Source organism: Uranotaenia lowii, chromosome 2 (genome assembly GCF_029784155.1).
Source record: "Uranotaenia lowii strain MFRU-FL chromosome 2, ASM2978415v1, whole genome shotgun sequence".
Taxonomy (NCBI): domain Eukaryota; kingdom Metazoa; phylum Arthropoda; class Insecta; order Diptera; family Culicidae; genus Uranotaenia; species Uranotaenia lowii.
Window position 1 is genome coordinate 312,431,684 of NC_073692.1, and position 72,089 is coordinate 312,503,772.

Below are 72,089 nucleotides of genomic sequence, written 5' to 3' on the forward strand. Positions count from 1 at the left end.
TTGAGCCACCGTACGGATAGGAAACTGGAGTTATGGCTGTTTTACCCCCAACTTCCTTTTTTTTTCTTTATTATAGAGACTTTCAGCCTCGGGCTGGTTCGTCCCCCAACTTCCTTACATTTTCCAAATTGTCAGAAAAATCATGTTCGGACTTGAAATTTTTGAAACAATCGAGACTTATCTTATGGGATTTTTCCGAGGAATCCAATGTACGCTATTTGAGCCACCGCACGCTTCGGAAAATAGATTTATAGCTGTTTTTACCCTAAATTACCCTACATTTTTTAATTATTCCTGAAAAAAAGCATGTTCGGACTTAAAAATTTTAAACCAAATGGTACGTATCTAGTGTAATTTTTTCCAAGAAATCCAACGATGCGTCCCATTTGATTCCAAATTTTGAAGTCTGAACATGCTTTTTTCTGAAATAATTGAAAAATGTAGGAGAATCGAGGGTAAAAACAGCCATAACTTCATTTTCTGAAGCGTGCGATGGCTCAAACAGCCTTCATTGGATTTCTCAGAAAAAATGCATAAGATATGTATTAGTTGATTCAAAATTTTCAAGTCCGAACATGCTTTTCTGACTATTTGAAAAATGTAAGGGAACTGAGGGTAAAACAGCCATAACTCCTGTTTCCAACGCGTGATTTAACTCAAACAGGTTTCGTTCCCATTTGGTTAAAACAATTCAAGTCCTTACATGCTTTTTCTAAAATATTTGGAAAATGTTGAGAAATTGAAGGGTAAAACAGCCATAACTCCATTTTCCAAAGCGTGCGGTGACTCAAACAGCCTTCATTGGATTCCTCGGAACAAATCACATAAAATAAGCCCCATTTAGTTCAGAATTTTCAAGTCCGAACATGCGTTTTCTTAACTATGTGAAAAATGTAAGGCAATTAATTAGGGGTTGAAAAGGTTGTTCAATCGCTTCTCGCTTTCAATAAACGAAAGTACTTTTTCATATATTTGTTTTGTGTAGGAGTGGAGATATTACTTAAAATCTTCTTTATTTATGTTATTTTAATACAAGGATTTGTTTTACATTTCAAGAGATGTGTTGTCGTAACATTTCAGCTTCGATGTTTTGTAATATTAATTTTTGTTTTCAACATGGAAGTTTTTAAATGATAGTTTTGAAGCTTGGTTTCCGTTTTTGCTTATAATTATCCTAAACCTACATACCTAACCTCACTTATAATAATCAATTGTCAAATATATCTCTTATCGTTGCATATTCTGAGACTCTCGTTTTAGCTATGAATTTTTCTTTGATTTTTATAAATCTTGTTATCAGCAAGTCCATATTTGCTTTTTCGTGAACTGTGGTAGTTCTTGTACTTCTTATAAGATTCAATATAATTTTTAGAAACCTAATTTGTATGGTTTGTAACTTTTTTAAATGACTTTTTGCGCAAGTGTCCCAGATAGGAGCTGAGTAATCAATTACTGGAAGTACATTTTGTTTATATATGGCCAATTTGTTTTTCAAATTGAGTTTAGATTTCTTATTTATGAGAGGGTACAATCTATTTAGCATAATCAAACATTTGGTTCTAGTGTTTTCTACATGACTACTAAACAGAAGTTTATAATCGATTGTTAGTCCTAGATACTTCACAGAAATAGACCATGGTAGTTGATTATTTTCAAGAATTACATGGGTTTGTGGTTTATGTTTCCATGATTGGTTTAGTGGGAACACAATAATTTGTGTTTTCGCTGGATTCAGTTTTATCTTCCAAGTATTTGTATATTCCATGAAAACATTGAGGCAATCTTGGAGCTTTTTAACCAATTGATTAGTTTTTCTACCTTTTAAGGAGATAGCCGTATCATCCGCAAACAAGGATAGTTGGCCGTTATGCGGAGGTGGTATATCTGATGTAAATATTGAATAAAGAACCGGCCCAAGTATGCTCCCTTGGGGAACACCTGCACGAATTTCCTATTCGTCTGATTTAGCGCCTTGAAGATGTACTTGGAACTTCCTATCAGTTAAATAGTTCAGTGTGATTTTAACAATATATGTAGGAAAGTTATACCTTATTAGTTTATGCACTAAGCCGTTCGTCCAGACGTTGTCGAAGGCTTTCTCCACGTCAACAAAGGCCATCGCTGTGGAGTAACTTAATGATTTATTACATTTGATCATGTTAACTACTCTAGCTAGCTGATGTGATGTAGAATGTCCTTTACGGAAACCAAATTGCTCATTCATTAGGATGTCGTTTTGATCAATGTGCATTTGTAGTCTAGCTAGACAAAATGACTTTTTCAAAGACTTTACTTATTGATGACAATAAACTAATTGGTCTGTAACTTTTTGCACTTGTCGGATCTTTGCCCGGTTTCAAAATAGGTATTACTTTCGATTTTTTCGAGCACGTGGGGAAGTAGTTTAGATTTAAGCAGCTATTGAATATATTACACAATTGTGTTAGACTATTGTCGCTCAAGTGTTTTAGTACAATATTCATGATACCGTATTCGCCAGCTGCCTTCATATTTTTCATAAATTTAATAGTTGACTTCATTTCTTGAACAGTTATTCTTTTATCATTTGGAAGGTAGCAATTAGTATTTTTCAAAGTTTCAATAGTTTGGTTAACAGTGTTTTCCATATGGCTAGACGTAGAAAGACCTGTTTCATGTGATTTTACAATATGTTTTGCTATAGCATTGGCCTTTTCATTTGGAGTTATTAATATATCATTATTACATTTTAGGTGAGGGATCGGTTGTGGTTTAGTTTTAAGAATTTTTGCCAATTTCCAAAAAGGCTCAGAATAGGCTCAGGTTCGTCTGTGGTGAAGGGGTTCTCCAGCCTGCGATTTCAGGCAAGTACGCTACTTTGAACTGTCCTCCTCCTCGTGATGGAATTTGCATTTCCAGGGATCTTCGTTCTCGCTCTGCATCCGATACATCCGAGCCCATCAATGTTTATTACCAGAACGTTGGTGGTATCAATTCCTGTCTGGTTGATTACCTCCTTGCCACGTCATGCTCCTGCTATGAAATCATCGCCTTTACAGAAACATGGCTAAATGACCGCACCTTATCCAGTCAAATCATCGGCCCAGATTATGCAGTGTTCCGTTGCGATCGAAACCCCCTGAACAGCAAAAAGTCAACTGGAGGCGGAGTTTTACTTGCTGTCAACTCTAGACTCCCGGCTCAACTCATCGAAGACAGTTCCTGGGACGATTTGGAGCTTCTTTGGGCCTTCATTGATCTCGTTGATCGGAAATTGTACTTATGCGTAGTGTACGTGCCTCCTGATCGCTCTTGTGACCCGCTTGTAGCTGAGTCTTTCTCGCGGTGCCTATCCAAAGTAAGCTCAAACTGCTCTCCCGAAGATGACATACTTGTCATCGGTGATTTCAACATGCCTGGCTTGAAATGGTGTCCTTCCAATGGCGGCTTTTTGTTCCCAGATCCTATACGCTCCTATTTCTCAACTCCTTCCAACATCTTCCTGGACTCTTTGAGCACCGCGACTCTTCGCCAGATCAACAGCTTTGAAAACGAAAACGGCCGTATGCTAGACCTCTGCTTCATAAACGAAGGCTTCAAGAATCCGACTATTGATTTAGCTCCTGCTCCTCTTGTTAAAGTTGTTTCCCATTGAAACGTATCAATTAGTTAGGGCTAGAAAAGCTACTCTACGAACGTTTTTGATTGCCCGGCTGGGCGTTCACTAATGGTCTCCAGGAGTTATCGATTTATGCGGGACTTTCTGCCCAAACTCTGCTGCACGAGTGGAACTATTGCGACTAGTAAATTATGAACTTTATGATTGAAATTTACTCATTTGATCTGAAAACTGAATTTTACTTTCGGGGAACATCAATTATAAAAATAATAGAACACAACAACTGGATTTTGATGGTGGACCATACATTATTAAAGTTTTATTGAAACGTTTTCCTTTTGCTTTTCAAGGGAAGCAATTATCCCATCACTTTCGGTTTTTGTTTTTTTAGGTTTCGAATTGGAGAACGAATTATTATAAAAAAGGTAAGTACTTGCGCATTTTGTAGATTTTATTTGCAGGTTGCTGGTACACTCGATGCGGCCGTGATGCTCGGTGGTCGACTCGTTGGGGGACTTGCAGTAGGCGGATGATGGCAGGCTACGATGACGGTTGTTGACCAGGATGGTGTTTCTATGGTAGGTATGGTGCAATTCTTCGGGAATAGGACAGGTCTTTGTTGACGGAGACCTGGGATGCTTTTTGTAGGCTGAACAGCACGAGGTCTATGTTGACGGAGACCTCTGTTGTTCGCTAAACGGATCTAAGTTGACGGAGATCCGTGAGGTTTTTCTTGGATGTTGGGCACGAGGTCTTTGTTGACGGAGACCTGTGATCGTTCTGTCCGGTGCCAATAATCAGGCCTGTGTTGGCGGAGAACAATGATGCTCGGCAATGTTCGGGAGCGATATCCCAGAGCACTTTTACCACACGTGTGTTGTAACCGTATTTTCGGATGGTAGCTTGTTCGGTCGGAATGGCGGGTTTTTCGTAAGTGCCTTCCTTCACAATATTCCCCGATTAGTATTGCACAGGGGGTCGCTTGACCTTTTCATACACTCGCGGGTAAACTGGGGTAAACTTTTGGCCGTTTCTTTGGTGTTACGGACTCAAAAAGAATTTTAGACGTCGCTTAAATCGCGCACCCGAACTGAACGATCGTTTTCCAAGAAGAGGCCTCATGAACCGTCAGGGGTCCTATATATATCCTTCGACCCATCTTCCATCTCCTTCATTTCCGCCCCAAATCTTGTCCCCATCGTTGACACGCCTTCCCGGTGACAGGAGCAGTACAATTTTTGTTTTATGGTTGGTGTCAATATGATTTTCAATTCTATGTTTTTATTTTTCAATTTTTATAGCACATTCAAATTTGAAATTTTGAATGGCGATGTTCCCTTCTTGCAATAGTAATTATATATATATTTTTTTTAATTTTTTATTTGACAAATAATTGAATAATTGTTTTTTTAGCCTAAGTAATTAATTTTTTTTAAATAAATAAACATCTGAATATGAACAAAACTAACAAATATACAAATAAATAAATAAATAAATAAATAACGGAAAACAAACTAACTAATGGTGACACCAACCCGAGGCTACTAAACGCAAAATACGACATAACTCAAACACTTAACAGTGAAGTATAATGTGGTAATCTGGGTTTAGGAATTTAAGGACAATTTACAAAAAAAAAATATAACAATAGTTTTTGACATCAATCCAGTTGACCCAAGCAGCAGAGTTTTAATTGTAAACAGCAGAAGGCTGGTTACACCATCACCCAGCTTTTAGTGGTCTCACTCGATGTTAACGCTCCTATAGATGAAAACCGCTCCCTTCTACCAGGACTTCAAAAACGTCGACTACGAAGCTATCTCACTTGTCCTGGATTCTATCGAATGGGAGAACGAGCTCGATATGTCTAATCCCGATGCAGCTGCTGCGACTTTTTCAAATATACTGAATTATATAATTGACCGCCATGTTCCGAAACGTAGCTTACCCTCCAACCCTCGAGCTCCCTGGGTCACTAATCAACTGCGACAACTGAAGACGGCAAAAAACCGTGCTCTTCGAAACTTCAGCAAGCACAAATCCTTCTGCACAAAGGAAGAATACCGCAAGCTGAACACGGCGTACAAAAAAAGTAGTAGGAGCTGCTACCAGAACTATCTCCACCGACTACAGCGTAATTTTAAGACCAACCCGAGATCTTTCTGGAAGTACGTTAAAAATCAGCGGAAAGAATCTGGGCTTCCATCTCAAATGTTTTCGAACGGCCACACAGCGAACACCGATCTTGAGATATGCAACCTCTTTGCTGAGAAATTTTCTAGCGTTTTCACAACTGGATCCATTTCCTCAGAGCAACTGGATATGGCTGTAGGAAATATCACACCTCTAGACTCTTCCTTAAACGGTATTGCCTTCGATGACGCAGCCATTTTAAGGGCGACAGCAAAGCTTAAAAATTCATCATCTACGGATCCGGACGGCTATCTTCTTGAAACGTTTCATGCAACACTCGCTGACTCCCATCAGACATATTTTTCGAGCTTCGCTGGACTTCGCAACCTTTCCCTCGCTCTGGAAAGAAGCTTACATGTTCCCTGTTCACAAAAAGGGAAATAAGAAAGATGTGAACAACTACCGCGGAATATCAGCTCTTTGTTCGATAGCCAAACTGTTCGAATTGGTTGTTCTGGATCCGATTTTCTCGTCCTCAAAACAATACATTTCCAATGATCAGCACGGATTTCTGCCGAAACGATCCACGACAACAAATTTGCTGACTTTTACATCGTTTGTGCAAGATAGCTTCACCATGAAGTCACAAACCGACGCCATCTATACTGATCTGTCTGCTGCTTTCGATAAAGTAAATCACGATATTGCTATTGCTAAACTCGAACGCTTAGGATTCTGTGGTTCCCTACTGGACTGGTTTCGAAGCTATTTAACGGGACGAAGGTTATCTGTGCAAACTGGAAATTTCTTTTCAAGACAATTCTCTGCTTGTTCAGGTGTGCCCCAGGGAAGCCACTTGGGACCGATAATTTTTGTCATCTATTTTAACGATGTTCTCACTCTATTGGACGGCCCAAAACTTGCGTATGCCGACGACCACAAACTTTTCCACACCATCAATGGCCAAGACGATATCGATCTCTTGCAAAGGCAGTTCAACACCTTCGCTCACTGGTGTGACACCAACTGCTTGCCTCTAGTCGTAGCGGATCTCCTTGCGTCGAGGATTGATGCTCCCATGCTGCTGGAGGCTATTCCTCTCAGTGTGCGACCCCGAGGATTAAGGAACCAAAATCTACAGCTCTATGTTCCCATCCGGCTGAATAACTACCGAGCCAACAGCGCTCTTATTGGGATTTTGAGAACTCTCAACCGCTTCGCCGAGTACTTCGACTTCGACGCTTCAAGGACTACTTTCCGAAGAAAAATTTTAATGGTTTCGAGAACTTTGTAGATTTAACTAGTTTTTAACTCATTATTTTATTAAGTTATCATTAGGATCAACATGTGGTCCGTTGATGTTTTTACACAAATAAACAAATAAACAAATAATCTTTCAATTTAGCTGAAGCATCATTAAAGTTCTTATTTTTTAGACTAAACAAGCGATTTGCGATTATTTTCCTCAGCCTATTTATGTAAGTTTTTACAAAAGGATTCCTAGTTCTTTGGTATTGACGAACAAACATATTTCTTTTACGTATAAGAAGTTTAGTAAATGAACTGATGTTAACTGGAACTTCCTTGATGTTTATAGCAACTGCAGCTTGGATAACTTCGATGAAATGGGCCAACGTTTCTTCTACGCCGGTGATGGAGTTGATAGCCGGATTGGGATCGAGGCGGGCATCGATGGTACTATTAAGCCTCTCCCAATTGACGTGATGATAATTCCTTCGCGTGAAAGGTGGTCTTGAAGTTTCCAGGGCCTCTACCCTGATGCTGACAGGGAAGTGGTCGGAGTCTAGTTCTCTGATGATGGATGCTTCGCTGATACCAGATGTTAGATTCGAGAGAAATATATCCAAAGTAGAAGCCGAGCCTCTTGGTGGGAAATGTGTAGGAGACGGTGAATGATGAACTGCATAAATACCATGTTGAAGATCCTCCATCAACAATTTTCCGTTAAAGTTTGCTCTTGTGTTGCCCCCGCAAGGATGTCTTGCATTTAAGTCCGTACCGATGATATATTTACAGTTGACATGAGCTAACTTTTTCAGATCCTGTTTAAAGAGCAGATCACTTCCGTCGCTAGTCTTCGCTTGCCTTCCAAAGTAAGTACTGATGAGCCTTAATTTACCCATGTTCGTGTTTAATTTCACTCCAATAGCCTCAATGACTTGTGTATTGAAATGGGGTAGAGATTGGAATTGAACTGACTTTTCGATGATAATTGCTACCCCGCCCCCTTTCGATCCTTCTCTGTCGCAACGAACAATGGAATAGTTGGGGATGGTCATTTTAATGTTGGGTTTTAAATGAGTTTCTGTTATTAAGGCGATTTTGATCTTTTTATCCATAAGGAACTGGGTAAATTCGATCACTTTAGGTTTAGTTGACCTAGCGTTCCAATTGATAATGCGGATTTGGCTAGCGTCCATATTGGATGATAAAGACTCCTAGTGTTACTACTTGATCTTGCCGAGTGCGGCATTTTCTTAATTTGTCAGACATCTCCAAGAAAATACTGACCAATTCTGCTGGAGAATACATATCACTATTTTGGTGATTATTTTGACTCACCTGGGGAAATTCGGAAGGATTTGGGGCTAGCAGACTCCTATCCAGTTGACGGGGCCATATAGGTGGATGGGTTGATATTGGCGGCTCACGGGAGGGGCCAGGCTTGTTTGTACATTTGAATATGTTGGTTTCTTGGTCGGGACACTCCGTAGTAACGTGCTCGCCGGCACACAGGTTACATCACGCTTTGAGATTACAGTTGCGCATACCGTGTCCGAAGTTCAAACACCGCATGCATTGTGTCACATCACGATGCGAACCCCGGTAGACTTCCCAGGAGACGATGACACTGGAGATTGAGCGAACTGCTTTTAATGCGTTTAAGGTGATGGTGCCTCTACGGAAGTGAACTAGATAGAGGCAATCTCGGAATTCTTGTCCTCCTTGCCTCCGGGAGCTTATATGGACGGCCAGTGGTTGAAGCTTGTAGCGCTGGATAAGTTCCTGCTCGATGATTTTCTTGTCCATGGAAGGTAGCCCCCGAACCACCGCCTTGAATGGTTTTTCCTCCTGAACGTCATGAGAAAAGAATTCCGTGTTGAGCTTTTTCAGACATGCTTTAGTGCGATCCAATTCGCCTTTGGATTGCACCACGATTTTGATTCCGATCCTCGTAAATTTGAATTGGGCTTCGATGAGATTAATTTCCAGCATGCTTTTCAGTTTGTCGAGCGAAGCGAGTTTGGATTTGGTTGTTGTTCCAAAATGGTGTCATCTTCTCCGAACCCATCGAATTCACTTTGATTTTCCACAGTGGCCGCTTCGGTAATAACGCTCTGGTTCCCCAGCGAGCGAGGAGCGCAGGCACCATCGCGACTTGTTGACGGTATTGCTTGAGAGATGTCGGTCTGAATTCTTGGGCAGCAAAAGTAAAATACGTCCTATCGCGTCAACGGCTCGATACTGAAAAGGAGTGGAGATATTGAATTTCTTCGCGGTTTATACACTTTTTTCCCCATTGTGCAATGGCTTAGATTCAAACCATTTGGTATTCTCAATGAAAAATTTCAAAATTCTGAATTTAAATGACAATATTGAAAACTCCTATCCTACTCCTCAGCATTTATTGCTGAGCAGATTTAGCAGCTTCAAACGAAAAAAAAAAACGCAAAACAGTCTAATCACCTCAACATTTGAATATCGAACGAAAATAAACGATCAAATCAAGATAAAACGAACAATCAAGGGGCCGTCCAAATATTACGTAACGCAATTTTCAAGCATTTTCAACCCCCCCTCCCCCTACGTAACACATTCGTCTCTAAATTGCTAAACAAAATCCACAAAGCGTAACAAACTGATATACCCCCCCCCCCCCCCTAAAAGCGTTACGTAATATTTGAATGGTCCCCAAAGAACGACAATACAATCCGAACCAAGCATGAAGACAAACGTGGGCTAATAACTCTATTACACTGACATTAAGCTGATTCCTACCAAGTTCTAAATAATCGATACGGCGAGGCGCGGATCGTGTTGATGATGATTCAGCTCCGCGTACATAGATTGTTAGGCATAAAAGTTGAGTTTGACGATCAAGATAAAGGGGGCTAATGGTGGAATAATACGTGATCAATTTGTCGGTTTCGAGTAATCAAAGGTTAGGAATTTCGATCTCTCGAAAACAAGTCAATTTTGTCTGAGGATTGTGAATTAATTTCGTTCAAATTAACGATTAAGACAATAATTTCGATTTCCCAACAGAACGTTTATTGACACTTTCTCATGATCCAATGCTAAGGTACAGATTTAGAATCTTGTTCGTAGTTAAATTAATTTTGTTTGTTTGTTTTTTTTATCCAAAAACATTCGGAATGTTCATCTGAGATGAAAAAGTACGACATGGCATTTGTTCTCCTCAACGGTTAAAGATAATAAAAAATCTCAAAAAATTAAAGACAATAAATACTATAACGAAGGTTAAAAAACACAGTTTTGTCCAACAGCTCACGTCCACATGTAGGTGGGCATCATGCCCTCTTTACTGGTCCCGGGAGGAGTCAGGATTTCGTTGCACAAAAACTTCAACGGCAAATCAACCAGGCTCCCTTCGATCCGTTCTAGCGCTTTAAGCGTTCCCTCCGGATCGGTTTGGGCAAGGCTTTTCTCTTCCAGAAACTTCTTCAACATCACAAAGGACTGAACGTTGTCGGACGGAATGCAGCGGAAGATTTCGTCGAACAATCGGGTATTCTTGCGTGACGTCCTGCGCCACACACCATTCCAAAAGGATTCGATGATCGGATCGCTAATGTCCACCGGAGCTCGATTCGGTGCCGGTTCCAAGAGGCCTAGATGTTCTTTGAAAAGGTAGCGCCTCAGCTTACCAGCGTAGATTCCACAAGGATAGGATTCTCCGTTCATGCGTCCTTCCTCGAAGGATTCGTCCTTAAATAGAAATCTGGCTTGTGAAGGATATCGACAAAAAGGAAATTTAATTCTTACCGTGATCATCACACACACTTCGGAATCTCGTTTCCCGAGCAGAGAGCGATCGTTGATATTGGCAGATCCGCAAATTACCACCCGATCGTCTGCTATCAGCAACTTAGAGTGGACGTAGATGAGTTCCGTTACCGGGATTCCATTCAGGGTGGAATGTGTCCGCAAACTATGGAACGAAATGTACTCGAACGGATTCCGGATACCGGCGCTCACCAGACGGGATAGCAGCGAGTTTTTACCCCTGAAATAAATCAATGTTTCAGAAGCTCCTGTGAGATCTAAATCTAGTGCACTTACCGACAAATAGAAGCGTAATTCCAATGGGTGATCGCCCTCAGTGAGATACCGGAAGCTCCACCGACGTCGCCCTCGAAACCTGGCAGCAGGGGCATCACAAAGTACACCCGGAACACCTTCTTCTCCCGGAACGCTCTCATGATACGCTTGAACAGATACTCGGAAATCTGGTTTTTTACAGTTGGGTTACCAAACTCCAAGCTGATGAAGAACTGATTCTCTATGTAGATGTAATGCTGAGCCTTAGAAATAGTTTGTACGTAAGCCTCGTGAATGCTCTGCTCCACCAAATCCTGCTCGATAAACCCACAGTTCCAACTGGAGGCGCTACGCAACACCTGGCAGGTCACGTGCTGCAGCGGAACATCCAGAAAGTTCCGATCGATCCGGATGTCGTTGTAACTTTTCGGTAGCAGGTAAGGATACTGGACGTTCTCTCGACATTTCTCCAACTTGATGGCGTTCCAACGCTCAATGAAGTGTCGAGCCACATCCCGAGCTGCCTGACCTAAAACTACGGTGGCCACATCGTGCCACGGCATCCGCACCGTTGACGATCGATCCACCAGATCTACATACGGCATATCCAAGTTAGAAAAATCCTTTACAATAAAGTTGATGTAATCTTTTCCAATCCAGAACTTTGCTTGGCCGTCCACCTCGAACACAACCTTACTTTTGAAGGGAGCTGGACTAAGTACCGAGTTCATAGGTTCTATGGCCTTAACCGGAGTCGCCTCTGGCTCCAACGTCTTTTTCTTCTCCTCGTCGGACGAATACCCGGGACTGCTAAGGTTGCCATCTACTTCGGTTGAAGTAATGCGGTTCTTCAAATCCCGACCCATATCCTTGATCTTGCCCATAATATTTCTCCGTTCCATTTCAGGTGTATCTTGCTTAATGTTCTCTGGCAAAGTTTCTTGAGCTTCCTGGGCATTTGTCAACTTCTGAGCCGCCCCAATCAACAAACTATCGCCAGGTTCCAAAATAGGTAAGCCAACTCTATCAACAGTATCGATTGCGGTCAACTCCGCTATGTTTTTACTAGCTCTGAGTAAACTGGCCACCGTACCTCCTTCGTCCAGTTCCAATACAGTAGAGGGTTTCCGCAGCGTTGTATTGTTGGCCGAACTGCAGTTACTGCTGGAAATGCTACCCAGATCCGTGAGTCGATGTTTGTAATCATCCCAGCGACCGTAGCAAAGATCGATTCCTCCCACGAAGGCATACGTCTGATCCACAACCACAAGCTTTTCGTGGTGGGCCCAAAATAGGACCCCGGCACGGGCGTGATCCGGGTGGCGAAGAACCTGGAAGGAGAATAAAAGCATTAGCGTAATTCTTTTCTAGACTCAGGTATTTCGCTGAATCCCCAAACCGGAGTTTTCGTCAAACCTGATGGCCATTCAGGTAACACAGTGGAATATAGGCGTGCATTATCGGATCAAATAAATGGAATCAAACAATCGCGAATAACTTTAACTCCTTAATAAATACTCCATAGTTCAAAATGAGATATAATGTTTAAAATTTCTAGATTGGATGATAAGCGATAATGACAAATTCGAAGTATCAAAGAAATATGCGTTGAATGTTCCAAAACTCGTCAACTTACCTTGATATTCTCATGCTGCTCCACCAGCTTCTGTTTGCTGTAGAAACTGTTGATTCCTAGGGCAATTTCTAGTTCCTTGAACAACAGCACGAATATCTTTATTCCTTGTTCCTAAAAGAGAAACCTGCTATTAATTTTACAATGAAACCCCATCTACAAATATTGATTTATGATTTTACCTCCCAGCTCCTGATGGCAACCGTGCAAGAAAATGAGAAAATGAGTGAAATGTGCATGCGTGCTAAGTCGAAATTCAAGCTGCCAAACTTACCGCCTTACGCTTCAGGATCTTATCCAGCCGCCAGTAATCGGCATCGATTGCTGGCCGTTTCATGTGAATTTCCGGACTCAGCATCCAATCGGCAATGAAAATCTCCTCGGTAGCACCTTCCAGGGCATCGGCCACGGCACTCATATAGCTAGCACCATCGACCAACCATCCGGCCTGCATTCCTGGTCTAATCGGAGCGAACGACTGATGGGGGTTGGGTAAGGTGAAATCCCTAGCCGTATCGTTAGCTACTCGCTTCATGAACTGCATCCACTCTTTGGCCGTTCTTCGGGTGGGATGTTTGACGACCACGTACCTCGAATTGGTCACGATTTGCAGCCCGTTGCGCATTCCGGTACTGTACATACCGGAAGAAATATCGAAACCCTGATCGAATAGCACCACGCAACGCAGAACCCCATCCTTGGGTCGATAGTAGCCGAAGCAGGTTTCTTTGACGAAAAACCATCGATTTCGCCATTTGCTCCAAACTACCTCGGAACAGAAGTAGCTACATCGGACGCAGCATCCGGCCGTCAAGCAACCACAACAATCGAACCCGGCCTGTCCGGCACGAGTGGATCCGGTTCGCTTCTTGACCAGTGCTTCTTTGCCCTTCTCGCCGAGGGCCGATATGAACGAGATGTGCGACACCTCCAGGAAGTTAATCTGGGAAGAAGAAATGATTTTTGGAAATTTTCAAAGCATGTTCTTAGCAGTTGGTCTTGGTCAGAATTGTGTTATCGATGGAGAAAATGGATGTTAATTATTTTAGCTTTTATTTTACTAGCTGACCCGATGTGCTTTGCTACACCTTTCAAAAACAAATGATATTTTTGGAAATTATTCAAATTTTTATTATTTTATTGGCATTATTTTGAATCAAATTATAACATAATTTAAAAGCAACCGCTATGAAATGAGTGCTGCAGCTGGAGTTTCGAATTGCAATACAAAAATGACTTAAACTAATTTTCTGAATCTTGATCTATAAGTCCAGATAATTTTAATCTGTTTCTTTGAGTCTCAAATTAATCTTACGCAAACAAACTTATAAAATATGTTTTTGCTTTATATGTTCTGGATTTATGCTAAAAACTGATAAGAGAGCCCCTCCTGTCCTTCCCATTATTCCCTGCTGGATGAAGGTCGTGGTCTTTAATAATCATACTCATTTTTTTTTGAGCCCAAAATTCCTCTTATATCAAATATAGTTCCATTGGTTGATAACTTTTAAGCTTTACAACAAAATTTGTATGAAGTCCCCTCCTTTCTTCCCCTGTTTACACTGTAAAGCGTAAGGGTCTATAACCATCGTAGAAACATATCTCGTAACCAATTACCTTTCCATGCCATATTGGTTTTTATTTAATGGCTTCGTTAGCATAAATTCAGAACTTATGCTAACAAAATTGTATTGGGCTAACCTCGCTCCTCCTATGTACCTAATCAATCACTGAAAGGAGGATGGTGTGTCAGATAATCATAGAATCATACCAAAATGATTTCCCATGTAAAGTTTTGTCCATTTCTCGGATTTTGTAAAATAAAATGTTAAATATAAGCTTTCCTCTTCCCTTTTTATATTCTATCATCCTACTGCAAGAAAGGAATTGTTTCACATAGAAAAATTTCTTGTATTGAAATACAATCCCATGCCAAATTTGCCTAGTCAATTCTTGAGTTATGCATACGCTTGAAAGGAAGTACCATCCCTCCTTCCGTTCTCCAAATTGAATGGAGGGAGGGGACCTCAATATTCATAAAAGTATTTTTTGTACTCAAATACTTTTTGATACCAAATTTTATTTCATTTGCTCTATTAATTCTCGAGTATGCAAACAAATTGTATGGAAGCCCCCCTTTCCCCCTTTATATCTCCCCGCTGAAAAAAAGGTGGGACTTCCATTTATAATAGAAACATTTCTCGTATCCAAATACCCTTACATGCCAAACATGTTTCCATTTTCTCGATCAGCTCTCCAGTTATACTGAAAATTGTAGGGAGACCTCTCCTCCCCCTTTTCATCTACCTCTTTGAAGAGGTGAGGGATACCAATTATTCATAGAAGCATTTTTCGTACCCAAATATCGTTCCATGCCAAATTTGGTTCCATTTGCTGTAGTAACTCTCGAGCTATGCAGTTAAAATTGTATGAAACTCCCCTCCCTCTTCCCTTTCTCCCCGCTGGAAGAAGGAAGGGGTTTCAAACAATCATTAGAACATATCACGTTCCCAAATACCCGCCCATGTCAAATTTGGTTCCATTTGCTTAATTAGTTTTTGAGTAATGTAAAAAATTATAAAAGAGCCCCTTCCCCCCTTTAAATCTCCTCACTGAGAGAGGGAGGGGTCTGAAATAATCATAGAAATACTCCCATGGCAAATTTGATTCCATTCGCTCTATTAGTTTTTGATTTATGAAAAAAAAATATAAGTGGCCCTTCTCCCTTTCTACTGGAAAGAGGGAGGGGCCTCAAATAATCATTGAAATATCTTTAGTTCTATTCTATTCTATATTTTTTATTTATAGAGGATTTTAACCAACTTGGTCATTCGTACTCTAAATATCTTTAGTATCCAAATACCTTCCCATGCCAAATTTGGTTCCCATATCTTGATTAGTTTTCGAGTTATATGATAAATTGTAAGGTAGCTCCCCCTCCCCCCTCCCTATTATCTCACTGAGATGAGGGAGGGGTACCTAATATTCCTAGAATTATTCCTCGTTCCCAAATTCCACCCCATGCCAAATTTGATACCATTTACTTGATTGGTTCTCGAGTTATGCAAAAAATAGTCTTTTGTTTGGGAGGCCCCTCCCCCCCCTTCATTAAAGAGGGAGGGGTATCAAACTATTATAGGACATTTATCTGCCTTCAATACCCCTGCTGCCAAGTTTCACGCAAATCGGTTCAGTAGTTTTCGAGTCTATAGGGAACAGACAGACAGACAGACAGAAATCCATTTTAAAAATTTACATAAATCTGCAAAAAAAAAACTTTAATATCAACTGAAAAAAGGTTCATATTGTAAGGGGGAGGGGAGTCTTATATACTACCCCTTCTCCTTCTATTCAATCTCATTGAACTCATTGAAATCAGAAGTATTTTGAAAAATTTCAAAATTAAAGAAGAATACAAATTTTCAACCCATTTTATATATATAAACTTTTTCGATATCCTTTGATAAAATTTCCCCTGTGAGTAAATGTTGATTTAATGTTGATTTTCGTATTATTTTCGAACCACTTATTATAAATGTATTAAATGAAAGTACATAAAATACTTGTTGTTTTAAAGGAGAATATTTCGCTTCTTTATATTAAAGTTATGTTTGTTAAATTTGTAGATAAAATAAAACTTTAATATTCAAACATTCAAAACTTCCTATTGCGTTGTCAGAAATAAATGTATTTCCTTTACCAATAAAATTTTCTAAAAATTTGACCTTGGCAAAATCTCTATTCTTTATTGAAAAAAGGTTAGTTAAAGCTATCAGCTTTCTATTTTTTATATTCTCTTATGGTATTTTTGGCATGACGGCGAGTTATGATTTTCAAAGTAGATAGGTCGATAGGTGGAAAGACCAAAGAAATATAAGAAATAGAATAATTGAATTTCGGGGGGCGTTCGAAACGCCCAGGGACGATGAGGTCATTTCACATCCGAAATTGGAGAAATCACAAACAATTTGTTATTTGAGTTTTGCAAAAAATTCCACAGAAAAGAGGTTTTTGTCAATTGTTACTTCACATCATCATTAAATTTTTTTTTTCAATTCAATGTAAAACATAGATATGAAAATTACTCTTGACTCGATTTTCAATGATTTTTGGATAAAATCTTATGGAGAAGCGTAACAGTTATTATCCAAGAATATTGAATACAATTCATGGTATTCAGGGGAAGTGTTGTTAATAAGCAAACAAAATAAATTACCAGTGCCAACATTTACAGTAAAATTTGCCTCTTTGTTATTTGAAACAATAATAAAAGCGATCCAAATACTGCGTTGATAACATCTCTAACGTTAAATATAAATGATATATTCAATCGATTTAACAAAAAATATTGTTTTGTTCGTTTCTTATATAATTTTTGAAAATTACTTGTCCATTCAATTAAAGAAAATAAATATGAAAATAAAGTTATATAAACCTAAAATTTACACCAGCTGAAAGTTAAGGTGTGAATAATCGTTTACTGCCGTTGGAAGCATAACTGTCACATGTTACATTCTGAATTTTTTTACTTTTTGGTGTTTAGAAGACTTATTTCGAAATTTTTGTTTGCCGTTATTTGAAAGAAACGTCATGTCCACTCCAAAAAACATGTTTTTATTAAAAATAATTAAAGTATTCATCACAACGAGGCGGCCGACACCAAAATATCTCACATTTCAAAATGTAACATGTGACAATTATGCTTCCAGGGGCAGTTTAGCACTATAAACTCTAACTTATTAATTTTTACACTTATTCCCCTTTGGCTACGAACGACTCGTTTGATTATCTACAGATTTATTAAAATTCATGTTCAATATTTTTTTAATATAGCAGACCCAATAATAATTTTGATTTTTCTATTAACATTTTTTTCTCAGAAATGATTTACATTAACGAAAAATAAATAAACATACATGTCTGTTTTACATTGGATTTTTTTTTTTTGAAAGATCAAATTATTTCAGTAACCCTCTTCAAAGCAACCCCACCTTCAGACGTGGTTTATTAAAATCAGCATAAAACTAGAGCTTTGAGAAAGAGAAAACTGAGAAAACTGGAAATGCACATATTTTTCGAAAAAATGTTATTTAGTAATCCTCATACATCTCTGGTCCATGTGTTTTGTAAAGGTCTAAAATGTACCATCATTCTGGATTTTGTTTAAAAAAATAGATCATATGATAACCAAGTAAACAAGAAATCTAAACATTCTAGATTGCCCGGTTTCATTCGGACTTGCCCGGATATTAAACCCAGATTTTATGAAAAAACTGAACGCTTTTTGTCCTGATTTATTCTCATTATTTGCAAAATTTACGAAAAAAAATTAAATTTAGCAATGATAAGCTTTGATTTTCGTATCCGAATACGAATTCTTCAGAGTAATATTCATAAAAATGATTGAAAAAATGTTTTTGGAAGCATCGAACAAAACTTGATGTGCTTCGAAGAACAATTCAAGTTTAAAGTGATTTTAACCTATTTTTCTCTCAACTTTATTTAAATAATGCATAAATTTTGCCCAAATTTGTCCGGATATTGCCGGGATTTTGGAATGGAAAATTTGAAATCGAATGCTTGGTTTTGCCAGGTTTTTTAAAACAAATTCACAAGGGTATTCAGACTAGGAAAAGTTCTAAATTAATATAGAAGCTCAAGCATTTTCGGGTTTTTTTACGGTTTTCTCTCGCTGGGTGGAGAGGGGATTCAAAACTTCTAAGTCCGAACATGTTTTTTTCTGAAATAATTGAAAAATATTGAGGAATTGAGGGTAAAAACAGCCATAACTCCATTTTCCGAAGTGTGCGGTGGCTCAAACAGACTCCATTCTATTCTTCATAAAATAATGGCACAAAATAGGTATATTTTTGTAAAAAAAATTTAAGTCTAAATTAGTTTTTTTCTGGATTGTTTCCAAAATATAGGGAAATCAGGAGTTAAAAAGGCACTATAACTCCGTTCGTAAGCTCGTGCGTCGTCTGAAACGACGTCCAATCGATTCTTCGGACATTTTTACTAAAAGAAATTATTTTTTCATAGATTGGTTTTGTGTAGGAGGGAAGGTATTGAATTTCTCCGCGGGTTATACATTTTTCCCTATTGTGTGACGACTTCTAATTCACTCTTTAAAAAATTCACTCTTAAAATACACATGATTTTTCACTTAAAAACAAGGATCCAGTGATTATCTTCGATTCAAGTGCGACATTTCACTTGGCAGTCACTTAAATTTCAAGTGAATTCATTCATATTCACTTCAGTCGTCACTTTAATTTGAAGTGAGAAAAAATATTCACTTCTTCATCACTTGAATTTCAAGTGAATGTCAGGTTGTAATTGTCTTTATTTTCAGAGTTCAAAATGGCCAATTCTAAAGAGCAGCGTTTAAAGCTTATGCTGGATTTGGATTTTCCCAATTCTTTACTAGGCTATTTTGGCGGTAGTTTGTGTTAAACGTGATGTAAGAAAAAGTTATTTAAAGGTGTTATCATGTTTCAGCTTGTGGGTTGGACTGGAAGATTTTCTGGTTTGCAGCAGGGAAGATTTAGAAGTCGCACTATCCACAGTAACCGATCTGCCTTGGGATTACGATGGAATTTTCAATCAATAAATTTATGGCGTAAGTATTTGAAATCGAAGTGGTGTTCTATAAATGTTCTTTTATTTAAAAACGCGAGAGATAATAAACTTGAAACTTACTTAGAAATTCAGATAAATTTCACTCGAACGTCATAATGCGATTCACTTGACAGGTCACTTAAGTGAATTCACTTGACCCATCACTTAAAATACAAATAAAATTACGTATGGCGAGAATTAACTACAGATGTCACTTACTTTTCAAGTGAAAATTATTTTGCTTGTAGACATCTCCTTGCATGCCTTTAGATTTAAAGTTCTTGTCTTTAAGGGAACACAAAATGGAGCTTTATAAATTTTCCTGCTTCAAATTCAGACTAATGATTTTTGCTGGTTCTTGTTTGACGAAACTAATGAGTGAAAACCACATCATCATTAAACATGAATGGAGTTCAAAAATTTTTAATACATCAAACAAGATACGGGCATTTAAAATTCCTATCAAAACTAATTCAACTCACCGTATCCTGATGGTTTCGGTAGAGAGAAATGTTCAGTAAATTGTACAGGTACTCCTCGAGCTGGCGCTTCCGCTCCGGGATGGCATCGAACGTCACTAGCGAATCAGGCTTCAGCGGAAACCGGGGCAGTGCATTTTTCTTGCGCTTCTTGTGCGGCTTCTCCAGCTTCGACTGCATGATAGGCTACGTAAAAGAGGAAATTACTTTAAATTGTTGCAATTTTTTTATGGTTATTCAAACTACCGAAGCCGTGCTCTGATGAACGTTGTGAATGTTCCGGAAGCTGGTCCTTCGTTCCTTGTGGCTTTTTGTGGGGAAAGGAATGTTAAGGGATGCCCGGAAAGTGGTCAGCTGATGGTGTAGGTTGCGGAAATGATTGTACCGCTTCTTGATGGTCCACGTAAACTGCCCGTGGGTGAATTTGATCGTATATCTGAAGTGATTGTTAGATTAAATAAAAGTTTAATTTTAAGGCATTGTTACAACTTACAGATTTGGGTTAAGGATATGTGCGGTCAAGCTACGCTCGTAGTCTACGATTTCAACACTGATCTCCAGGCCCGGAATGAAAATGTTCCTGTGCATCGAGTTGAACTTCACTGGTGGATTGTAGGCATAGGTATAGGGAATTTCCGAATCCGGTGCCACACTTTCGGCATCGCAATCCTTCCGCTGGACCAGCACCGGACCTTCGCCACCCATCGATACGATGGTGATGGAATCGGAGAAGCCCAGATTTTCGTCGTACTCATCGGCCAGCGAGTAGCACGCCAGGCTTGTGTCTAAGGTAAGATCGACCTCCTCCATCCGGACCGTACTGGAAGTGCCGTTGTCCTCCCCGTCTAGGCCCTGGTTGGACGAACCAACGTCCTTGAGAGACATTTCGTCTGGAAATGGACAAAAATGTAAGAGTACAAAAATAATTTTTTTGAAAAAAAAAATTAAATATATCCAATCATCATTCATAAAAAAAACATTTGGAAAAAACTTTGTTTTTTTTTTTCATAACATTACAAAAACCCCGCAGTTAATCGTCATCATCATAATAAAGATAAATTTCCAGATGATTCACACCCACTAATTTTTTTATCAAAATCTCAAAAGATTCTTTTAACGAGTCCACCTGATCTCAGATGACACACATAAGCAAGGAAACCCTAAATGCTTCTTTTTTATCACACGCCGTCGTCTGACTGACTAATAAACGCCTTGATGCTTGAGAAACGCGTTCCAGCCCAAGCAGTGTTGTCATGTGTTGTCAGTATAATTGATAATGACTTAACTGTAAGATTAATAGGTACTATTAGACATCTGCAGTGGAACGGCTTCCAAACGCGCGGCGTCAAGCAGATATAATTATATTTTTGTGCGATAGTGTGAAGGACTGAGCACAAAAAATACTTTACGAGGAAAACGAGAACGAATATGAGCCTAACATTGAACGGCGCATTCCCACCCAACATCGACAAAAAATGGGATTCTGCTTTAGATCCTTTCAACTCATGCTGTTGAATTAACATGGGGGAATTTCAACGTGTAAATTTGAAAACAGAAGCCTTCAGGTTTTTAAACATATTAGTAAAAAAAATAGAGGTCTCGCGTCGTCTTGTTATGTAATTCATTTTTGTTAAAGTATAAGAATCTCAAACAAGATTTTACAAAAAAAAAAAAGTATAGGCGTAAAAATATGTCACACGCAGAAATTTTTGCTCATATGATTAGGCTGCCGATTGAACTATTACAAAGTACCAAATGGCATAAAAAAGATAAAACAACTTTAATTGACATAAAATAGTAAAGGATTAAGATATCAATCTACTTCGGAATCTATTCTGATTGATAATAAAAATAACAATTAACCAATGATAAATTCATAGGATGCAATGAAATGTATACAGATTAAGGACAATATCTATCAATCGCTCGGAATGAAATTTTGAGAAATGGCTGTCGTTTAGTCATTTCGATAATTTGTGCATGTTTTTTCTAAGCGTACGACTAGATGGAGTCACGTCCAGATAATCTCTCGATTGAGCTCGTAGTCCACCTCGTAGATAGCTTATCTAGCCATCTTCAAGTGGAATGACATGTTTCGTCTGATTCTGCTCTGTAATAGAACAAGCAAACAAGCGATCACGTGCGATGCTTTTGAGTAACAAAAACTGTAACGAATGAATTGAAAAGTAACGTAACGTATTTTTAAAAGAGTTAACCGCCGTTAATTGAAATTTGATTAAAAGTTTGTGCGGTATATCTGGGAAATTTATTCTTCGAGTAAGAATAATAGAAATAAAAATTTCTAGGTGGATAGAGAAAGATTAGAAGAAAGTAATAGGGGCTGGAAAGAGCGAGAAAGGAAAAGCTGTCATCGTACACCATATTTTACCACGTAACATCTCATTATGTCAGAAGACTGATGTACCAGAAAGTTCGCAAATTTTCTACTCTTTCATACCCCTGCTTTATCTTGGAGAAGTAGGACCGGGATAGTGGTGGAACTACTTTAACCTTAAACCAAACGTAGGCATTAGGGTAAGATTGCCAGATTGCCCGGTTTTATCCGGGTTTGCCCGAATATTTAATGCAAAATTTTGCAAAGGGGCCGTTCACTAATTACGTAAGCACATAGGGGGGGGGGTGGGGGGGTTTCACATTTGCTTACGATCTCTTACTAGGGGGGTAGCGGGGTTTTCAAAAATCTTACGTAAGAAATGTTACATTGATAATTTGTAAGAAATGTTACATTGATAATTTGTCACAGCCATACGAAACCATATAACACAGGTTTTATTTTTATTTCTCACTATCTATTTGTTGGTAATTTTTGATGTTATGTTATAAATCTTTAAATCTGTTTTAATTGATAACAAAAGTTGCTTGTTGTATAAAATTAATAGACAACCAATTCAAACCAACATGTCACCAGAAACACTGAATCACATTATTTAAAATTATCGTCGCTATTCTCTTTTCATCATAACAATCTTTTTAATTTAGAAATTTATAGAAACAAACAGGGGAATGGTGCGTTCTGACACCACGATTTGAAAACAGTTTATTTCGGAAATGACTTCATCAAATAGAAGTCTTAAAAAATCGACAGACAATTTTTCAGTGATACCAACCAAGCCACTACCAACACTAAATTTTACCAACTATTTACCAAAAATAATCGTAACACTTTATCGCTTATCGCTGAAGTGAATCTAAGCTTTTAGGTTAATTAACATCGTAATTGTCGATAAAAATTTTCGCACCAATTCTAGTAGCATAGAATAATTTTTTTAGATTTTTTTTTATTTTTAGTTCAAAAACAAAACATTTTTTATGATACCTTGTGCTAACCTGATCTCTCACTTGTTTTTAAATCGGAACTTAGATTTTATATTGTTTATTTGATTGTGGAAATTTATTGAAGATTATTTCAACCCCGAACATGCTATGTCATTAAAACTTAATGTTTTCTATAATCGTTTTAGACATTTCATCTGTTGTTTTGTATTTATTATGCTTGTCGACTGCATTTGAAAAGTGTTTTAAGTTTTACTTAAAAAGAACTCTGCTTTGAAGCATGGATGACACATTTTTAATATTTTCAAGCTGGTTTAAAAAAAAACGTGTCAATTTCTTATAGAGTTAAACACGTAAGATCTTACTAGGGGGGGAGGGGGGTTTTCAAAAAATCTTACTTGGTCTTAAAGTCTGCTTCATTTAATATTGGAAGACAAACAATTGCGTGTAGTTCAGTCATTTATTAACGAATTCATAATTTGTTTTTCATACAAATGTAGCATTTTCTTTACTCTTTCATAAAAAAAATTTAAAAAAATATTCATTGCTGTTTCGAAGAAATTCTCGTACTTTTCCCGTAATACGGCACATTAGGCGGCGCACACCCTTTTCGTCCACCGTTTTGGCGATTTGATTCCACCAGTTCTTCATTTGAGTCATGTTCCTAACAAGTTTTCCCTTTGCCTTAAGCCTCCGCTTCGTGATTGCCCAGTATTTCTCTATCGGCGCAGTTTGGGGGGTTGAGGTCCTTCGGTATTACGCTGACCCCGTTCGTTGCGTATCATTCCATAAACGTTTTGCTGTAATGGCAGCTTGCAAGGTCCGGCCAAAACATTACTGGACGGTCGTGGGCACGAATAAACGGTAGAATCCGTTTCTGTAGGCACTCTTTTTTGTAGACTTCTGATGTCATTGTCTTGTCAGTGAGAAAGACTTTGGTTTTCTGTCCACAACTGCATATCCCCTGCCAAATCATGTACTTGCGGGCGAATTTATCCGCAAACACGAACTTAAATTTTGCAGGTACATCCCCCCGAGCCGTCGCCAAATAAAATTTTTGACCTGGGATTTGCCCAAAGTCCGCCTTCACGTAGGTCTCATCGTCCATCAGAATACATCCGTCGAACTTGGTCAGCACTTAGTCGTACAGCTTTCGAGCACGGATTCTGGCCACATTGTTCTGCTTCAGCGTCCGATTTGGCAGTTTGCTGGCTCGGAACGACCTTATTCCTTCCCGGAGAAGAATTCGTCGCACCGTACTGTGAGCGACCTGGAACTTATTGGCCAAATCCCGGTCTGAAAGATTGGGATTCCTCTTGACGGCCTTGATGACTTTCCCACGCAGTTTCCGGTCGACAGTTCCACTTCGACGCTTCGAATGCGGCTTCCGAGCCGTCGTCAATGTTTCCTTGTACTGCTTGATAACACGCCATACGGTATTTCTGGGCATTTTAAGCTGTTTAGCTAGCTTCGATGCCGACAACAATGGATTTTCAAGAAAACTGTGCACAATTTGATCTCTCCGTTCGGCTTCCATGGCGGTTGTTTACAAAATGCTATCGTTTGGTGTTATGACATAAATACATGGTGAAAGGTAATGAATTTCCCGACACGTGGGTGAAAAAAGTTTCCAAATCCGTCCACTAGGACCGCCACAATGAGCAAAAGAATTTGTTCTAATATTAAATGAAGCAGACTTTAGAGTAGTTGGCTTGTGTAAGGGACAAAGTTTCGATAAGACCCGCGCTTCTCCATCAAGTTGCCCTCGCAAATATTGAAATTTTTCGATTATCGGCAAATCTGACGTGTGGAAGAAATAAAGTGGTCGTGAAACGTGAGCCACTCTTCTAAGCGACCCGAAAATCGAGGAAGGTTAATTTGGGATAATTTTACGTGAACAGTGGGTTGTGTATGGGTAAAAGACTGTCCAGCAAGAGAAGAGTTGAGTGTGCCTGCTGTCTGCTCGTTGGCTTTCGTAATCAAGAACCCTTTTACCTTGTAGAACTGCGTTTCAAATTCTACCCTAGCCTTAAAGTGTTGATCTGCTGTTTCGGTCGATTCGTCGTTGATTTCCATTTCCGTCTGGGTATCATGGAAGTCGTCCCACAATTTCTCTAGTCTTTCTAGCCGTGAAGACACTTCCGCAGCATCGTTTACCTCCTCGTAATTTTCCACAAAACGGCAGATCACGGTGAATGACGTCAGGATGCTGTTGCGCTTCAGCAGCCGAGCCTTGGATTTAATTGCGTCAGCTCCAATTGGCATGATGAATGAATGCCGATCTAAAATGGTCAATTAAATCACGGTAGTACTGCACGAGATGATGTAGGAGCTTGAATCTTACTAACCTGCTCAAGGCTAGTAAATTGCCTTGTATTTATATAAAAACAGGAACCAGGAACAGCCGGAATTGGAGAACGGTCTACTAAGTCAGCAGATATTGAGGGCCGATTCAGTCGGAGAAGCGTTTTCTGTATGGGAATGAGGGAACCAGAGCAGCACAAAACGAGAAAGGTAATTTAAGTTGGAATGTTACTAACCTATTCAAGGCTAGAACAAGGCCTTGTATTAATATTCCAACTTGGCGGCAAAATGGCGTCTTGGTGTCAGATCAATTTCGGTAGCCAATTTCGGGATTTGGAGTGTGTATCAAGAAATTAAATCTTGGCGGGCCTCACAGCATCGGAATCCTTAACCATCCGGTTCGAAGGACCATGTTTGGGGATGACGGAAGTTACCTCGAATAGCTCGGGGATGAGCTTATTTCTGCTCGATCAATGGGTATCACTGTGGGCTGATGGGAATGGTGATGGGCGCACCCAACACTTTGATAACCGGTTTTAATTTCCCTCGATATGGGGTTTACGGATCACTCCCGAAATAAAAACACCGCGATATAAGTTTTAATGACTTATATTCTACCGTAAACTTAACGCTACTTGGGTTTTTGTAAAAGGTACCCGACCTTATGCTACTATGCGACAATGATCGGAGTGGGTCGCGGTGCTTACAGAGAATGACTACTTCTTTAATACTAATGGGCTTTTACAAAGGCGCCCAACCTTCGCTGGATGGCTTGATGCTCATTCTTGCGCCAAACTAATCGAGCAGCCGCTACCAACATTTGCAAGTTGGAAAAGCCTAATTTGAGGTGAGATTGTTTGGTAGCCAATCTTGCATGCAATCAGTCAGTTTTATCAATCTTGTCAATTTTGTCAATTCAGTGAATTTTGTCGATTTTGTCATCGTCAATTTTGTCAACTCTGCCAATTTTCTCGATTTTGTCAATTTTATAAATATTATCAATTGTTATGATTTTTTCAGCTAAGTGAATTTTGTCGAATCAATGAATTAAGCCAAGTTTGTCAATTTGGTCAATTTGGTCAATTTTGTCGATTTTTGTCAGTTTTATCAATCTTGTCAATTTTGTCAATTTAGTGAATTTTTTCGATTTTGTCATCGTTAATTTAGTCATTTTTTTCAATTTTGTCAATTTTGTCAGTTTTATCAATCTTGTCAATTTTGTCAATTCAGTGAATTTTGTCGATTTTGTCATCTCTTTTGTCAATTTTGTTATTTTTTTTCAATTTTGTCAATTTTGTCAGTTTTGTCAATTTTGTCAATTTTATCAATTTTGTCAATTTTGTCAATTTTGTAATTTTTTTCGATTTTGTCAATTTTGTCAATTTTGCCAATTTTGTCAATTTTGTCAATTTTTTAAATTTTGTTAATTTTGTAAGTTTTATTAATCTTGTCCATTCAGTGAATTTTATCTGCAAATTTGATAAATTTTATCAATTTTATGATTTATTCAACTAAGTGAATTTTGTCAAATCAATGAATTATGTCAAGTTTGTCAATTCCGTCAGTTTTGTCAAATTGGACTATTTAGTAAATTTTTTCAATGTTGTCGATTTTGTCATTTTTGTATTTGGTCAACCTGGCGAAAATGTTTTTTTCTGTTTCTTCAACTTTGTCAATAATGATTATTAGCTTTTTAGCTTTATATGCATGTTCCAAAAAAAATCCCAAATGCTTCAAACTCTACTATGGAGGGCTTGGTGGCGCTACTGTTTGGTTGTCATCTTCCATTGGCTTCAGCAAGTGAAAGTTCAGATTGACCTCCAAGCCGTCATCGCTTTTGCAAGACACCAACCCCAACAACAACAACGCAGAGTTAGATCTGAAAAGAGGAAGAGAAAAGGGAACAAAAAAACAAGCCCGAGAGCTTAAATCTCGAGAGGATTCAGTAGCATTTGTCTTATTAGATTTAATTTGCTTCCACGGGCGAAATACTCTCCTGTCGTTGCTGCTTAAGAAAAAGCTTCGTAAGCACGAACGGCATGTGAGAAGATGAGAGGATGTGCATACATCGTCCGCGTCCCGTGTTGTTTTCCCCTTCTCAGAGCAATCTGTGCCTGAATATAATGTTGGGCAAAGTTACTATCGCTTCCGTACCATGCAGTGTGGGCATGACGTACTCATCAACAACTTCATTAATTTCGGGGGAGTGGGAAGAATGACAGCTTGCTGTTAAATTCCTTGAAAAAAAAAAAAAAAAAATTAATTTCGGGGTCGTACCCCTTGGTGAAAACCATTTGTTTCATAATTCGGGGCTTCGTTTCCGAAATTTTTGAAATGGTTCGGTTTCGAACTGAACCATTAAAATGAAAAAAAAACCCGATTTAATACACTTGACAGTGGATTGTAGCCTTTCTTACAGCCTGTAAATTATTTTTGGATACATATGACACAAAATAATAAACAAATAATAGATTTATAAATTCTGAATTATGATTGAAGAATTTTAAACGCATAGTCAATCTAAAATGAATTTAAGAAATGACGATTCAAAGTTTATTATGGGATCAAAGTATTTTGATATAATCATTATTTTCATATAAGTAACATTATGTCAATATTGGCCATTTTATCAATCTTGTCAATTCTGTCAGTTTTGGAAATTTTGTCAATTGTGTCGATTTTGTCGAAATTGTCAATCTTGTCAATTATTTAAATCTTGTCAATCTTGTCAGTTTTGTCTATTTTGTGAATATTATCAATCTTACCAATTTTGGCAATTTGGTCATTTTGTCAAATTTGTCAATTTGGTGAATTTTGTCAGTTTTGCCAATTTGGTCAATTTTGTAAATTTTGTCAGTTTTGGCAAATTTGTCAATTTTGTCAATCTTGTCGATTTTGTCAGTTTTGTCAATTTGGTGAATTTTGTCAGTTTTGTCAATTTGGTCAATTTTGTCAATCTTGTAATTTTTTTTCAATTTTGTCAACTTTGTCAGTTTTGGCAATTTTGTCAATCTTGTTAATTTTGTCAGTTTTGTTAATTTTGTCAATCTAATTAAAATTGTTTTGGTCAACCTGGCCAAAATGGTTAATTCGTTCGTATTTATGTGCATGTTCCAAAAAAAATCTCAAATGCTTCAAACACTACTATGGGGGACTTGGTGGCGCTACTGTTTGGATGAACTCCCAAGCCGTTTTCGTCAGACACCAACCCCAACATCAAAACGCAACAATTGCACAGGTTTTTCTATGCAAGCGAAAAGCTTTCATCGCGCAACGTTAGATCTTAAGAGAAAAGGGAACGAAAAAACTAGCCCGAGAGCTAAAAGCTCGAGAGGATTGAGTAGCATTTGTCTAATTAGATTCAATTTCCTTCCACGGGCGAAATTCTCTCCTGTCGTTTGTGCTTAGGAAGAAGCTTCCTGGGCACGAACGCCACGTGAGAAGATGGGATGGTGTGCATGCGCATAGTCCGCGTCTCCGTTTCGTTTTCCCCTTTTCAGAGCAAACTGTGCTTGAGAATCTATCGTTGGGCGAAGGTGGGATTTACCATCACTAGCGAAATATTCGATTTGAGAGTCTAGGCCCTATGCTTGATTCGATGGTGCAATCATATATGCTCATGACTTCGGGACTTCAGTCCTAGAAATACTTGTTTTCGGTTCGGCTAATGGCTGGACTGGATAACAAATATGTTCGATTATTAAACACTCTTTTACTCTTCTACGGAGATATGAACAAATTAGTCATGGCCTAGTTTTACGACATTTAAAAGTATCATTAATGTCGTAAATTCAATGAATTTTGTCGTTTCTATAATTTTTGTCATTTTTGCAAATATCGTAGTTTTCTTTGTTTTGAAACTTTTGTCTGTTCTTTCAATTTAATCTTGTCAGTTATGTCAATTTGGTCAATTTTGTCGAATGAGTCAAATTTTTTAACTTCGTCAATTTGGTCAATTATGTCGGTTTTGTCAATTTTGTCAATCGTGTCATTTTTGTTAATTTTGTCAGTTTTAAACATTTTTTCAACTTTTTGATACGTCATTTTTGTCAATTTTGTCTTGTTTGTCAATGTTGTCAATTTTTTAAGTTTGTCATTTTTGTTTTTTTTTTGTCAATTTTGTCTTGTTTGTCTATGTTGTAAATTTTGTCTGTTTTGTCATTTTTGTTAATTTCGTCAATTTTGTCAATTTGTCAGTTTTGTGGATTTTGTCAATATAGTCAATTTTGTCAATCTTGTAAAATTTGTCAATTTTCTCAGTTTTTTTTATCAATTTTGTCATTTAATGTCAATTCTGCTTTTTTTGGGAATTCTGTCAATATTGTAAATATCTTCATTTTTGTCAATTTTTTCAGTACGTCTGTTTTATTAGTTTTGTCTGCCTAGTTAATCTTGTCAGTTTTGTCAATGTGATCGATTTTGGCAGTTTTGTCAATTGTATCAACTTTGTCAATTTTTTCCAATTTTGTCAGTTGGGACAATTTTGTCATTTTTGTCAATCTTGTAAATTTTATCAAGTTTGTCAGTTTTGTCTATAAAGTCAATTTTGTAAATTTTGTCAGTTTTATCAATTTTGTCAATTTTGCCATTTTTGTCAAATAAGTCCAATTTGTAAAATATGATAAATCTGACAATTTTTCGAATTTCGTGAATTTTGACGATATCATCGATTTTATCAATTTTGTCATATTTGTCCATTCTGTCAATTTTGTTCAGTTTTATCAATTTAATCCATTTTATTTATCTTGACAATGTTGTTTTGTCAATTTTGTCCGTTTTGTCAGTTTTGTCATTTTTTTCTAAAATTATGTCAATTCGGCCAATTTTCTCAATTTTTTCAATTTTCTTCGTTTCTGTCAAGTTTGTCAATTTGTCAATCTTGTAAATTTGGTCAAAATTTAGTCAATTGGGTCAATTTTGTAAATTTCGCCAGTCAATTTTGTCAATCTTTTCAATTTTATCAATTTTTTAAATATAGTGAATTTTGACAATTTGGTCATTTTGGTCAATTTGGTCAATTTTGTCACTTTTGTCGATTTTTGTCAGTTTTATCAATCTTGTCAATTTTGTCAATTTAATGAATTTTGTCGATTTTGTCATCGTTAATTTAGTAATTTTTTTCAATTTTGTCAGTTTTATCAATCTTGTCAATTTTGTGCATTCAGTGAATTTTGTTGATTTTGTCATAGTCAATTTTGTCAATTCTGCCAATTTTCTCGATTTTGTCAATTTTAAAAATATTATCAATTTTTATGATTTTTTCAGCTATGTGAATTTTGTCAAATCAATCAATTATGTCAAGTTTGTCAATTTCGTCAATTTAGTGAAATTGGTCTATTTAGTCAATTTTTTTCAATTTTGTAAATTTAGTCGATTTTATCATTTTTGTATTTGATCAACCTGGCGAAAGTGGTTAATTCGGAGTTCTTTCCTGTTTCTTCAACTTTGTCAATAATGATTATTAGCTTTTTAGCATTATATGCATGTTCCAAAAAAATCCCAAATGCTTCAAACTCTACTATGGAGAGCTTGGTGGCGCTACTGTTTGGTTGTCATCTTCCATTGGCTTCAGCAAGTGAAAGTTCAGATTGACCTCCAAGCCGTCATCGTTTTTCTCTAGACACCAACCCCAACAACAACAACGCAACGTTAGATCTGAAGAGAGGAAGAGAAAAGGGAACAAAAAAACAAGCCCGAGAGCTTAAAGTTCGAGAGGATTCAGTAGCATTTGTCTTATTGGATTTAATTTGCTTCCACGGGCGAAATACTCTCCTGTCGTTTTGCTGCTTAAGAAAAAGCTTCGTAAGCACGAACGGCACGTGAGAAGATGAGAGGATGTGCATACATCGTCCGCGTACCCGTGTTGTTTTCCCCTTCTCAGAGCAATCTGTGCCTGAATATAATGTTGGGCGAAGTTACTATCGCTTTCGTACCATGCAGTGTGGGCATCAGGTACTCATCAACGACTTTATTTATTTCGGGGTTATACCCCTTGGTGAAAACCATTTAAAATTAATTAAATCGGAGCTTCGGTTCCGAAATTTTTGGAATGGTTCGGTTGAAAACTGAACCATTGATATGAAAAAATTAACGATAGAACGGGATAATCTAAGTTGTTGGCTTCCTGCCACACGGTTTCTGTCACGATGACATCGAACCTGAGTGGGAGTGAAGCCTGTCTGTTCTCCCTTCCACACATCGACAGATCCATACTTTTAGATAGCAAGCGCGTATCAATGACGTCACGTATAATTTGACGTCATATATACGATAATCTTGATTTTAGTGATTGCTGGTTGTGGCTAGCAAGCCAAATTGACACGTTTTTTGGAGTGATGATTTTCGATATTTACTATGAAAAAAGAATTTTCAAACTATTTTGTATTTTTTTCTTTCTTTTATAGGTTGAAGAAGAAAAAAAATCAAATTTTTCAAGATAAAAATCATTTTTATTGTACTGCTCAGTTTCACAAAAACGCCGAGAACAAAGTTTACAAAAATTCACACAAATACACACAAATACACAGACATCATCAGAACTCATCGAGCTGATTCGATAGGTACCTATAAAGGTATATCTAAGACCCATAATTAATGATCTCCCAAATCGACCGATAACTATACCTTTCTGTAAGAAAGGCAAAACCATTGGCCGAGAAAATTTGAACTGTCTTCCTCCTCCCATACGGTTTCTGTCACGATGACATCAAACCTGAGTGGGAGTGAAGCCTGTCTGTTCTCCCTTCCACACATCGACAGGTCCATACTTTTAGATAGCAAGCGCGTATCTATGACGTTACGTATAATTTGACGTCATATATACGATAATCTTGATTTTAGTGATTGCTGGTTGTGGCTAGCAAGGCCAATTGACACGTTTTTTGGAGTGATGATTTGCTGATAATTACTATGAAAATTTATTTTTCAAACTATTTTGTTTTTTTTTTCTTTCTTTTATACATTGAAGAGGGAAAAAAAATCTAATTTTTTAAGACAAAAATCATTTTTATTGTACTTCCCAGTTTCGCAAAAACGTCGTGACAAAGTTTACAAAAAATCACACCAGCACACACAAATACACTGACATCGTCTGAACTCGACGCGCTGATTCGATAGGTACCTATAAAGGTATATCTAAGACCCATAATTAATGATCTCCCAAATCGACCGATAAATATACCTTTCTGAAAGAAAGGCAAAAACATACACAAAAACCGTTAGCAGCCTAGGTTCTACAGAAGAAATAAAAACGAAGTTGATTTTTCAGAACAAAATATTCAATTTTCCTGTACAAACCTAAAAGTTAAAATTTACTTAAGAAACGTTACTTAAAAATTCTGCAAAAAATCATGAATGGATTTTGAACCAAAACTAAGCTTTTAGACCCCAGAGCTTGAGAAATTCGAAAATGACCCCAAATAGACTCTTTCTAATGTCCCATGTCAAATCCTGAACTCCCAAAATATGCTATTGGGTCAATAGAGATTTCAAAACATTTGATACTTTTTAGGTCATAGTTTTGAAGGTTTATTAAAGATGTTGCGAGCTCTGAGAAATATGGAGAAATAATTTGTTATTCCGGATCATACGGATGTCAAGGACCTGTTCGAAAATCGTCTTATTTCGTCTTAAAATCGTTTAAGATAAGATCTTTTAAAAAATGATCGTTTAAAAGCAGAATCCAGTGTATTTAGAATTTTATTTGGGGAATATAGCGAAGGATTGGGCATACGACATTCCAGATTACCTTTTTGGCATAATTTTTTTTTTGCAAATTGCCATTCTCTTGTTTACAAACAGCTGAGTTAGTGGCCAATTGTACATAAAGTTGGACAAAAATATGGCACCACACCACAAATCGCTAATATGATTTTATTTCAATCAGTCATAAGAAACGTTTCGCTTGAGTGGATTTGTCTAGAAGTAAAGGAGCAAAGAACTTCTTACAACAAATTTTCCATTTGTCGCGGTAAAAACAGTTTCCCCAACGATGAGTAATCAAGAGAGAGGGTTAAGTGTTTTTCCCTTAGAAACTTGATAGTGGACATTAAGACATCAAATGTGAAGTGTTGTAGAGCCCGAAGAAGTGTCTCAATTCAACCCACTCTCTCCCACTGTATTCGAAATAACGTTTCAGAATGATAAGAGCCCCAACTTTTGTTTGTGGTTATTGTTCGTTCAGCCAAAGCAAATCCGTTGAAAAGCAACGAACGTAAACCCAAAATAGGTATGCGTCTGTCTTTTCCTGAGTCTTACATTCATTCGATGACAATTAGTGCTTCATTAACGTTTCTTCTTGACTAAATGGATCACCTGTATTGAGCCGGGAATGCCCAGTTGGTATACTTGTTATCAAACAAATTTCAAGTGCTAGCTGCAAAAAATCCACCGTTGAAGGAAAAATGTTTTTTTTTTTGTTTTTCAAACTGACAAAAGATTAGATAACATTATCAGTTCGGTTTGTCAGCTATCGTAGATCGGACTTGGATGTGGAAGGGCTGTTTGTTAGCTAAATTTAACCTCTAATTCTAATACATTTTTTCAGAAATTTGGGTCACGAACAACCCTGGCTCGTGTCATGTAACAGTTATCGCCACCGAATTTTTTACTTTATGGGGAAACCTGCTTCCGGAAACAACCTTGACACCTATGTTCGCTTTCCTGGGGTAAGTTTTCGTTTCGGTAGCAAAGCTATCAGACCATTAAATTTGCGTTCCGGGTTGTAACTCGACTTCAAAGAAGGTCGGACAATTCGAACTGTGGTGAAATTTTGGGACAATTTTGCTACGAATGACACCCACCGATATCTTTCAGCAGCAACGATATGCTCCGATGAACGGATCTTCGATTGGAGAAGCTGCTATCCATTTTCACTTAAAGGTATTGTAGGGACTTAAAACCATAGAAATGACTAGTCACTGTTACACTGGTTCAAAAGAACTCCGAAGAAGTATCCACCCGTCTTTAGTAGATATCACAGTTTAGCCTCGCGGAAAAGTTCCAAGTCAAGTAAAAGTTACAGTTCATCGCCCGGCGACAGACGGATTACTCAAAGTGATCGCGTTTTTTTTTTTGAAGTCGTGCTCGCGCGCGCTACTCTCTTACACTTAATAAAGTACCATCTTCGGTCGCAGTCAAAATAATACTACTTCTGGGGACAGGTTGACGCGTATTAATTCACGATATTCCACATATGATTCCTATCACGCGCGCCCCCGCCTCTTCATTCAAGAGAGGAAACACAGGCGGAATGTAGACAGAAGGGCTCTGTGTTATCAGTACAATACTGTGTATAGGTTGTGCCAACTGCCAACTGCAAGCGGTTATTTGGAGTATTTTGCTTCATGCCATGACTCGAAAGCAGACACCGAATGGCCCAAACAGTCACAGCAATACTGCAAGGGTCGGCTAGCTAGTAGATAAATAGACGAATGTTCCCGTCTTCTAGTATTGGCTCAAGCTATTGAAGTTTACGCTTTTCGTCGTCATAACTCAAAATTCTCGATCGACGACGACGTCAGAGCAGAGCGATGTGTCATCATTACTCATTAGCACAAGCGAACACCGCATTTGGCATTGGAAAAAACACTCTACCGAACCTCGAACGAGCTTATCAAAGCTCCTAACTTTTCTAGAATCCGCATAGCGGTATAATTTAGATGGGCATTAGTCCCGCCCTGCGATAAATGTCACGTAATTGTAAACAATTATAAATTGTGTAATTGCGTAACTAAATCGATTATTAAACTGTTTCGATTCTTGTTTTGAGAAGAAAGCTCATGGAGATTAGATTCTTAGCTCTCTATATGGCGACCGTCAAAATCTTGCTGAAATAATTATGACGTTGTCGTTTGTCACTTCGTCATAAGGCTCTAACCAGATACCTCAAAAACAACTACCGTAATCCGGGGTAAGATTGATCACTTTTTTCAATATTTTTCGATTATTTTTCCTGTTAAGAGGAATGTGGCATTAGACTGAGTCGATTTTGGGTCATTTTTGAATTTTCAAACCCTGGGTTCTCAAAAGCTTTGTTTTGGTTTAAAACTCATCCATAATTTTTTTTTGCAGAATTTTTAAGTAACGTTTACATGAGTAAATTTGAACTTTTAGGTTTGTATGAGAAAATTGAATGTTTTGTACTGAAAAATCAACACTATTTTTGTTTCTTCTGTGGAATAGAGCCTGCTTATGGTTTTTGTGGAAATTTTCCGCTGAACAACTCTGTCGAAGGCCGTAATTTTGTATCTTATTAGAGAAAAAAGTTATTAGCTTTTGAAAAGGGGTATGTCCTTTGGCATTAATTAAAAATAAATTCAATTGACGCCCCTGCTGGGTGCCTAGCAAGGTATTGCATGACTATTTTTCATGCAATAATTCGAAGGGCACAAGCAGTGATTCAGGATATTTTAAACCAAATAAAACAATTAACATATATGTGGGTTTCAAGTCTTCAATGACTTTTTGTTTATTTCACTGATACATGTGCCAATTTTTTCCATAACTATTTTCCGGGACCTTTAACCAAAACGTTTAAAGAGAGCGGAATAGTCACATCCCGGCAATGCTATACAAACCGTATGGAGCACATCTCTCAGATTTCCCCTCAGATTTCCCCTTTTTTGACAGATTTAAGCTTTTTTCTTCAGATTTGAGCTTTCATCTCCTATGCTCTCAAGGCAAAAAAGCTTAAATCTGAGGAAAAAAAGCTTAAAAACGAGATTCACCAACACTTAGTTAAAAGATGTTGGTCACACGATACATAGACAAATCCTGTATCGTTGCCGGGACCTGGGAATAGCCTACCTTGTGTATTTCAAAGCACTATTGTCTTTGGAATAGGGCTTTTGCTACACACACATACAAGAGGTCTGTTGGCACCAGATCCCTGCAACGTTACACGATTTGTCTACACAGAAAGAAAAATGTAATCTTACATTGCACGTTTTCACATCATCGCCACGAAAAATATGAAAAAGAGTATAACATCTAAAGGCTAAGATGAACTTTACATGTCACCGCATGCTAAATCCAGCGTCAACGTCAGTTTGCCAATTCTGTTTTGTTTTCGTTCCTATTGGATTCTCAACGAAGGCGAACTTCATCAATTAGCTTGCAATTTCATGTAAATCTCAGCGTTCGCAACGTTCGACCGTATTTTGTTGTACCTGCTCGTGTGCTGTTCGCTTCTGTTCGAATCGAGGTGGTGCATGCTAAGTTTTAAAGCAAGTAAGTGAGAAATAAAACTTAATACCCTTCTTATTATTGAAATTATTATATCAAATTGTCAATTTTATTTGTTCCAGAAAAAATGCCACTTGAATTCAACGAAGATCGGGTTATCCTAAGTGAATGACAACTTATTTTCCTACCAGTTTGTCAATCGCCGTTGCCGTCGTCGGGGGAATAGCACCAAAAAATGGTATTCGTGAAAATTTATTGAATACCAATTTTTCTTGTGTGGATCAAATAAAATGTATGTGTAAGATATTAGAATCTCTTATCGACAAATATCGATGTTTTTCTTATTGGATAAACAACCATACCAAAAAGAATGATTGGAAATGTAGGTTTACAGTAAACAAATCAGTTGAAGGCGATGGGAAGTTTACATGAATTAAGCCGTATTGATACATGTAAATACCCGATTCCCTTCTACCTGTGCAGCTTCATGTAATGTTACAAGGATTTTTCTAACTGTGTATGTATCGTGTGACCAAGATCTTTTAAATATGTGCTCGTGAATCTCGTTTTTAAGCTTTTTTTCCTCAGATTTAAGCTTTTTTTGCCTTGAGAGCATAGGAGACGAAAGCTTAAATCTGAGAAAAAAAGCTTAAATCTGTCAAAACGAGGGGAAAAAAGGGGAAATCTGAGAGATGTGCTCCACACGGTTTGAATAATATTGCCGGGAAGTGGTTGGCACACATCAGAGGTTTTTATATGCGGCGAAGCAAAATCCAACTAAAATTTTTTTTTTCTGGAGTTTTAGCGCTTTTCCTAAACAAAAGGGTGATACAGTAAATTCAAATCATCTGCAATCAAATGGTAACGATTATGCGGATTTGAATAGAATATCAGTACGAAACCAAGCAAAGCAAATTTGAAAAAAGTAAATTATGTTTGAAAGGCACTAGAAACGTTTCCATTAGATCCTTTGACGACGGACTTTGATCTATTTTCTAGGATTTTGAACCAAGAGGATGAAGTTAAAAGCTTTAGTCGCGAAATTTGGTGAGAATTATCAGCAATTTTGGTTCTGCTTCCACTGAAAACTTAATCTTGATTTTTTCAGCATATGTTATTTGAACAAGAAATAAAATTTTCCAACAAGTTAACAAATGTGTTGGCTTTTCATCAGTGATTGAAATCCTCAACCATATTCTCATCAGAGGCTTTCAAAATACACACTTTGAGGCCTCGTATAGTAATCACTTCCCGGCAATATTATTCAAACCGTGTGGAGCACATCTCTCAGATTTCCCCTTTTTCCCCTCGTTTTGACAGATTTAAGCTTTTTTTCTCAGATTTAAGCTTTCGTCTCCTATGCTCTCAAGGCAAAAAAAGCTTAAATCTGAGGAAAAAAAGCTTAAAAACGAGATTCACGAGCACATATTTAAAAGATGTTGGTCACACGATACATAGACAAATCGTGTAACGTTGCAGGGATCTGATAGTAATACAGGAGACGATACATATACATTCATTCAAACCTCCCCCCATGTGGAGGATTTGCTCCGAGAGACACTATCCGTTCGCTGCTCAGAACGAACTCTCTCAACGTTCGGTCGCTACATGATGCATGAAGAAGACGAGGCACACATACTCATTTACGTTATTGAATTTGATGGGCTCAAGCCGATAGCTTTTGTTGAGGAGAACATCTTCAACCTCGCCGCAAAGGTTGAGGCAACAACGACAACAACCGAACTTATTGCGTTGCATAGGCCCGCAACGTATGGAGCAAGGAGAGGGGAGGAAAAGAAACGAAAAAACTAGCTGCCTGCGTGCGGTTGCTGTGCAATAATAGCAATAGCAGAAAAACCTCGGGTATTCGATCCAGGCACAAACGAGGAGACTCGGGTTTGCTCTGCCTTTTGAATTCGTACACCCAAAATAATCTACACGTAGCGGCTACGTGAAAAACTACATAATTTTTATCCAATTGATTTTCACGTAACTTCTACGAATAAAACATGTGAACGATCTCCTAATAAGATTTGCTGCATAAACGTCACCTACAAGTTACGTGAATTTTCAATGAATTCAAACAGATGTGCTGATGAAAGCTATTTTCAATTCAAGTTGAATCATTGCAATTAATGGAGGTTAAGATCGGTTTTCGAATTAAACATTTATACGTTTTCTTATAACTAATATTTATTTTTCTTTTCTTTCACTAAATATTACATTACCACAACATTACCACTACACTTATTTTGCTGTCTCAAAGTCTCAATTCCGGGAGTTCTTTCCAGCTGGTTGATTAGGTAAAATCTGTAAAATTAAAAAAAAAAAATAATCAAAAAGAAATTATCTAAATGATAAACAATTTACCTTGTTAGGAACCAGTAGAAAACTCATTTCTTTTGACAGGGCAACTAAAGAATGGCTGATCGTGTCTGGTACCAGCACGAATAGCCCAAAATTTTACAGCAGCAACATATCGACATGAACTGAAATAATTAAACAAATTCGTTAATAAATAAGCTCCGCGCTTCAAAAAATAATTTGAAAATGTTGTTTAGAAAATCGAAAAACTTACGTCCTCACTGGTTCGAAAGAAATAATCTCCATCGAATTTTCAATAATAAGCATTTTGTTTAGCTTCCTGCACCAAACTCTACACTATTACGATTCGGTCTGAAATAACCACAGAGTTAGCAAAAACCAGATACAGGCTCACCAGAAAACAAACTCAGCTGACAGAAGACAATTACCATTTCCTATAAGAATTTGCAATCACACGCTTCTGAAAAAAGCATTCACTTGTATTTTACGTGAAATTCATGAGCTAGTTACGAAAACGTAAAGAAGGTACTAAAAGATACCATAGAATCGATGTTATGCCACAAAAGCATAGTTTACGTGAAAAATACCGTAAAATTAATTTCAAAATTATTTTGGGTGTATGTATGTATGGATCTGTTTGACTGGCAGAGAGTTTTATACTCTATATCACCACTACTTGTTTATATGTTGATTTTCGTTTTTTCGTAGGGATGCTCCTTTTTTTCATAATTTTCGATCATACTTTCTGTTTTTTAAATTTTCATGCGAGCTTTCTCTAGGAAACTGAGGATTTCCTTTAGTCTTGTTACTTCAAAATTTTGAATAATTTCGATCAGATTGGAATATCGATCCCAATCATAGTGATTCCTTATATGATTGAACTGAATGCATTTGAGGAGTGCATGCTCGGTGGTAAAATTCGTGTTGCATAGTTCGCACAATTTTGTGTCTCGAATTTTCATCACTCCTAAATAATAGGGTGAATAGTCATGGCCACTTAGTAAGCGATTCAAAGTGCGAATTTGAATGTTGCTTAGTTCGATATCCCAATACCAGGGTTTGGTAGAGAAATTTGATTGTAGTTCATAAAATTTGATTCCTTTACTTTCATTGTGCACCATGTTCCTGTACCATAAATTCGTGGATTCGAGTGATTCTGATTTGTATCTCATGTATGCATCATCGAGTCTCAGTTTGTTCTCGAGTAATATTGGTCCGTCTAATCCTTGTTTCGCTAGAACGTCTGCATGTTCATTTCCCTCTATTCCGACATGTGATGGTATCCATTGTATTTTTACATTTTTTGTTGTAGCTAGTGAGCATATGTCGTGCGTGACTTGATCAAATTTTTTGTTTGTTATGTCCCTTTTTAAAATTTTACAGGCCGACTGGGAATCGGTGAAAATTACAACTCCAGTTCTTTCTTCGTTGTGTATTTGTTCTAAAGCTACTCTTATAGCTAAAAGTTCTGCAGTTGCAATGTTAACATTATTTACTAAGGAAATGCTTATCTTTGTATCGGAAGAAGCGTCATAAATTCCAATGCCACATTTGTTCGTACTTTTAGAAGCATCAGTGTACCATTGGTCACGGTGACTATAATGGTTATTTATCATTTCTAGGGCCAGTTTTTTCATAACGATTGGAGATGTTTCATTCTTTTTCATTGTTGAGCCTATCATTTGATCTTCTATCTCGACTCTTATTTCTATTTCTGGTTTTGTTTCTGTGTATATCGTTTGAAATTCTTGTACGTTTTTAATGTAGATTCTTTCTAGAAAAGTGTACTTTACTTCACTTTGAACGTTGTCCAAATCTAAAGAGTGTAGTTGTTGTGCAATTAGATCGTTACGATGGATATGCAATGCAATACGTTTTTTTGCTAAATAGGTGCGTTTGAATGTCAGCGGTTCTTCTCCAGCTATTGCTGCTAGTGTGTTAATTGGTGTAGTTTTAGTACATCCTGTAGCAATTCTCAGACATTGTCTATTCGTTACTTCTAACATGTCACAATATTTCTTAGCTGTTCCTCCGTAGATTACTGCGCCGTAGTTCAGATAATTCCCGTACAAAGCTTTATGGTACAGCATCATCACTCTTGGTGTGCCACCATATCTTATACCACTGATTATTTTTAGCATGTTTTGTCTGTCCAACACATTTTGTTTAAGCGTTTTAACATGTATACCGTATCTGAGTGCCTGATCAAGTGTTATACCTAAATATTTGTAGCTCCTCACAGTTTCTAGGATTTCTCCTCCCATTCTTAAGTGGAGTTGTTTATCACTTTCTTTAAATAGCATTGCCTTTGTTTTTGAGCTATTAAGACGTAATCCTAACTCCGTAGCTTTTGTCATAAATCGGTTTATTTCTGATTGCATCTTTTTAATGGCTTTTTCTAAAGATTTTGCTTTGACAATTTTTAAAAAATCATCTGCAAACTGTAAAGTTGTTATATCTGGGTCAAGGTTTGTATTATGCAAAGAAGCTGTGTAAATATTGAATAAAACAGGTGACAATACATCGCCCTGTGGTACTCCAGTACAAATAGTTTGGCTGATAATTCCTTGATCGGTGTGAATGAGGGTTTTCCGGTTGTTTAAAAAGTTGTAGATCCATGTACATGTATCTTCGTTGAAACCATATTGTATCATGATACTGTATAATTTATCAATGTCGACTGTGTTAAAAGCATTTGAAAAATCAAAGAAGACACCAATTGTGGTATAGTTGGCTCTTCGTGCTGCTTTGATTAGGTTTGTTGCATATGTAATACAATGTTCAGTAGACATACCTTTGCGAAAACCAAAAGATAAATCTGGGATGACATTGTTCTTTTCACACGTTTGTTGGATGTCTACTAATACTGCTGCATTTAATATTTTTACAACGGTTGGTAAAAGCGCTATAGGTCGGCTGGAACTTATTTCGTTTGGTGGTTTGTTGGGCTTCAATATAGGGATAATTTTTATTTCCTTTAGGTGATCGTCTAGAGTTGCTTTTTGCCACATTCCGTTTAACAATTCTATTATTTTTGTAACTGAATGTAGATCTAAATTTTTTAATGCATTATAGTTTATATAGTCTGTACCTGGTGATGATGTTGGGGATTTGTTTCTTATGAAGTTTTTCCAATGTCGATAGGTTAATATGGATGTTCTTGTATTGTTTGCTGGTGGGAGAGGTTCTCTGTAATTTGATGGGCCAAAGTTGCTGGTGAGAAACTGTGAAGCCATATCCTTGCAGGTGTTTATAGGATTGTTTTTAGGGTTGGTAACAGGGAGGAATTTTAATCGTCTAACGAGTTTCCAATTTTCATGTGAATTTCTAGGATCAATGGAGCTGGAGAGTTCTATCATTTTGTTTTTAATGTGTTCAAGTTTGGATTTAAAAAAAATAGCAGAAGATCTTTTCCAAAAAACTAGGTTTTCACTACTACAGCATTGATTGTAACTACGTAGTGCGTTTTGTTTTTGTTCATAGAGCTGTGACAACTCCGAGCTCCAGTAATATTTTGGTGTATGTTTGCTTATTTTTTTGTGTTTTTTAGTTATATTCTGGGAAAGTTTAGACAGATCTTTCAAGTCTTCGAATTCCCAGTGCTCAACCTGTGCCATTTCCTCCGATATTTTTTGTTTATCGTAGTAGTATTTTTGTTTACGGTTTATCCTTAAATCCAGACAGATCTCAATAAATAAGTGTCCACTTCCTCCGAAATTTTTATCAACAACTTTCCATTGAACCACATTAAATAAATTTAGGGAACACAACGTTAGATCTATAGCACTAGATCTTTGATTGGAAACTGGAGGAATGTAAGTTACAGCTCCAGTGTTCAATAATAATAAATTAGCTCCTATTATGGCATCATGTACAATTGTTCCTTTACCGTTTGATTCTTGGCATCCCCATATTACATTATGACTGTTAAAGTCACCTCCTACTACTACTTTACCGAATCTAGCTGTTTCGTTAAAGAGTGTTGTTATGTCGGTTTCTAAATTATCGTTTGATATTCTTGGGTTCACATAGACGACTACTAGAGCCAGATCTAATTTAGGTATGAATATTCCCAGCGTTTCAAAATCGTCTGTTGTTTGTAATTGAATGTTGTCAAATTTAAATTCCTCCTTCAAGAATATTGCTACTCCTCCATACCCGTCAGCACGGGGTGCCAGATGTCGATGATAGCCTTGAATATTCCATCGTAAAGTAGAAATCTGTTCTGGTTTGACCCAGATTTCCGAAAGCAATGCTGCATCATAGTTTTGGGTATACAGTTCGTGTGTTAGTTCGTTTTTGTTTCGAAATAAACTTTGAATATTTGCCTGTAACACCTTGAAATCGCCGGTGAACATTATTTGTCTCCTGCAGATCCTAGCATTTTATTTAATTCACCCAAGATGCAAGCTGATATTTCTCCTCCTTTTGTGCCATGTGGTTTCATAATAGTTTCTAATTTCATGCTAATTGTTGAAATTATTTGTTTCAGTTCTTCTTGTGATTGTTTTTTAATTGTTTCCTCAATTTCATTTTTAAACCTCTCTAGCTCTCCTGTTTTATACTTATTGAACATCCCTATGCCTCTTGTTTCCTCTTTTTCTTCTTCCATTTTACGTTTTTTGGCGAATTCGTTTTGATTTAATCCCAAAATACTAGCCACTCCTGGTACACTATCTGTTTCTACATTAAGTTTGTTTGGTTCTTTATTTTCTTTTTTAGATCTATTTCTCTTGTCGTTTGAACTCCACTCACTTCGCTTTGGTTGGAGTTGTTGTGGAAAACTACGCCCGCTAGCTGCAACTCTGGAGTATGATTCTGCAATTGTTGGAAAATCTTCTGTAGTCCTCAAAACGTCAAACATATTTTCAGTTGGAACCTCGTAGTACTGCCTTGCCTCCTGGTAAGTCATGCATTTCTTGGCCATTATTGCCTGTAAGTCGTTTTCTTTCTTCCATCTAGGACATACTCTATCAGTCGTCTTATGATTAGAATTTGGACAGTACAAACATTTTAAAACGTTACAAGAATTTTCTGTCGAGTGTTCTACAGCACATGACATACATTTTTCAATCAACGCTTTACAATTTTTGGACAAGTGGTTATAACGAAGACATTTAAAACAGATTATCGGTTTTCTAATGTACGGTTGGACTTTGTGTATCACAGAATATATACTGATGTTATTTGGCAAAGTATTAGTACGGAAAACTACACCCATTTTATACGTGGGTTCCTTTTTCTTGTCTTTATAGCGATGCATACGAAAAACGGAATCTATTTCTGCTTTGGCCTTGATAAAGTGTTTTACTTCTTCGTCTTTCATTTCAAGTGGTATACCAGAAATAACTCCTGTCACCGTGACGAATTGTTTTGGAACATAAGATTTGAATCCCTGTAGATTTAGATTCTGGCAATTTGCCAATCTATTGGCATCTTTAATATTCCCTACGTACACTGTTACTTTGTTTCTAGCTGTCTTCCTGATATCATCGATACATTTGTCAAAACCATTTTGGTGTAGCATTATTCCTATTTGTAACCTGTTAACAACTTTTCGTTTTTCTACATCTGTGTTCTCTACTATTACGCGATACGGACGGCAATCCCCATTTTGGTAATTGTAGTTTTTAAATGTTTTTCTACTTGCTGCGTCGACGTGATCCTTTCCTCTGCTAGTTGTTTCCATGTCTTCTTCCATCCTTTCTTGTCCTGGATTTAGTGTCGGTTGATTGAGGTTAAGTACTGATGCTGCTCCATCTGGAGCAGCATCCTCGCCACTCATCTTAGTACGGTCACTTATTTATCACAGAAGGTATACTTGTGAATTTATCGCTAAAATTATCACAGTTCTTCTTAATAATAATGACAATACAACAGTTTAAAATAGCCAAAAATCCAAATTGAAAAAACGAGCATCCACACTCTTTCAATGTAAACATTGGAATGTTTTGAATTCGGTTCCCTCAAGAATGTAACAGGAGATGAGTGAGAGCCATTCGTTTGGTTTTTTGGATTCGCTGCCTCGAATGTATATTGCTTCTTGAAGGCGGGCCATGTGAGAGCGTATGCATCATCGGTTTTGTCGTTTTCGCTGCCTCAAAGCAACCTTTGCTTCCGAGTAAAGCGTTGAGCGAGAGATGGTTGATCAATTCATGCTCAGCAAAATTCAATCACTGCTTTTCATAAACGTGCTATTCATTATAAATTTGTTATTTTTCATATTTTTTATCAAAAAACATCCTTTTTTGTCGACTCCTTTTCAATTTACATGAAGCTGTCACTTTTGTTTGCCCAACGGCTTATTTATACTAAAGCGGGCCATAGACTACACAAATGGTGTGTGCAAATTCGACAATTCCACGACGATTGTTTGATCTATGCTCGCCCAAACACGATACAAACAAATTTCGCGCGAACACAAACGATGGCTGGCGAAAACAGCAACAGAAACAATCAAAAACCACCTCAACCCGGGCTGGGGCTGAGTAAATAGCCTGAATTTTGTCAAACAGCACCGTACACCATGCCACACAGGGTGATTTGTACAAAAATTTGATCCGGACCGATTTTACTCAAACCGTTTGGGCGCTCATTCAAGCAGTACCATATACGATGCAAACCGTGTTCACAGCGACAGAATGTCATCGAATTTCATCGCATTTGTACAAATGTGGTATAGTCTATGGCCCGCTTAATGCACTGTGCCAAAAGCCCTATGGATAAACGCGCATAATGACAGCAGCTAGAGTAAAACTCATGTAGAGCTTGATTGCCACTGCCTATAATCGAAAACGCTTCGAAAAACGATGTATGTGGATGAGCTTACGGAACAGGGCAACGGTCTTAAGCCACGCGAGTACCCTTTGGCCAAACAGACAAACAGTTAGCAATTTCGAGCAAGCTGATCAAGCGTCTGAAAGTTGTTCCCTCAACCGGTTGAGGTCTTGCGGTACAGCATTGATCATTTTTGCACACCATGTAAAACGGTGTTCCGAGGCTCCTTTCAAGCCTTATTCAAATATGTTATTGGAGGAGTAGTAAGAAGTCCTCAAGCTAAGTATTCTGTATTTTACCTACTTGTACATTAGACTGTCCCAAATTTGTATGGGAAATTCAAAACCTGTGAAATGTTATGCGCTGCAGACTAAAATTGATCCTAGGCCTAGTACAAGATCTCATGCCGAATTTGGGCTAGATCGGATCACGGGAAAGGGTCGCTCAACGAGCCTGAAGTTTGTATGGGATTTGAGGACATTTTGTTCGGGAGAAACATGAGAAACCAGTTTTTCATCAAAAACTTTAGTTCTCGTCGGTCGATTTCATTCAAATACGGTTTTTCTTAGAGCCTAAATTATGAAAAATATTTCATCCGAAGACTGCATATCGATAAGAGTTAAGGTAGAAAAGTAATAAGGCTACAAAAATGGGCTAACTTTTATAAGGATGGTATTCATCATTGTTAGTGAGGCGTCAATATGTTCGACCGCCCCGGCTCATCATCAGTGATGAATACCATCCTTAAAAAAGTTAGCCCATTTTTGAAGCCTAATAACTTTTTTACCTTAACTCTTATCGATATGCAGTCTTGGGATGGAACATTTTTCATAATTTAGGCTCTAAGAAAAACCGTTTTTGAATGAAATCGACCAACGGGAACTAAAGTTATTGATGAAAAACTGGTTTTTCATGTTTTTCCCGAACAAAATGTCCTCAAATCCTATACAAACTTCAGGCTCGTTGAGCGACCCCTTCCCGTGATCCGATCTGGTTCAAATTTGGCATGAGATTTTGTACTAGGCCTAGAATCAATTTTAGCCTGAAGCGCATAAGTTTTTTAAAAGTCGGGTTATTTGGAGAGTGCCCCAAATTGTACATCTGTAGTTTTATCTATTGAAAGGATCCATGTTTTTATTTAACTTCGATTTGAATTCAATTAATAGTTCTTTGCTGTTTCAAGCATTCATATTAATTAAGAGTAATTATAATCAGAGGTAAATAGGAGTTTTAATAGTTTTATGTTTCGAAGTCAAAGGAAACACTCGCTTACGTTAGTGTTTCAATTCTGCGCAACTTTAGATATAACTATTTTACCACAATTTTAATTGGCTGAAAGAGTTGCTTCGGATAAAAGAAAACATTGTTGTTTTTTTTCCTTTTTTATTCGATTTTCACATTTGTTGAAAATTATGTTTTTTTTAAAGACATACACCGTCTCAGCCGATTTAGGCTTTAAAGACTGAATAAATGACGTGGACAACCTAAGATTAACATTTAACACCCAAAACCGAGATGGGAATCGAACCCATGCCATCAGTGGACCAGCGATTAGCGTATTACCACGCCAACCACTTGATCACTGAGACGTACGAATTAGGTGTTAGGTATTAGGTAATAAATGTTCTTTTCAAAACAGTTAAACAAGACTAATTCAAGACCAGTAACAAGGTTCGTGTTCATGTCTAATCTGTAGACAAATTTGAAATTGACAAAATCAGTTCAAATCAAGTAGGGGAAAGGTAGGCTATATACGCATATTAAGAAAAGTACTAATTTTCTCCTATATTCCAATAGATAGGAAGTCTTAAAACTATATGCACCTGAGTGGACATCTGTTTTATATATGTAAGAGCAATTTTTCAGTTAACATCTCTTACAGTTTTTGTGAAAATAATTTTATAATAAAAGTAGTCAAAATAGCCGATTTCCGAAACCGATGGGCTAAATGCGCACATTTGTGTTTTTAGCAATATTTAATTTACACTTGCAATTTTTTGGTATTATTTAATTGAAAATGGTAGAAACGGATGTTAAGCATACGTAAAGGCTGAAATTTCGGCGAAATTTTAGTAATCACTAATTCTTTTGCATGAAACATAGTTACCAATGATAAAAAGTAAAAAATTTATAAGACTAATCTATTTTTTCTTTATATAGGCATTTAACCTGCCTGATGTGGGCATTCAAAACCTGTCTCTTATTCTATCTTATCATTTACAACTTGACCAAAAGCTTCAATTTGTTGAATTTCAGATTTCCAGATGAATAAGAAAGAAAAACCATTAACATTTTTGTTTACAGATTCTGTACGCTCGATAATTGAATGTCAATATATTTTAACAAAACAGACAAAAATCTTGTTTGAATTTTTATTTTTTTAATTTTTTTTCTTTATATTACAATGAAATTTTTTCATGCCATGTTTCAAAAGCGTATTACCCTCAAGCTACACTGAAGATATGTTGAATCTCTAGCCATATCCTTAATCGGCTGTATGCGCATATTACCCAATATGCGCATTTAGGAACACTTCCCCCTAGCTTGATTCCTGTCAGGAAAATACATGTATGGAACTTTACTACGATTTTATGCAACATCGATTTTTTTAAAACTCATTTAATCCGTTATTTTTCAGATCTTTATTTTGAGATTATACAATATATTTTTTACTACTCTTGTATGAGAATAAATAATAAATTGAGGCTAGCTAGAACTTGTACCATAAATTTTCAAAACAATTATGTAGTCATAATTTTAAATATCGAATTTACTACTATGAATGAATATGTTTACCAAAAATTGATTTGGCAATTTATAAGTTTAAATATCAGCAAAAAAATAAATCATAAATTTTGATATAAATATTTGACATTTTTTTCAGGGCTTCATTAATGTTTTCTTTGTTTTTAAAGTTAAAATAGGCTTAAAATGTTTCTTTTTATCATATCAAAATACTAATGCGTTTCACAAAATATCACTTATTCACGTTAAACGTTTCGAGATTGTCCGCAGGGTTCGCCAGGGCACCTTCAACATTCTGTGATTGCAATTTTTCCAATTTAAAAGATTCTATAATCTGAGGCAACGAATTGGAAAACTTTGCTTGTTTTGTAATTAGAAGTCAGGAAGTGTAACGTCATCTAGGGAAAAAGGTGGTGCAATTCTTAATGACTGTAATTTCATAAAACCGAGAGTTGACGAGTAGCGCCAACCGAAGTTTTAGGCGACTGTTTATGCGAATGCGAAAGTGAAATTTCATGTTGATCAAAATTATACCGGTGATCACGATTTACGGTACTGCAAAAATCGTAACACGTTGACGGACAGTAGAAACAAGTGAAATTCGAAAATTGACACTATAAAGTGGAAAGTGATTTTTCGGCTTTAAAACATGCATTCTTGAATTGCAACGAATCAGAGGGATACGACGGAGGAGGGTACACCTACCCTACTAAATTTTTTTTTCGAAAACATGACACTAGGCTTCTACTTGTACGCTGGTAAATGCACAAATGCATAGTGAACTTGAACTTGACGGCTATAGACGCAACTGTCCGTCAACGTGTTAAAAAAATGAAATTTTCTAAACAATTAATGAAGCCTTTTTTTGTTTTGTAAGCATTATTTTATATTATAATTCACAAGCAACTGCTTTAAAATGAGAGTTATAGGTGAAGTTTTGAATTGCAATACTAAGATATCTTAAACTAAATTTCTGAAACTGTATCTCTGAATTTGTTTTAAAGATTTTAAATTTTTTATACTGTTTTAATAAACTTTATAGTTCTTTAATTATATGATTGATATAGATTCATCCCTCCCACTCCCCCTTTCCAATGCGGGAAGGGCTCACAAACTATACCATAGAAATATTTTAAGTATCTGAAAAATGTTACATGTACGCAAACAAACTATCTTATAAAATAAGGTCCATTTTGCTTGATATGTTCTTCGATTTATGCTAAATAAAATGGTAAAAGAGGCCCCTGTCCTTCTAAACACCCCCCTTCTCCCTCATGCTGGAAGAATGGAAGGAGGTCGGGATCTCAAATAATCATACCAATTTTTTTCGTACTCAAAACCCTCTCATATCAAATTAAGTTTCATGGCTTGATAAGTTTTAAAGCTTTACAACAACCCCCTCCTTTTCTTCTCTCTCTGCAAAATAGAAATATTTCTCGTTTTTTTCCATCCCATCCCAAATGGTGTTCTATTTGCTTGGTTAGTTTTCGAGTTTTGCAACCCCATTGGATGGAGCGATGAGTACTTAATATTTGCTCGATTAGTTCTCAAAATATGCAAAAAATGTGTATGGAAGCCCCCCTCCCCCCTTTATATGTCCCCGCTAAAACAAAGGAGGGTTCCAATTGCTCGATCAGCTCTCCAATTGAATCATAAGGCAGGCCCCCTTCCTTCCCCTTTCAATCCACCCAATTGAAAGAGTTAGGGTTTCCAAGTATTCAAAGAAGCGTTTCCGTACTGGAACACCCTCTAATGCCTGAATAACTCTGATGCGTGTTGAGATAAAAATCTCAATCCAACTGTCATCGCCGTCGTTTTGCGTGAGCTGTTTTTTTTTGTTTTGTGTTTTGTCTAGGATTTTAAATTTTTAAGTTTTGCGTGAGCATATTTTTCTATATGTTGTTGACTTAGTTATGTACTCATCATATGCTTCTTTTATTTATCAATAAAAGAATCAATCTAATTGCATCGATGGGGAATCTAAAGTTCATAACAAAAATATGCTCATATGCTTATGATCTTAGTTTTGTTATGTTCTTTCACGTGGAAAAGGAATTTTGATGAAACTTTAATAACTCACACAAACGCAACCAATTTGAAAATCATAACTTGTGAGGAATAGTGGGCCACATTTTTTTTGGGGAATCTATATTTTAATGTTTTTTACACATTCAGAACATTAAACACGATATTCCTATCTGTAAAGTTTTCTTACGCCAAATGAAGATTAATGAAAAATATGTTGTCCAATCTATATAAGGAATTTTGCGGAAACGTTCGTGTGCCAGGTTTTCGAAACTATTTGATCATAAACAACTCTCTTTTTTATTTCATCATCTGAAATTACTTTTAAAACAGTCAGAGCTTGGGGAAAATAACTTTTAAAAATTTAAAACAAAAATTGCCTTATGATACGTGAGAAATGTAGACAACCATACCATTTTTTTTTTTCATTTTATCTTTTATAATTAAGAAGTTATTGAGCATAGAGAAAAAGTGACCCATGATTCTCCACTCTCCCATACCCTTTATGATAATGTTATCATGATAAATTTTGTCTGCGTAGCAAATCTGATGGATATCGATAAGCAAATTTTGTATAGGAGCCCCCCCCCCCCCCTCCCCTTCCTTGATTCGGAGGGATTTGTAAGTAATATGGAAATGGTTTCTCCGGCCTCAAAAACCCTCAGATACCAATTTTCACGATGATTGGTTCAGCAGTTTCCTAGTCTATAGGGTACAGACAGACAAACATTCATTTTTATTTCTAGATTTCCTAGTGTTCGCTACACCCAGCTAGGCATGAAAAAACACAAAGAAATACCTACTTGTCGCCTGCTTCAGAATAAAAATATTTATGCCAATTGAAGTATTTAACTCACGAAATTGCTCGATCAAAAGCAATTGCTAGCGATTAGTTCATATAACTAGTTACATGTTAAATCCTAAACAGAACCACCAAAATTTGCACAGTTGTTATTGGGCCAAAAGGAACCCAAAACCCAAAACACAAACCCATATCGATAAGAACACCATAATTTGAATTATATTTCTTTTATCACACGTTAAAATTTCCGATATTGCAATTCGATTTTACCACAAGATTTGTACCTGTAATCTATCAGTTGATCGCTTCATTAGATTATATTTTGCGATCAATGAGCTTCGCGATAACATAAAGATAAAATGTACTGCACAATCTTACATTCACTGATTTGACTCCGAAAAGGCGTTGAAAGCCCTAAAATAATTTTGCCATTTTACTCCGTAGAAAACAAATCCAACTGAGGACAATCGTACAGACAGATTTTTCTCAAGCACCGTCCAGACTAAATCATCCAACCCTTCTCAGCCTGTAAGAAATATGCAGTCCGCGTATGCAAAACATCGAACAATCGATGAAAAAACTTGTTTTACAACCACGTGCCACGGTCTATTTACAACCCTTTCCGGTGCATTCCCTTGCTTGAAATGCGGCGATTATTTACTGGACGGACAAGTTCAGCCTCAAGTGATGCGAATATAGGTAGGTATATCGGTATTGATAAAAATAAACATCATCGTTTTGATTTCATTCTATCGCGCGTGGTGCTAAGTAAAGCAATAAAATCCAAATTCGTTTCTGCCCCGGCATCAACAGAGATATCTAAACCAGCAGCATGGAAGCATGAAAGTATGGCGTTGATGGTCGGAGATGTTTTTTTTTCTTTCTTCAGAATCGCTGAATCAATCTAATCTTTTGATGCGTGAAGCAGAAACGAGCACTAAAACGAATCACCCTTAGGCTTATCTACTGTAGAACAGAGAAAGGTTTAAGGAATTGAGTTTATTTTTCTGAAACCGGCGATTTCAAATTTTTAGGTAAACCTATCCAGGTTTGAAGAAAGACAGAAACGTTTACAAAACACTGGATAATATTTATTTCTATGGGATACAAATTGAAAATCGGCAATTACATTGAAAGTCTGCCAGCCAACACTCAATTTCTTCAAATAAAAAAAACAGAATTTCTTATCTGTTCTAGAAGCTTGCCCCCATTTCCCGCAAAACTTTCAACCTTCTATTGAGCATTCGTTTGAATCATTTCGTTCTTGTCTGTTTTGGTATCACGACGTCTGATCGTCAAAATCTCTCTGAATTTAAATTGAGTCAATGGCTGAAAAGCGTAGAAAAAAATTGAATTCAATCAAGTATGTCGCGTTTTTACTTCAGCGTCTCGTTCAGCTGGTCCAGAAATTTCTACTAATGATAAGCTGGAAATCTGAGAAAAGTAATAAAAATAAACATTGGTACGATGGCTTTAGTTAAATTTAGTTTGTTCCATCAGAGATCGAAAAATAAATTCTATTTTTTTTATTTCTATTCAATACGACACTTTATTTACTTCATCTGATAAAAGATTATTTCTGCTAAAATATCGGTCGATTACGGTGCAAAGAACGCTTGAGATTCGATCCGTTTATATCAACAATCTTAAAGTGGATTCAACTAAATATGTACTTCTCCAGCGAGGAAATGCACCGGAAAGCGTTTAAAACAGACCGCTTCACGTGGTAGTAAAACAAGTTTTTTCGTTCCATTTATATTGTTCACAACTTGAATTATAGATGACTGCTTCGCTTACGTGGACTGCATATCTCTTATAGGCTAAGAGGGATTGGATGATCTACTCTGGGCAGTGTGCTAGAATCGAGATTTGTTTTTCTCGCATTCCGCTCAAATGTACAGAGCTGATTGTCTGACATAAATTATCCGCCAATCATCAAAGCTTCAAACGAATTCCAATTCAAATAGATTCCTTTTTTTTTGTAAAAATGAACACATTTTTACAATTTTTAAAATAAGATCAAAATGCACGAGTTTGGATTTTTTGTTCTTGTGTGGAAGATAAACACTTTTTCGAAAATTATTACGTTGTTGGATTTTTTGAACGCTTTTTGCAGTTCCAATCTGAGAAGTCTTTTTGAGTTGCTACACGCAAAATAATCTAGATATTAAATATACGGGATTTTTCACGTAAACTGAGCTTTTGATGCAGCACATCGATTCTACGTGTGCTTTGTGTAGTAGATACTGTACTTCTACACCCAAAATAATTTTCACTTAAAAAATAAGTGACATCTGTAGTAAATTCTCGCCATACGTAATTTCATTTGAATTTTAAGTGATGGGTCATAAGTGAATTCACTTAAGTGACCGGTCAAGTGAATTACACTATGACGTTCGAGCGAAATTTATCTGAATTTCTAAGTAAGTTTCTAGTTAATTATCTCTCGCGTTTTTAAATAAAAGAACATTTATAGAACAGCACTTCGATTTCAAATACTTACATTACGCTTTCGCCATAAATTTATTGATTGGAAAATTCCATCGTAATCCCAAGGCAGATCGGTTACTGCGGATAGTGCGACTTCTAAATCTTCCCTGCTGCAAACCAGAAAATCTGTCCAGTCCAATCCACAAGCTGAAACATGATAACACCTTTAAATAACTTTTTCTTACATCACGTTTAACATAAACTACCGCCAAAATCCCCTAGTAAAGAATTGGGAAAATCCAAATCCAGCATAAGCTTTAAACGCTGCTCTTTAGAATTTACCATTTTGAACTCTGAAAATAAACACAATTACAACCGGACATTCACTTGAAATTCAAGTGATGGGGAAGTGAATATTTTTTCTCACTTCAAATTCAAGTGACGACTGAAGTGAATGTGGATGAATTCACTTGAAATTTAAGTGACTGCCAAGTGAAATGTATATGTCGCACTTGAATGGAAGAAAATCACTGGATCCTTGTTTTTATGTGAAAAATCATGTGTATTTTAAGAGTGAATTTGGGTTCAGTGTATGTAACTGACACATGAATTTCACGTAAAGTCTAAGTAAATGGATTAAAATCTTTTTTTTTGCATTTTTCTCAAACGTGTAGAAGTAAATTCTTGTTGGAAAATTGAACGCAATCAAACGGCCCCGGATGTAAATTTTTTATTCACGCCCGCTGAAGCAGTATCGGTTCCACCGTTGGAAATTTAAGCTGCCCGGTTCCAAGGAAATTATCGAAACATATATAAGGTCCATTGATGGCAAAGGGAAACAATCCACTGAATCTAACCAGGTGAACTATTAATCATTTTGATAATCTTATATTTATTATTAATTATCTTCAACTTTTACAGGATTCAACAACCAACTCGCTGGTTAGACGTCCCGGAATTTAGTTTCCCTTGAAACGAACAATGTTAGTGAAAGTGGTGTGACGATGTGAACAGTGACGATAATAAAAATGAATTTTATTTACAATTAAGTTGTATTTATTTTCATTTTTTGATTATCGAAAGTAAAAACGAAAATAAGAAAATTATAGAAAAGATCCAAATATCATTTCTATACCAAACACATTTTACTTAGCTTCCATCATCACATCGCATTGAGTAAGATTCAAAATTCACGTAAATTGCACGTGATGTTCACCAAGCAAAAATTCATATTAGGGGTGCGTTTACTTATTTTATTCGTACAAGTTACGTCAAAATCAATTGGATAAAAATTATGTAGTTTTTCACGTAGCAAATACGTGCAGATAATTTTGGGTGTAGAATAGTCTCAGAAAAAGCAGATTGATAAAAACTGCTTAAAAAACTTTAAAACACGCTACTTTTGAGTAGCCGTCAAGGATTCTGTGTTTCGTATTTTATGAATCTGCCATGATGTCAAAATGTCACAAATACGTCAACTTTTCAATTCATTTTTCAAAAATTCTCTTCTTCGACTAAAACAACTTTGGCGATTTAGTCATTAAAATGTACGGTTTCACTTTTTTACACTTTTTGAGGCCTCTTTATAAATTTTCAAAAAATATTTCCATATGTTCATCATGTACAGTGCCGTTCATAATTGTATAGAAATTGGACGCACACGCACTGTGTTTCCGAATTTGAACTTCCAATACTTTTCATTCTGATGATGTTTTTTTTTATTTTATGCGTAAGAAAGATCAACTTGATCAAAATTTGAGCGTTATAGAGATTGTGTGGCCTGAGATACAGTAATTCTACGAAAATCAAACTTTTTGGACTGTTACCATTAAAACAGCAATATCTTAAAAACTACGCTAAGTTTTTATTAAAATTTTGCAGAGTGATTTTTTAAACATAAAATTAGTATGTCTGAAGTTTTTGAAAAGTTCTATCGATGGGATCAAACATTACGCGAGGTACAAGATTTCAGGCATAAACCAAAAATGTAATGTTTATAGAATTTTGAACGATTCATGAGAAGAATATTCTTTCCATCCACAAAGCAGTCAAAAAATGTCTAACAAAAGCAATAAAGAGTAGAAAAAAATGGAATAAATGATCCATTTATGTTTTGAAATCAGAATCTCACGATATTGTTTTCAGTTTTTGATTGAAATAGATTTACTGGTTGTTGAACATACAATTAGATTTTCTTATGGGAACATTCGTCCAAATTTCTCTAGAAATCGTATTTTTAGGTTTATGCGTGAAATCCTGTACCTCGCGTAACATTTGATCCCATCGATAGACCTTTTCAAACACTTCAGGCATGCTTAGTTTATATTTCAACAATCTTTCTGCAAAATTTCAATAAAAAGCCTAGCGTTGTTCCTGAAATATTGAAGTTTCAATGGAAAAAGTTCAAAAAGTCCGATATTCGTAGAAAGACTGTATCTCAGTGTGACAGTTGATCTATCTTAAGGTCGCGGTACACCTCAGGTGAAAATGAAAATGAAAAATCATATTTTATCAAAAACTCAAAAAAGTGACACATATTGGCTTTGTAACATGGTGGAATCGTTGGGGAATAGTTAAAAGATGAATATTGAACTGGCCTCGGTGTTCAAAACCTATTTAAAATGTTTTATTTTCGATTCTCTTGATTTTCGCCGTGAAAATTTCCTCATGTTGGGGGAATCGAAATAAAACCGTTTTTAAGAAGTTTTAAACTCCGAGACCGGTTCAAAATTCAGCTTTTAACTATTCCCCAACGATTCCACCATGTTACAAAGCCAATATGTGTCACTTTTTTGAGTTTTTAATAAAATAAGATTTTTCATTTTCATTTTCACCCGAGGTGTACCGCGACCTTTACGCAGAAAATTTGATCAAAAAACATCATCAGAGTAAAAAAGTTATGGAAGTTCAAAGTCGAAGTGAAAGTGCGCGGGCGTCTAGTTTCAATACAATTATGAACGGTACTGTAGCTTCTAGTTTCAGCTTCCTCAGGCACTAAAGCTTGCTTCATTTAGATTTGGAACAAAGTTTTGCTCATAGTGCCTCCAGCTACGGGTGGATGCATATTAAGGAAAAGTAGGCAAGGGGGACCAAAAGTTTTTCATTGGTGGTGGGTGGAGACGGGGCGCTTTTTGACGGCCAATTGTTCGCCTACCATGCCTACGATTACGATTGCCTGTCACAAGATGGACGACGTGCATTGGTATAAGAACACACCCGAAGCTTTACACGCCCTGGTTTTGCTCATATTGCGGCGTCCTGGTGGATGGATTTAGAAGTTCTTGGTACCCACGTGTCGGAAATTTTGTCAGCTTCACGTATGTATTTTTGACATTCCACAAATCGATTGAACTTTGCAAACAATCAACCTGAAAGCTGAAAGAAAGGGAAAAATCTGCATAGTAATTTTTTTTGGAAAATCCATTGTGGTCTGCATCTAGGCTAGCTAAACAGCTGAAATTTCCCAGAACTATGGTAAGGCGCGTTGTCAAATGGTATAAGGAAACATTGACGACGTGGAAACTGCGTGGTAAGATTTTGAAGACGATTAAGAGGAATTCCAATATGTCGGACCGTAATATGGCCAGAAAATCCGGTGAAGCCCATAGTACCGCGAGAAGAATTCGACTCCGGAATGGAATTTAATTTTAATTTAATTTATTTATCAAGTCAAACTATGTAGACTACAATACTTAAAACTAATGTAAGCTATTTTGTTGTTCTATGAAGTTGTTTTTGAATGCCTTTTTTGAATCTAGTCGTATCGAGCCAGCAAACAGCCAAATCGGACCAAAACACAGAATAGTGTGGCCAAAATCTGTACTCGGAAGCTATACGATCAGGTGCTGACCAAGTTCGACGGGTGTCTTCTGATGGACGATGAAACCAATGTCAAGGCTGACTTCGGGCAAATCACAGGTCAGAAATTTTACTTGGCAACAGGGAAATTTTGTTAATGGTGATACTTTCAAGTAGTGAATTTGGTCTGTTCAGGATATAATTTTCATTATATTTAGTTTACTCTTTCGGATGTCCAAATAGCTTTCCTTGCCCAATTTTCCACTACAAGAAATTCTAAAGGTAGCACGCCGTTTTCTACATATGAAGCTTTTATTGGGGTGGGTGTAGAACGCACCTGATACCGTTCTCAACAAGTTGTTTTCAATCTTCATATTTCTTGGGGCTCAAAAATTTCCCAACCGTTTTTAACGACAAATTTGCACGCAAATTTATTATTTGGCAGGGCTAAGACAAAGAAACGAAAGTTTTCGTTACAAATAAGACAATGGCGTCGGAACTATACCGAAAAGAGTGTCTCCAAAAATGATTTGGCAAGCTGCCATTACAGCAAATACGTTCAAGAATGGTATGCAGAGGAAGTGGTCCAATTTGTTCCGAAAAACCTAAACCCACCCAACTGCCCCCAGTTCCACCTTATTGAGAAATTCTGGGCAATAAGTTTTGTAAACATCGGTTGAGAGTTTTAGCGGAAAAGGTTTGATCAAAAATTCTATGTTTCTTATTTTAAGAGCCAAAATTCGGACAAATCTTCGAAGAAGCGAAGGGATTTTCAGTCACTTATTGAGTAATTCAATGATTCCCAAGCAACCAAAAGTCTCGTTAAAAGGGTCGAACTCAGCTTAATCAGCATAATCAATGTGCTGAAGTTCGTTTTATTCAGCCCAAAATTTAAGTTCTTATTGAAACTTTGAAGTTCTATTACAGATTTGAACGGCCTTCTATTCAGCCCACAAGTAAACGTTTAATCAGCAAAAACAAAAAAGTTATTTTCCTCTTCTCTCTTACTTTGGTCACCACCAGCCCATGTGGTGCTGTCGGTTTCTCGGCATCCATCTTTATTCCTCCCATCACCTCCCTCAATTGATCTTACTTATGGCGTTTCTTTTTTTTTTTTTTTTTTTTGATTCCGGATTTGGCTCTGGAACCGTCAGAATAAAAAAACGACTTTCGGGTTTCGAGTTATTCCATACGTAGGTGTGCGTGAGAACGAGCGCAATGTTTACATGCGGCTGTCATTTTGTTCTCCCTTCTGGATTTCTTCATTCGGTTCTTCACATCCGGATTGCCTTTTTTCGTGTCCGGATTGAACTGGACAGCAGAAAGTACGAAGGTTCAAAATCTTACTTTCATATTTAGTGAATTTTAATAAAACTTTTTTGATGCTGAAAAGCACTTGTTTTGCATAAAACAATGATTTGATTAGGTTTTGTTTTGCTCTGGCGAATTCTGCAGATCAGGCGTATTGAGTTGCTCAAATTTCGTTGAAGTTTTAGAAGCTGATAAATAAAAATTGTTTGATTAATGGTTGTTCTAAAAATAGCTTAAATAACAGATTTAGATTTAGGGTAGTTCCCATTGATCGAACAAAATTTATATATAGTTTAAAGTTTACGATTACAAATCTTTTCAACAATTGTTGGCTTTTTGCCGAACAGTAAAAAAACGATACAGAAAACGATACAGCGAATTTCAGTCTTCCTCCCCCAGGTGGTTATTAGCTTGCTAGAATACCCGCAAGGGCAGCCAGCAGCAAAGACGCATGTTGATTATGACTAAGAAACATTACGAAACGGCGTATAAATCAATCATCCGTTAAAATAATATCGGTTTGGAAAAATTGAATTTCATGTTTATAGCTAAAAATTATACAAATTCTTGAGTTTATCTTGATATTTAATTAATGAATTGCTTAAACTGACTTTCAATGAGTGATAAATTCGTGGTAAGGAAATACAGTTGGACGAAATTTTATAAAGGCAAAATATTTACTCTTTTCAAAAACAATTATTTGCGAGTTTGCTTTAAGTTGTTCTGAGTTGAAGTTTCTATATAGATTTCAACAATTTCCAAGCTCCAAAAAATGATTTATTTTTTATATGCCCTTTTGGGATGTTCGTTCACATTTCATATTCATGAAATGGCGGACATGTCTCAAAAAAGGCTATTTGAGGAACTTCTTGGAACTTGAAGTCCACAGAAGGCTATTTGAGACCTAATTTGTAACTTTTATTCTGAATAATGCGATTGACATGTCACAAAAAAGGCTATTTAAGGAACTTCTTGGAACTTGAAGTTCCCAGCAGGATTTTTGAGGATCTTCTTGGAACTTGAAGTTTACAGAAGGCTATTTGAGACCAAATTTGTAACTTTTATACTGTGTGGGTGCGATTGACATGTCACAAAAAAGCTATTTGAGGAATTTCTTGGAACTTGAAGTCCACAGAAGGCTATTTGAGACCTAATTTGTAACTTTTATGCTGTGTGGATACGATTTACATGTCACAAAAAAAGCTATTTGAGGAACTTTTTGGAACTTCAAGTCCATAGAAGGCTTTTTGAGGAACCTTTTGTAGCTTTCATGCTCACATTCGAGAAAATTCGGGACCAATTCCCTTTGGAACCTTCGTTCAGCGAAATTCGAAATTTGGAGGCACGATTTTAAGTAAGTAGATATGAAACTTTTGGGTGCTTGGGTTGTCTCTGATTGTAGACTTTTTTTTGCTTCCTCCCTAGTCCCTCCCTAGTTCTGAACCGCAACGGTTTTTGCTTATATTGCGTATTCCTAGTTCGTTTTAAACGTATTTTCAATGAAGAATTTTCAACTTTCGGTACATTCTCGGAAAGATTTCCATCAAGGCACCAATGGGAATTCACAAAATGGGAATTAGGTTTTTTGCTATCCTTAAACTAAGTTTTAAGTTAAATTTCTTGATCGTGCAGCTACTTGAAAATTTCGCCGCACCCTATTTCTCGTTCTTAAAATTTTGTAAACAAAACAGGACCTGCAAACTGTCACCACAAAAGGAAATTACGCCATCGTGAATCGACCCATTAAATGTTTTGACCAAGGTCATTAAATACTTAGGTTTTCTGACTTTTACAGTAAGTAGGTGAAAAAACGCGGTGAAGTGTGGTGATGCTCGTTGTTTGCAAACTCAGTGTGCTAAAATAAAAAGGTAAGCTTAGGTCTCAGCTGTTCTATGGATTAAAGATAAACAACGCAACGAACCAATCAACATGCAGATTCTGAAATTTGACAGATCAGATCACCTAGTACCTGCTACCAAGGTTCTTAGATACACTAGGTTCTCCGACTTTCACAGTAAGTAGGCGAGGAGTGAGCGGGGCTCTCAATGAGTTTGTTTATTTTTTGCTCAGCTTTTCTGTGGTTTGTTGGTAAACAAACTTCATGAGTTCCATATAGTTGCATAGCCTACATAGCCAAAATGGATGAATCGGGAATTTGTTATTCGGGAACACCTCCTGAATGTATACCCACCTTGCCTGCTACCTACCTAGTTTTAGGCAAATTTATTTCACCAGTTAGTGTATCAAAAATACTAGAACTCATCTGAATGATATGATGAGTTGATATTCTTTTTTTTCTTGGATTTTCATCCTTATGGATGATTCATCCCAAAATGAATTGATATTCCTTAACCGAAAAAGGATATAGGAATTTGAAAATTTTGATAGCTAGTTCGTACTTTATATTCTCGTGTCAATTCATCTTATACACATTTGAATTAATAAACAAAAGTTCAGCATTTTTTGTTTTTGTTTTTTAAAGACACAAGTTATGCCTATTCTATAAAGCAAGCGATACACCTCGACAATGTATTTCTCATGGTCGTACTCTGTCCTTTTATTATCCCTTCAAAACCTTTTCACTGGTTCGCATTCGTTTTACAGAATTTCATAAGAACAAGTCCTCCTCATCAGCTTAGATCCTCCCAGTTGACTCTATTCATTCATGCAGAAATTGTTATCATTCATATCTCAATGAGTTTTTAAAAGAATGTTCTACTCAAAAACAAAATTTTATGACTGATTGGGATAAAAATTTCTTATGAAAAGCTGATCTCAGTCTCGTGAATGGTATAAATTAAGAATTGTTAAATTAAAGTGCACGGCACGTGCCAACTTTAAAACATTTTCATGCGCATTTTGATAACACGTGTAGTGTTGAAAAGCAAACGAGTGTTGCTTGAATTTTACCAAAAAACGAAACACTGAATCAACCAGAAGTGATGACGTCACTTCGCAGCAGCTGATCATTGAAAAGTTACGATCGACCGACAAGGTATATAGGAAAGATGAATGCAGCGGCAGCAAGCAGCAGATCATATGATTCATTCGTATTTCCTTTCCACAATTTTTCGATTTTTTTTTCTCCGCAAAGAAACGAGGCTGGAACATTAGAAACATTTAAAAGGTTGTGCAACTGTTGTATTGCTTTCAATTTAGAGAACTGTATACAGCCACGATCTGTGCGTTTTTATTCTGAATTGTCTCTCCACCCGAATGTAGATTAAGATTCCGACCGATGTGTGATGTTGTTTGTGTTCATATTAACATGTCTCGCCCTTGACGAATCTCGGCAGCTCGTTTTTAATGTTGTTCATTTTCACGTCTTGAAAGGGAACACGTTTGACATGCTTCGTATTCCAAGAATTTTCCACCAACAATTCTGTTATTTGTATCCCATCCAAGTGGCCCATTTCTATTGTAACAAAACTTAAAACAACGTTTCAACGATATCACTAACAGTAGGTTTATTGAACCACACATCAACCAGACGTGCTTTTGCCGGAGAAAAATGATATACATACTACAATGTACACTTACTACGATCGAAGCAGGCAGGTAAGGAAAATTGAAAACGTATCAAACAAATATCAATAACGGTAAGGCAGCGCCATTGTAATGATTACGCGACCGAAATGATTTAATGAATGAAACATTCAATATGGAAACACACAGAGCGCTAAACACCCGCCTTGTAACACGACACAACACAACAAGAACAGTATATAATGTAAGCAAAACATTAACGAACGGGGCAGAAAAACTAAAGGCACGGCACGCTACAAAATTCGCACTACACGACGATCACGAGGGGCCAACGGTTGAGGAGCAACTGAACTGACTGAAGCGTTTTCGATTCCGACTGGGGTTTGTTGTTGTTGAAGTAGCAGCAAATCCAGCAACACACCCTTGATTTTTTGTTGCGGTTCTCATTGTTGCCCGATTGAGCAGAGCAGAGATCATCATCCTCCGGCCGGCTCTACGGCGGGTAGGTAATGAAGGAATTCAGTAATCGAAATCGAATCCAGAGAGATGGTGGAGAACTAGAGAGAGAGTTCGAATCACAACAGAGAGACTGAGTGACAGATCTTTGACAGTGAGAAACGACAGTCAAGTTTTCCAGATGCTGTGCTTATGACTTTGAGAAACAGGACATATTTATCTTTATATTTTATGTTCCTTTGAACTAAATGAAAAACATGCAATAAGGGCCAGATTGCCCAAGGTACTAAAAGTTCCGATTTAATGGATGAGTACTTCCAATGATCCATTTTGGCTGAATGAAGTATTCCAAAAGAAATCGCCACCGAATACAACTCAAATAGTGTTATTACATTGCCCAAGCAACCAAAAGTCGCGTTTTTACTTAACTCCGAACTCCGAAGTTCACATTTGGCTGAAAAAATGTATTACGGGAACCTCAGGTGACTCTTGTCGCGTAAAAGTTACTCAGGAACTTCCATCGCCCTTTGGAAGGTTAAACTATCGATAACGGAACTTCTAAGCGCTTTTAATGGAACTTTTTTCAAGAAGGTCGATAACGTTCGCGTTACATTCCAAAACGCACCATTAAGATACTTGAAGGCGTTTTAAAGTACCTGTATGGGAAATCTAAGCGACATGTCAAAAATGTTTTTCAAGAAGGTCGATAACGTTCGCGTAACGTTCTAAAGCGCACCATTAAGATACTTGGAGGTGTTTTAAAGAACCTATATGGGAATTCTAAGCGACTTGTCAAAAATGTTTTTCAAGAAGGTCGATAACGTTCGCGTAACATTTGTAACCAGCCTTCTGCTGTTTACAATTAAAACTCTGCTGCTTGGGTCAACTGGATTGATGTCAAAAACTATTGTTATATTTTTTTTTTTGTAAATTGTCCTTAAATTCCTAAACCCAGATTACCACATTATACTTCACTGTTAAGTGTTTGAGTTATGTCGTATTTTGCGTTTAGTAACCTCGGGTTGGTGTCACCATTAGTTAGTTTGTTTTCCGTTATTTATTTATTTATTTATTTGTATATTTGTTAGTTTTGTTCATATTCAGATGTTTATTTATTAAAAAAAAAATTAGTTACTTAGGCTAAAAAAACAATTATTCAATTATTTGTCAAAAAAAAAATTTAAAAAAAAATATAATTACTATTGCAAGAAGGGAACATCGCCATTCAAAATTTCAAATTTGAATGTGCTATAAAAATTGAAAAATAAAAACATAGAATTGAAAATCATATTGACACCAACCATAAAACAAAAATTGTACTGCTCCTGTCACCGGGAAAGCGTGTCAACGATGGGGACAAGATTTGGGGCGGAAATGAAGGAGATGGAAGATGGGTCGAAGGATATATATAGGACCCCTGACGGTACATGAGGCCTCTTCTTGGAAAACGATCGTTCAGTTCGGGTGCGCGATTTAAGCGACGTCGAAAATTCCTATTTAGTCCGTAACACCAATTCGGTGACTAAAGAAACCGCCAAAAGTTTACCCCAGTTTGCCCGCGAGTGTGTGAATAGGTCGAGATATCCCCTATGCAAAATATATCGGGAATATTGTGAAGGAAGGCCTTTACGAAGTGTCGGGTGCAAAGACCCGCAATTCCGACCGAAGAAGCAACCACCGTAAATCGGTTATAACACACATGTGGTGAAAGTGCGCTGGGATATCGCTCCCGAACAGTGCCGAGGATCATTGGTCTCCGTCAACACAGGCCTGTTTCTTGGCACCGGAAAGAACGATCACAGGTCTCCGTCAACAAAGACCTCGTGCCTAACATCCAAGAAAAACTTCACGGATCTCCGTCAACATAGATCCGTTTAGCGAGCAACAGAGGTCTCCGTCAACATAGACCTCGTGCTGTTCAGCCTACAAAAAGCAACCCAGGTCTCCGTCAACAAAGACCTGTACAATTCCCGAAGAATTGCACCGTACCTACCGTAGAAACACCATCCTGGTCAACAACCGTCGTCGTAGCCTTACCTGCCATCATCCGCCTACTGCAAGTCCCCCAACGAGTCGACCACCGAGCATCACGGCCGCATCGAGTGTACTAGCAACCTGCAAATAAAATCAACAAAATGCGCAAGTACTTACCTTTTTTATAATAATTCGTTCTCCAATTCGAAACCTAAAAACAAAAACCGAAAGTGATGGGATAATTGCTTCCCTTGAAAAGCAAAAGGAAAACGTTTCAATAAAACTTTAATAATGTATGGTCCACCATCAAAATCCAGTTGTTGTGTTCTATTTTCTAAATTGATGTTCCCCTAAAGTAAATTTCAGTATTCAGTTCAAATAATAAGATTACAATCACAAAGTTCATAATTTTCTATTCGTATATTTACAAGTCGCAATAGTTCCACTCGTGCAGCAGAGTTTGGGAAGAAAGTCCCGCCAAAATCGTTAACTCCTGGAGACCATTAGTGAACGCCCAGCCGGGCAATCAAAACGTAGAGTAGCTTTTTCACAGCCCTAACTAATTGATACGTTTCACTTGGCGCCCATCGGAAAATTTTTTTTATTGTTAAAATAATAGAAAAAAAAAGATCACTTTTTAGGACCAAAAGTGATTTTTTTTATCGGTCTCCCGGAGAATTTCGATATTTTTATAGTAACAAATATCTTCAATATTAAATCGCGTGTCTTCTCGAAAAGTTTGTCCGGAGAGATTTCTCTTGGGAAGCGAAGGATATTTGAAGGGGTTTATCTTTGCAAATGATGATGTTAATTGCGAACTGCTAATGGATATTAGCCATCATTAGCCAAACTCGCGAACACAGCGATATATTTCACTAATCATTACCATCCAAACAACAGCGCAAACAGAACGAAAAATCAAAAGGACCTGTACATCCAATAAGCACAACTTTTATCTACCTTAATTTGTTTATTTTTTGTAATCCCAACCGCATAATAGTTTAACTAAACAAAAACCTACCGCCTCACAAAAATATCATTCTACCCTTTTCATAATCTGCAATAGTTAAATATTTTATTTCATTTAGTAACAGCAAATTTCGACGCAATGGCAGTTTCACAAATTAATTTCAATCAAGCATTGGAATTGCTTTCCAAATGGTATTACGAATTACGAGCGGAATTGCTTGATGAGGACGAACTCGATCATGAACTCAAATCGCGCGATCTTATCATGCCGGGTACGATAGATTTGTCTCGAAAACGTAAGTTCCTTCGCGATCGATTAAAAGCGGAAAAAGAAGAAGGTTCGGGTGTATCGAATATTGCTTTCAAAGGCGAAGCAGAAATCGAAAGGGAAATTTGTTTGAAAAAGTTCGAAGAAATTAAAAAAGAGTTAGAGTCTAATGGAGACGACGCGACAGTTAAACGAACATGCTTATCACGACTTGCCCATATTGGTATGCGAGTGGCAGTAATGTTAACTTCTTCTCGTGGCTCACCTAATTTACTTAGCACTATGCAAAATATGTTGGCAGATATTGTTGCTATCATGAGACCGTTTTGTGACGATAGTACTTGCCACACAGAACCCATCGAAATTTCGGTTATTGAAAGTGAGAACCCGTCTAACCAAATTATCCCATCAGTAGTCGATCCCAGGCCACAGTTACCTATTCTAAATCAGGAAGATCAGGAGTGGATTCATGGTCTGCATTTGAGGATCATGGATCTTGAAGCACAACTTGCGAAAAGAGCAGAATATAAAAATATAGAAACTCAGACTGATGATTATCATCAATCCGAGAGAATCGCCGAAGTGGAGTTGATAAATTCATCACATAGCGAATCAGCTAATAATAACATCAATAATCCATTTCCATCAATTTCATCTAATCAAAATTTTCAACAATTGCCAAATAGTTTTCCGTTACAAAATCACAATAATTTTCATACAGCAAATGCAAATTTTACAAATTTCAATTCCAATATGCCACCAATAATTTCTAATTTTCTACCGGTCACAAATATTCCATCCATCTCAAACCATAGCTATAACTTCAGTCTTAATCCACCACAGAATAAAGTTCCATTTAATCAGCCAGTAAATTTCGCACCGACAAACCATCCAAATCCAACTGGACACTCAGTTCCACAGAATTTTTCTAACACACAACTCAACCCTCCTCGATTTTCGCAATATCAGATTCCACAATATTCGCGGCACACTCTGCCGGTATCAAAATGGAGCATAAATAAGTACCGAGGTGATGATCAGGGACTAAAACTCAACGAGTTTTTAGAAATAGTAAATGCACTTGCTATTGCAGAAGGAATTTCGGAACCAGAACTATTTGCTTCTGCGGTCCATCTCTTCGAAGGCTCTGCTCTCAAATGGTTTATGACCCAGAGGTCAACAGGATCACTTATGAACTGGCAACACTTGGTTTTCGAGTTAAAACGAACATTTATGCATCCAGATTTAGATGCGTTAATCAAAATGAAAATTTACCAGAGAAGGCAACAGAAAAATGAATCCTTTTATGAGTTTTTCTGCGAAATTGATGGCCAATGTCGAATCATGAGCAATCAAATACCCGATTTTGAAAAGGTCCAAATTTTGCAACAAAATATGCGAATTGATTATAAGCGACAAATGGCATTTTTGCCAATTTACGATCTTACCTCTCTCGTAGCTGCTGGTCAGAAGTTAGATGCCTTAAACTTCTCTGCATATAACAAAGTTTTCGGTTTAGAGAAATCGGTTAATGTGGTGTCAGAAAACGTAAAAGCGAAAAAGAATAAACATAAAAATGAATTATCGGGTACATCGTCATCCGGGCAGACAGCTGCAATCAACACTGCGACGTTCAGTAACGATCGAACTAATAATCAAAATCCGTACAGCTTCAAAAACTCAGCCAACAAAAGTCCTCAGCCAGGAAGATCAAATACTTACCAATCCAATAATCTAGCTATCCAGCCGAGTACCAGTGCGGTCGGTGCACCATCTCAACCAGCTCTGACACTGGAATCGGTGGTGCGGGCCCACAAACCAACACCGCCGAATTCATGTGTAAATTGCGGGAGAGATGGTCATCACTTTGCTGTGTGCCGAATGCCTAAAATCATCGTATGTGGAAACTGTGGACTCAGAGGGTTTCCAACCAACTGCTGTCCCTATTGTTTAAAAAACGGGAGCCCAGCGAACCAAAATCGCGGTTCGGCTGGAGCAACAACGCAAGCGTGAGAAATAACCAACCGTCATTATCTCCACAGTTATTCTGGGAACTCGTTACTGATCAACAGTACGAAAATGAACCAGAGGTGTGTGAGATCTCATTACCAGAACCCAATGATAACCGCCCATTTGTTTCAATGATTATCTACAACCAAACCATCCAAGCCCTGCTTGATAGTGGCAGTAGCTACACCATCATCAGTGAGAAACTCTTTTCAAAACTAAAATCTAAAAAACTCAACACTCTTGAAAAATCGTTAACACTAAGATCAGCCAGCGGAGACAAATTGAAGATTCTCGGACAGGTTCATCTCCCTTTTGAGTTTAGAGGAGTTACCAAAATAATCCCCACATTAGTTGTGGCAAATTTAGCGCTAGCCTGTATTTGTGGCATGAACTTCTGGGATAAATTTTCAATCCACCCAACCCGATTAGATCGAGAAGGAGATCTCTGTGAAATTTTAGCCTCAGTAGATATCAATACAGATCCACGGCTCACTGATGAGCAATATCAAGCAATCGAAAATATCAAAACTTTGTTCTTACCCGCGAATGAGGGAAGCTTAACGATTACACCTTTAGCGCAACACAGCATAATAATCTCCGATGAATGGAAAAATAAGCCACCGGTTCGGCAGTTCCCATTCGTAATGTCACCTAAGGTACAAGCATTAGTGGATGTCGAACTTCAGCGATTATTAAAGGCGGGAATCATCCAAAGAAGTAATTCTGATTGGTCCTTAAACTGTGTACCAGTCGTCAAGCCAAACAAAGTTCGTTTGTGTTTGGATGCGCGTAAGATCAATGAGCGCACGGTGCGCGACGCGTATCCGATGCCTCATCCCGGACGCATTTTAGGTCAGCTTCCGAAAGCGAACTTCCTTTCTACAATTGATTTAACTGAAGCCTTTCTACAGGTGTCTTTAGATCCGGGCTCGAGAAAGTACACTGCTTTCAGTGTTCAAGGTAGGGGACTTTTCGAATACACTCGAATGTGTTTCGGACTTGTCAATAGTGCAGCTACCCTAGCGAAAACTATGGACCGAGTATTAGGGCATGGCGAGCTAGAGCCATTCGTTTTTGTGTACCTCGACGATATCGTCGTGGTCACAGAAACGTTTGAGCACCATATTCAAATCCTTACAGAAGTTGCGCGACGTTTACGAGAGGCCAATCTGTCAATAAACGTTGAGAAGTCGCGGTTCGGTGTCGCAGAAATTCCGTTTCTCGGGTACCTGCTAAGCACCGAAGGTCTTAGAGCAAATCCAGAAAAGATCCGCCCGATAGTCGAGTATGAAAGGCCGACCACGATTACTAAACTTCGCAGATTCTTGGGCATGGCGAATTATTATCGGCGATTCATCGCTAACTTTAGTAGGGTAACGGCTCCTCTCAGCGACCTTTTGCAAACGAAATCCAAATCCATTAAATGGACGGAAGCTGCAGAGGATGCATTCGTTAAAATAAAAGAGCTCCTAGTGACATCGCCGATATTAGCCAGCCCAGACTTCGATCGCGAGTTTGTTATCCAGACAGATGCCAGTGACGTGGCAGTGGCTGGTATCCTTACACAGCAGCAGGAAGACGGAGAAAAAGTTATCGCGTATTATTCGCACAAATTAACAACACCGCAGAAAAATTATCACGCCGCAGAAAAAGAAGCGCTGGCGGCAATCTTATCCATAGACGCATTTCGCGGATATGTGGAAGGCTACCGTTTCAGTTTAATAACTGATTCGTCAGCACTTACGCATATTTTAAACACAAAATGGAAAGTAGGATCCAGGTGTAGCAGGTGGTCTCTAAGTTTGCAGCAACATGATATGAAGATATCGCATCGCAAGGGCAAAGACAACGTTGTTGCCGACGCGTTATCTCGTAGCATAGCTGCAATCATAGATTCTCCTACTACATCCTGGCATTCCTCTATGATGAGTAAAGTTAAAAATAACCCCGATGATTACGTTGACTTCAGAGTAGAAGACGATATGTTGTGGAAGTTTGTGTCACAACGAAACAATCCATGTGACCAACGCTTCGAATGGAAAATCGTTCCACGAAGTGATGAAATTCCTGATATTCTCAAAACGAATCATGATTCGGTATTCCACACAGGATATGATCGCACGATCGCGAGAATACGCCAGCGATATTATTGGCCCAGGATGGCCACAGATGTTCGCCGGTACGTTCAAGCATGTGGCACATGCAAAGAAGTAAAAGCTCCATCACAGCCAGTAAACGCTGAAATGGGAAAAATGAAATTAGCCAATCAGCCTTGGCAAGTGATATCGATAGATTATGTAGGACCGTTGCCTCGTAGTAAGCATGGCAATCAGCATATGCTAGTAGTATCCGATTACTTTTCAAAGTGGGTAATGATTCAGCCTGTGAGAAATATTAGCAGTTCATCGCTTTGTGCTATTCTAAAAGATCAGTGGTTCTTGCGAAATTCAGTGCCAGAAATCATCATTACGGACAACGCAAGTTGCTTTCTGTCAAAGGAGTTCAAAAGTATGCTGAATCATTTTAGAATAACACATTGGCTGAACTCCAAATATCACTCACAAGCTAATCCAGTCGAAAGGGTGAACCGGATTATAAATGCGGCTATACGTACTTATGTTCAGAACGATCAACGACTCTGGGACACTCGTGTCTCAGAAATCGAAATGGTTCTGAATACGAGTACGCATTTGCCAACCGGATTCACACCTTACTTTATAATTCACGGTCGAGAGTTCACAGAAACGGGTTCAGATTACAAATTATTTCGGCATCAAGAATCGCTAAGTCCTCAAGAATTAGAATCGAGACGGGAAGATATGTTTAAAAATACTTATGAAATAGTCCGTCAAAATCTGCGTAAGGCCTACGAATCTAGTAAAAAAAGATACAATCTCCGACATAGGAAAACAGCCGTAGCTTTTATGGACGGTCAACTCGTGTACCGGAAGAATATGAAGCAATCTAATGCTGCCGAGCGATATAACAGTAAATACGGAAAACTGTTCCTTCCTTGCCGAATTCGAACAAAAATAGGAACCTCTTCATACGAAATTGAAGATCTAGACGGTAAAAGCCTAGGCATTTGGGCCGCTGCTAATTTGCGTCAGTGATAACCGATTTTATTCAGAAAGAAATTTCCATATCCGATTAACTAGAGAAGAAGTTGACATGCTATTCACTCATGATATTGTAGTTCTAATCGAAAGGCATAATAAATTATTTTTCAAAAATTCTAATATCAGTAACCGTTAGCTACGTTCATTCAGAAACTTAGGGAAAGCCATTGTCCGTCGTCGAAATTGGGATAAGCAGATAATCAAAATAGATATCAACAACAAAAAGTCTAAAACCCAGGTAGAGGTGAGTGCGGAGGCGTTTATACATCATCATATTCTGTCAGCCACCGTAATTCTCAATATATTTCTGTTTCAAGAAGTTGGGTAATTCTGAAAGTTTCCACGGGATACCATAGTTATGTTATTTAAAAAAGAAGTTTTTCAGAGTATTCCCATTTTCATCAATAATTTTCTAACCAATTCTACAAAGGAAATGGTATTTGAATATTTTATTAGATCCTTTAATAAGGATTCTAAATGTCCTAGTTCTTGTATGAATGTGTAAAAAGAATGAGAAGTGTATGAATGAGAAAGAAAGATTCCGGAGTCCTGCAAGAATGTTTGTATGTATGTTGTATGAATGAGGATAAGGTAGTTAAAAGTTGTTGATAAAACTCGCCATTGATTGGTATTTGAAAAAGGTGTAAAATAATTTTGTCCTTTTCAAAAAAAAAAAAAAAAAAAAAAAGCTGTTCGTTTGCCCACCGATTGGATGGATAATGGTTCTTAAAATATGTTTCTGGTACGTGCAGGAGGTATTAATGAATTTTATTTGTTGCGCTGATGCTTTGGAACACCAGAAGATATCCAGACAATATCTTGAGATTGATCAAAGGCAAACTTCTAGAGAATTTGACAAGAGGCTTAACCTCAGAGAAAAAACCCTCGTTAAGTTTTGGGGCATTGTGCCGTGCTTTGTAACCCCGCCCGAAAAGTTGTTCGAAGATTTAGTGAATCACACTACTTATTCATGTACTTTTCGAGCCAAGGGAGCCGCGGATTAGTGCTTGTACTTCCATCCTGCAATTTTCTCATCAGTACGAG

General features: G+C 37.3%; 1 protein-coding gene across 1 annotated transcript; it reads right to left on the reverse strand.

Annotated features, from left to right (window-relative positions):
* Positions 1 to 10,001: 10,001 nt before the first annotated feature.
* On the reverse strand, positions 10,002 to 34,489 carry LOC129740996 (phospholipase D2). Its single transcript, XM_055732684.1, has 9 exons — positions 34,168 to 34,489; positions 20,262 to 20,658; positions 20,015 to 20,204; positions 19,772 to 19,954; positions 12,943 to 13,611; positions 12,672 to 12,782; positions 11,057 to 12,366; positions 10,760 to 11,000; positions 10,002 to 10,702 (listed from the first exon to the last, which is right to left on the reverse strand). The coding sequence occupies exons 1-9, from the start codon at positions 34,232 to 34,234 to the stop codon at positions 10,262 to 10,264; spliced, it is 3,609 nt and encodes a 1,202-aa protein (XP_055588659.1). The 5' UTR covers positions 34,235 to 34,489; the 3' UTR covers positions 10,002 to 10,261.
* Between the last annotated feature and the right edge of the window lie 37,600 nt (positions 34,490 to 72,089).

Coding starts and splice junctions, on each gene's coding strand:
- LOC129740996 (XM_055732684.1), bottom strand. CDS start 34,234: ATGGATAGCAGCTTCTCCAATCGAAGATCCGTTCATCGGAGCATATCG. Junction 20,205..20,261: donor CATATCCTTAACCCAAATCT/GTAAGTTGTAAC, acceptor CAATCACTTCAG/ATATACGATCAAATTCACCC. Junction 10,703..10,759: donor AAGTGTGTGTGATGATCACG/GTAAGAATTAAA, acceptor TTTCTATTTAAG/GACGAATCCTTCGAGGAAGG.